Source organism: Triticum urartu, chromosome 7A, assembly GCF_056163025.1.
Source record: "Triticum urartu cultivar PI428250 chromosome 7A, HENAU_Tu73, whole genome shotgun sequence".
Classification (NCBI taxonomy): Eukaryota; Viridiplantae; Streptophyta; class Magnoliopsida; order Poales; family Poaceae; genus Triticum; species Triticum urartu.
Window position 1 is genome coordinate 511,226,306 of NC_141879.1, and position 71,824 is coordinate 511,298,129.

Below are 71,824 nucleotides of genomic sequence, written 5' to 3' on the forward strand. Positions count from 1 at the left end.
CGACGCCCCCGCTACGCCATGGCCCGCTGCCCTTCTCGCACCTGGGCGACACCGACAAGACCGAGACCGACATGGACGACATCATCGCGACAGGTTCGGCCGCGGCCGCCGCATCTCCCGGGTTCGCCACCCAGGACGAGGTGGTGGATCTCAGTGGCGGCATGGACGGCGAGCTCGGCTACGTCTACGGCGAGGACGAGCAGGAGGAGCAGGAGGAGGACGACGACGAGGAGGAGGAGGACGACAACAAGGAGGAGGAGGAGGAGGAGCCGACGCCTGCGACGACGAAGGGGCGTAAAAAGAAGCGGGCGGCCAGGACAGGCGAGCCGCGCATCAAGTGGGCGTCCAAAGAGGAGGAATGCCTCGCCGAAGCATGGAAAGTCATCTGCCTCGACCCGACGACCGGCACGAACCAGAGCGTCGACACGTACTGGGACCGCATCAAGGCCGAGTTCGACGAGCGCAAGCTCGTCGACCCCTACTTCAAAGGCGTCTACATGCAGCGGGGCTCCAAGGCGATGGCGAACCATTGGGGGCGTATCCAGGGGCGTGCAACAAATGGCGTGGGGTCGTCGAGGAGGTCGCGGCTCGCCCGGAGAGCGGCGCCAGCGTCGAGGATCAGGTATGCCACGCCGGCCTCCCGCCTCTCTTCGTCGTGTACGCGCGCCAACTGTTTGTCCCTCCGCGCAGTTGCTACTCATGTTCACCCTGTACCGGCAGAGCAACAGCGACGCCGAATTCAAGTACCTCCACGTCTACAAGCGCATTGACAAGTGCGAGAAGTGGGCGGAAGTCCGGCGCACCCTCGACAAGGCCAAGGAGACCTACAAGCCGGACGCGCCGACTCCTGACGCATCGCAAGGGCGGCCGGACGGCAACAAAGTTGCCAAGAAGGGGAAATACGCCGACGCGGCCACCACTCGAGTGCCGGAGTCTATCGAGCACTGCCTCGCCGACGCGCAGGCCCGGGCCGTCCTTCGTGAAGAGAAGACCGAGGCGCGATGGTCGGCGTTGATGTCGAGCAGCGCCATCAAGCTCGACCTGCTCCGGACGAACGTCGCCGCGAAGAAGAGAAACACCGACCTGGCTTTCCTGCTGGGCGGGGCGAACATGCTCCAGAGCACCGACGAGGCGGTCAAGGCGTGGTACTTGGCGGAGCGTGGCCTCATCCTGAACCAGCTTTCCTCGACAAGGCCACCGACGCCGACGCACACGCCAACGCCGACGCCGCCGCCAAGCCCGCGTGACGACGCCTCCACGACGCCCAGCACCACCGAAGCCGCGCCGCCGCCGCCCAGCGCAGTGGCTGCTCCGACACCGCCAAGCCCGCGCACGCCAACTCCGCCGACGCCTGGGGCAGAGCCCGCCGAGTGATGCGCACGTGAACTTCTGCCGCTCTATTTTTTTGTACGCCGAACTGTGGCTTGCGATCGCCCGACTTGTGACGCCTTTTGTGAGCGGAAACGACCAAGTTCGAATTTTTCGCGTCCTGGGGGCGTGACTGGGAGCTAGGTCGCCCCCAGGAGTCGAACTAGCGCCGGTTCGCCCTCAGACCGCCCCTTTTTAGCACCCTGGGGGGCCGAACGGCTGGAGATGCTCTTAGCTACTCGTGCGGTGTTGAAGCTCGTTGGGAAAGAGCGCGTGACTTTTACGTTTTAATACTACTATATTTATTTATTTTAATAATAACACAGAATTATCTGGGTGATGTGCGCACCCACTGACAGAAATGAGGAGTAGTACAGAGTAGCTTGATTGGTGTTGTTTTCTGGCTAATCTGACGTCGGCCTTCCTTTAGTTAGTTATTTAACATTTAACGATTAAGTTCATTGACACGTTCTGTATTTTATTAACAAAGTAAAAGGTCCATACAACATCCCAGACAATTGTACAGTACAGCACACATTTTGCAGTCGACCGAGACTTCGTTATTCTTACAACAGACATTTTGCGGTCGGCCAACAGTACATTCCCTATATAGTTTCATTTCTTTTGGAGAGATCAAGGCGTTCATTTCCTTGCATTTTCACTTCGTTTGTGTTTCCCACAACTTGTAATGAGGTTTGTAGATGCCCCTTTGCAACAGTTGGTGTTGAAATTGCGGTTGAACCCTGATTGTGCATGGCGTTTTGGCTATGGAATTGTTCAGTTTCTAGCTAAAAAAATAATCACTGTTTCTCAGCCAACTGAACTAATTTTATTATTTACAAGGAACCAACGGTTTATCCAACTGGAATAAGTAACATACATGCTATGTTGGATTTTGTCTACCAATCTTGGTGTTGCTCGCTTAATCCATCGATTTCTTGTGTGATTCCATCCGATGGAATTTGTTGGGCTAACTTGGTTTGTTTCGGACAGTTGGCTTTGTGTGTTCGTTAGAAATAGGAAGATGCAATTGAAAAAAGAGAAACGAAATAGGAAGAAGTAATTGGCCAAAAAAGGAGGAATTTGGGATGGATAAACACTCGCGGCAATTTCTCAAGAACATCACAGAGTCTCGTATAGTAGTCTCACATTTGTTGTGAAACGACATCATCTCTTGGGTGCCAAGCCCTCCATAGAACTAGCATAATTTTTTCCCTCATCTAACCTGAGCAAATACTCAAGCTTTGCGAGACCCAATCCGGGGAGAAGGGCATGATAGATTTGTCCTCCGGCAGTTTTCATATTTTACTCAATTCCTTTCAAAGAGCTCGTTGTTTTATGTAGACAACAGTAGCACGGTGTGCGTTTTCTACAGCAACATCACATAAGTTGCATATACCATCCAATTCAAGAGTCCTCTTGTGCTTGTTGTCCTTCGTAGGGAGAGAATTAGTGGCAACCCTCCACGTGAAGATACAAATTTTATGTGGTGCCTTAGCCTTCTAGACTAGATTCCATAAGCTCTCCCTACCATTACTGGGATTTTTTTGAGGAGCCTTCGCTGGATCCACCCTGCAAAGACATTCCAAGCTGATAAGGACTCCTAACCGTGAAGATAACGTTCTTCTCATAATTTCCATTGATTTTGGGGGAAGTTTGTTTTGTATATTTCTTCCGCGTCAAAATTATAGAACAGTTGGTCAATGATCTGCTCGTTCCATGCATTTGATTGCGGAAGCAACAATTGGTTTACCCATCTTAGCCGGCATATATTCTTCATGGATTGTATGGAAAGGCCGGACTGCCGAGGTGTCCAATTGTCCCCAAGAATTTCGATACTCTTTCCATTCCCCACTCTCCATAGCACTCCTTTTTTCAGGAGTTCAAGCACATATTCAATTCCTCGCCATACGGATGATGCATCAGAAGTGAAGACCGTGTCCAAAGAATTTCCTTTTGGGTAATACTTCGCTTTTAGAACCCTAGCATTATGACTGTCAAGTCTTTGGACAAGTCTCCATGCTTCTTCTGCGAAAAGAGCTTGGTTGAAAATACGGATATCATAGAACCCCAACCCACCATCACGCTTTGGTTTTGTCATCTTCTCCCACAACATCCAGTGCACTCTTATTTTTTCCCTCTTCATTCCCCCACCAGATGTCTCGCACCAGCTTCTTATATTTCTCACAAAAGCCCGCCCTCATTTTGAATATGCTCATGGTATGAGTAGGCAGGGCTTGAGCAATAGACTTGACCAAAATGTCTTTTGCCCCATAGGACATGAATCTTTCTGCCCAGCCTACAAGTCTTTTTGTGAACCTCTCAAAGATGGGTTGGAAATGAGAATCCTTCATCCGGTCTTCAGGGGTAATAAGACCGAGGTACTTCTCCTCAAAGCTAATCCGGTTGCAAATGATATTAAAGGGAAGCGGAAGTTGCATGATGTTAATATGCAGTATACTAACCTGCCTCGCCATGTTGATGTGGTTGGCTGGACTAAGCCGCCTGAGAATCACCTAAATATCAATGTTGACGCTTCTTTCATCGCATGCACGAGATTAGCTGCGCTGGGAGTGGTTGGCAGGGATAGGTTTGGTGATATTGTCTTCTCAATGGGTTCTTGTTTTCATGGATGCTCGGATGCAGAGGAAGCTGAAGTCCAGGCCCTATCTTTTGACCTCATCCAGGCTCGTAAACTAGATTTGAACCAAGTGCAGCTCAAGACCGATTGCATCGCCATAGTGGCCTTTGTGAATGATAGTAGTACTGTTAGCAGGCCAGCTGGTGGGCTTGTTATGAGAATTCTAAGCATATGATCAGGGAATTTGGAGCTTGTTTTGTTTTCGAAGTCCATAGAAAGAGCAATGTGACCGCGCATGAGCTTGCTGCCTATGCTAGAGTAAATGGGGATTTCTTTCTATTAGCTGTCACAAGTTTTGAAGCATGTAATTGCTTGATAAGTTTTGAAGCATGTAATTGCTTGGTTTATGATATAGACGAAGCACTCACTTATCCTCAAAAAAGGAGGATTTTTTAAGAGGACGCAAAGCGGAAAGCGCCAGGGTTATATACTACATGTACCGATAAGTAACTCGGTATCCCTTCTAGACGCGACGAACTGGCTGACCAGTACTACCTCCTCTAGCTTGAGTTTTTTTCTCTGTGTTTTTCTTATCGGTTTTCACTATTTGCATTGGTTTTCTTTGTTTTTTTCTTTTTCATTTTTCGGGTATTTTGGTTTCCTTAGTTTCCCCCCTTCGGTTTTCACCTGTATTTGGTTTTCTTCCCGGATTTTTTCCAACACATGTCTACTTTTTCATACACATCGTATATTGTTTATACATCAGAAAGATTTTTTATACACATTTAACATTTTTCAAATACATGATTAACTTTTTTCAAATATATGTTTTAATGTCTATTTTTTCACACACATCATATTTTTCATATACATCTAAAACATTTTTCAAATACATGTTTTCAACATTTTTTGGATACGTCCTAACGATTTTTCAAGTAACGTTGAAATATTTTTTGGAGGAAGCATTTTCTTAAACTATGTGAACCTTTTTTTAAAAGTTGTACATAACATTTTTTTGAATGTCACAATTTTTTTGAAAGGTGTGAACATTTTTTCCAAATGCATCGTCCATTTTTGGGATGGTACAAAACATTTTTTATGAATTACACAAACATTTTTTATGAATTACACAAGCATTTTTACAATGTTTCTTAAAATGTCACATACAATATTTCAAAATGTGTGAACACTTTTAAAATGACAAAAATCAATTTTTTGAATGCTATCAACCATTTTTTAAAGTACTCTAACAATGCTTTTAAACCACGTTAAAAAAATTGAACTCAGTGGTTTTTTAATGTTTTTAAGTAATTTTAAGTATTAGAATATGTGTATTTAGAATTTTTTTGTTTCAAAAATATGAAAATAAAAAGAAAGAAAAATGAACAAGGTGCTACTTGGGCCACCCAATAATAGCGCTGAGAGGGCACCTTTGAGGCAAGACATCCTTCGGCCTTGCAACAGGCAATACATAGCCGCTCCCAATGCAAAGAGACCCGAATCCTATTTGACGCTTCTTTGGTACACGGCGCCTGAAGACGTGTGGAATCAGATGGCCCATCTATACTTTGTAGTGAGAGAAGCTGGTCCCGGTTTTGGAAAGCTTCCAAAAGCTTCCCAGCAGGTTTTGGGAAGCTTTAGGCCCTCTTTGATTCGTAGGATTCTCAGAAAACGAGTATGAGAAAAATAAAAGATTGGAGTAGCATGCCCATTTGAATCTTATAGGATTAGCATAGAGTGTTTGATGCCACAGAAAAAACAAAGGAAGTTAAAAAAGAGGTTTGAGTGGATACTAGATTTCCATAGAAAAAATTCCTATAGGATTTAATCCTATGAATCAAACGACCAATGCAGGAAAGTTTCCTAAGGATTCTTCCAGAAATCCTATGAAATTCCTTTGAATCAAAGGAGCCCTTAAAAAAATGTGGATTCTGAGGTAGGGAATTTTATTTTTTGGCCAGAACTGAAGTAGGGAAGTTTCATATGAGGATGGCTGTTAAAGACAGATTTTCTAAGGAATCTTGGAATCTAGTCAATGTATATGGTGTAACCAGTCAAGAAGCAGGCAGTAAGCTACGAACACTAGAAGAAGGTGGTCGCTCATCTTGAGTCACTCAGCTAAAGACCTAGTTCAACTAGAACAGTAGGGAAAACGGAGAGGCCGCACTCCGTAGCTTTGGTCGTCGCACTCTAATCCGCTGAAAGTAAATGATGAAATTAGACAAGCTGAAAATGCAAATAAAAGTCGGTCGTTTTTTTACTTGAGGCGGCAGACTTGGAGATCCCTACTACCGTTAGAGATTAAGGAGAAAATAAGAAAACAAGTGTTGGGTAGGCTTGAACTGAATTTCGAATCCTTAGTAAAGTTGATGCCATGCAATGGACAAACAACTCTGGCACAAGGCTAACAAGATAAGAAGACACAGGCCAGGATTGTTCAACTACACATGCACGGAGATAAGGTAATAAAATTATCAAACATTTGCTCATGCCATAGCCGAGGAAACAAGATAGCGGTAGACAATTTAGAGTAGCAGCAACAGGGTACAACAGCTAAGGGAAGGACAAAGCTTGGAAACCTGATGAGAGCAACCGGTATATTGAATGAACATGATCGATAAGGGCTAGTAAGTCAAGCGATCCCGGTCATCATGAATATCCTCTGCAATTGCTCCATGAATTCACATGATGTAAAATGACCAGTTCAGTTCAATATTTATACCTTTATTTTTATTTTGAAAGATGTAGCCACAGAATAACTTGGCACTATTCCTTATTCCAAGCAAACTGATCTTGACAGACAGTATTCATTTCACTGTTTTCACATAGCCTCTAGTAGTACTGCCCGATCCCATTTGTCCCAATGGCATGACATATTGGCATGTGACAAGCGTAAAGTGTTTTGCAGAGGTGCCGCTCTGATTTTTCGTGCCATAGATGACTACCATGCTCCTGTTATCATCCAACCTGTCACGCAAACTGGGATTGTCGCTGCAGACAGTTAATACTGCTGTGCAAATATGTAACTGAAAACAATGCTTAAGATGACAGCCCGGGAGATGACAAACTTTAGTGCCACAATCGTGCCCTTTAGCATGCCTAAGCACTAGGCGACAAAAGAATGCCTAGCCTAAATCATGGTAGACAAGCGCTAGGCAGTGGCAAAATGCACAATTAACACCCCTAGTGCCTTTTTCCTTGCTAACTATATACCTAGATAACATTTAAATTTCATATAAAGAAAGAATGTAAGGTAATATAAACAATGTATAGGCGGAATGTACATATAGAACATCCAGTTTCCAGATAATGCAAGAAAGCTAAAGAAGAAGAAATCATGTTGGCAGATGCTGCCACTCAGACACAAGGAAAAAATACACAATCAGCAGACCACTATTTATGTGGGGAAAAAGTAGAATCACAAGAGCACAAGGGACAGATAACGAGCCAGGTATTTAGTCATCGTATGAAGAGTGAGGAGCAGCAGTACAGCCAACATCAAATGGATCCTCTGATCCACAACAATGCCAGTACTGGAGCACTTTGCCTGCACCCGGCGTATCCATGGTCCCACCAGAATGGACACTTTCAAATTTTCTCTTTGTTTCCCCTGGAGTGGCAGAAATGAACCATTTAGTTCTATGTAGGTCTCGAGGACAAAACAATTCAATCAGTATGCCTGTCCAACCGAAATGGTAAAAGCGAGCTCCTGACGACTTCGCCGATAACCACAATCCACAAGTCATAAAGTTTTCTAAGCAAAATGCTAGTATCTCAAGACCATAGAAGGCCAGCTAAAGCTACAAGAATCGAACAAAACAAGATCGGCATCCCATCTTAACCCTTATGCAAGCAGTTCTAACAAAAACTCTAAAGTTGTAGTACTATTAAAGCTGCGACAAGTAATATGGATCGGAGGGAGTAGATAAATTTGAGAACTCCTCGCGGAAGATGTCACATTTAGTCCGGATCATATGGACGGCTACTGATCACTCGCGAATCATGGTTTGGAACTCACTGGACAGTACAATTCATTTACAAAGACAGGGCTATTTGGTAGATGAATCCTCACCAGCTACTGTGTCTGAAGATAAGCAGGTAGCCATGGGAGAGACGATTTCTCACCTCCAAAGTGGGCCGTGTGGTAGCGGCATGACGAAGGGTGATTCGCAGCCGGGTCGTACTGCTTCTTGCAATTCTTGCAGGTGCGGAGCACGGGGCCGCCCACGCCTCCTACGGCGACCGACACCGACGGCCGGAAGTGACGGCGGGGGTTGATCTGGGAGGCGGGGAAGGGCCGGCTGGGTGCACGAAGAAGCGGCACACGCGCGGGTGGTGCGGCCATGGGCGGCGCCGGCGCGGCCACCCAACTGTCTGCGGGGTGGGCTGTGGGGAGGGGACGGTGAAGGCGGAGATAGAGGAGAGACCTGGACGACAGTGAAGGCCTGGACGCCGACTGAATTTGTTTTTCTGTTTTATACAATGTGTTACTACAAACTAGTACTCCCCTCCGTTCCAAAATACTTGTAGTTTCAGTTCAAAATCTATGGAGTGCTCATTTTTGATATTTTTGAGACAAAGTACTCTTCCGTTCATAAATACAAAACGTTTTAGATATTTCAATATAAATTACATAACCATCGCAAAAAAATAAAAAATTTTGGTCAAAAAAAATATAAATTACATAAGGACTGAAATAAGTGAACAAACACACTAAAATGTGTCTATGCATATTTGATTCACAAAAAAGTAGAGTCTTATATTTGTGAACGAAGGGAGTAAATAACAGGCAATGTTGATGACAAAATTGTTTCCCCAGTGTGGTCGCCCTGATCGGGGGCACTAAAGCCAACCTTGTTTTCGACCCTTGACCCCTCTGCACCACAAAATGAAAGGAGGAGGTCTTGATGGCCCGAGGTTGAAACAAATAGGTTAGGGCATCTCACTATCTTTGTTACCAAAGTGTCATAAAACGTTTGCAAATGTCTGTATAGACGTCGTTCGGACTTTTTTTGCAATCCAATGCGACACTGCATACAGATGAGTTTCATGCGCCCGAGTTCCTGCAAACCGGCCACAAACTAGGGAAAGGTTTTGGGGGAGTCCAGACCTTCGCCAAGGACTCCGACAACCCGGACCACTCAAAGTCCCTCTCCCGGACTAATCATCCACGCTAGATCTTTTTTCGCGTTAAACATAATGCCCAAACTTTAACATGCCCATCTTAACAATGAAAGATCTGAGATACCCCTTGGATGATCATCGTGCCCTCTGCTGCTGCTCACAAGGCCACAACCGCCCCACTCTACCTCTACTATAAGTGGCAAGGAGACACTATGAACCCATCCCCTCAACGTTCCGTTCCGTCCAGTCAGCCCCTCAGGTGGTGCCTGTGATCAGGCGATAATGTTGCTGCAGTCAGGAAGAACGCATGGCGACGAACATGAGAAGACTTGCATTTACACTTGCACCATCTTACCATCTTAACTGGTAAAATGGCAGAACAGGTCAAATGGTACAATCAGACAAGCATAGTTAGAACTCAGCTTCAAAGTTATTTATTGCTGGTTCAAAAAAATGTTGTTTATTGCTATCATTCAGGACAACTTATTTGCAGATGTCCACAAACTGAAGCAAGAAGCTATAAGCCTGGGGAAGTCTAAATAGAGACCTCATCAGGAACTTAAGGATTGTACGCTTCTCATGAAGGATGATATTCTCTCCGGGTCCTTGCTTATACCGTCAGGAGAGCATATTCCACTGCTAACATCCACACCATTTGGTTTTAGAGCGGAAGCGGCTTGACAAACATTGTCCGCATGAAGGCCTCCTGCTAGCAGCCAGCCGTTCTTGCTTTTCACCGACGGCATTTGGAAATTCTCCCAGTTGAATCCTTTGCCGCTGCAAGCAAATACGGATCAAATTAATCAGACCGATATGTTCCACATCAGTACATGCTTATAGTTCCAGGCGATGAAAATTTACATAGCAGTAACTATTCATTCCAAAAGTATGAAGGAAAAATATATTTTTTGAGAGTATATCCAACACACGCATTAGTACATTTTGCAGAGGCATGAGGGCCTTACTTGTCACGGCACGGGTCACACGCTTTGCCATTGAAAGTTTGGAACACAACTGTGAATTATGTTTAAAGATGTCACAAAATGCCTATCCTTTAAACCAAATCCCTGCTACTCAAACTACTAAAGCACAAAAGACATCATTGTAAAAGAAAATATTGATATTCTTTGGCGAGTAACTGCTAAGTTAGATAAGAGCTTCACTAGTCTCCGCTGTTAACTAGTACAACAACAAACATCAAGGATATTAGAGAGTACGACAACCGAATGAGCAACATTATGTACCTTCCACCCTCTGCACTATCCACCAAAAACCAGTCAATGCCATATTCTTCATTGGGAGGAGAATTGATAAGTTTTCCATCCGCGTCAGCATTAAGAACATATACAATTCGATTGTTCTTGGCAAGAGCAGGAACTAGTGCTCGAGAACTATCTCCATGAAGCTGTGTAAAAGCAACTGATCTGTAAAGACTAGCAAAACAAGCCACTGTCGTTCTACCAAGTAGTAGAGATTAGCAGCAACCAGGGAGAATGTACCTGAATAAGTTGAAGGTCGCATGAATCGGATACTCTTAAGATGGTCTCTTCGTCATCATCGACAAACACACCAACAGCTTCAGCCCCATATGACTTTGCTACTCTGGATATTTCCTTCGCTTCCGACAGTTGGACAGACCGTTTGGACTTAGGCCAAAGAATCATCCCAATAAGTTTAGCTCCAGCCTCTGCAGCGACTTCTGCATCTCTGGCAGATGTGATGCCACACATTTTGACTACGGGCTCGTTTCTCTCCGCACCCTCTGCACTGGATGCCAATGAAATGGAAGCACTAGCTCGTTTGCTGGACGAATGTTGCATTTTAACCAGTGGCAACCCTGGGCGCCGCCCTAAACAATAAAATGAATGAGAGAATTGAGCGCGGCTGATAATCCTAGTGGCGCAGTTGGCAGTTCCAATTTCTAATGCTACGGCCAAACAAGTGCCTAAACAAGGCAGGATGAACGACTAAATGAACAGCGAAGGGCCAGAAAAGGCTCACATTTGTTTGCAGGTGCAGCGACCCGCAGCGGCTGCTTGGTTGAGAACGCCGTCGCCATCGCTGCTGCGCAGCACAATCAAAGGAACATGAAAGGTTTCGAGTCAGACAAACGGCGTACAGCAGCGGGCAGAACGCCGCGGCAGAGGCATTCTGACGAACAGGTCGCGTGCGCCCTGGATGGCTGGAGGTTTCTTGCAGAAACAGGGGGCGGACGAGCGAACCTGGGGAGGGGCGAGCAGGAACGCGCGGGCACCTGGTTGGGCGAGCTGCAACGGCGATGCGAGCAGCTCCGGTCTGCGGTCTCTCCACGGCGTGGACGGGCGACGAGACGGGGGGTAGAAGACGAGGGAGGATGGAACGGAGCGGCCCCGTCCAGCCGCCGCCACATCTGTCTAGAGAGCCTCGCTCACCTACCGCTCACGTGGTTGAAATCGTCCAACGATCAAAATACATTTGCGTACTTAGATATAAACTTAGATATAAAAATATTAATATATACAATAATAAATTAATAACATTAGATTTATTATCGAATGTATTTTCTCATTATATAGATTTGTTATGGTAAATGTTTATATTATCTTTTATAAACTAGATCAAACTTGATGAAGTTTGACTTCAGCCAAATTTAATATGCGAAGTAAATAAAAGCAAGAGAGTACAATCTACTACAATCACGTAGCAGAACTTGTCTCTGTTCCAGAAACATGTACAGCAGCCATGACAATAAATTTGTCTTCACAAACACGTAGAGTTATTCTGTGTGGGCAGCCTATTTCTTTTCTTTCTTCTTTTTGAAATTGGGCTAGTTATCCTGTTTGGGCAGCCTATTACTTTTCTTTCCTCCTTTTGAAATTGGGCTAACCTATTTCTAGCCATCATTTCCAGTACAGTAATAAAACCAGTGAGTAGCTATTTGTAAGTTGCCTAAAAACGAATTTGTGTTAAATCAATTTTGGGCGAAGCGGCAAGACCGAGATGAAGGCGCCGAGGCGAGCACCAGCAAGGCACGGGAACGTCGGCAAAGCCAAAGCGCGAGCGACCCAGAGCCGAAGACGACAGCAGGTGGCCAACATTGAGCAGCGATGGGACGAAGGGGAATCGGGCTGAAGAAAGAAAATGTATCAGCATTTAGATTTTATAAACCGGCTCATAAAAGGGATTTACCCTGAAAACAAACAGCATCGACCGCTGTCTGCTCGTGTTCTCTCTTCTCATTCCCTTTCTTCAACATCACCCACAAAAAACATCACCAAGAAACTTGTTGCCTTTCGGTTCAGACCCGTTTCACCCAGTTTGTACAAACAATTAAACATCACAGCAAGGTAGTGTCACGCCTGCAGATGCTGCTAATGCACCTGCAGCGGACTAACCAAGTGCAGTTCAGTTATCTGAACCTGCAACCCACTGTTGGGCTCGGTCGAGTGCGTGTGTGGGTTTGTAATTGGGCTGCGGCCTTGTAAGGGTGGCCCAGTGAGGCAGCTACATATGTACAGCTCACAAGACGAAAGAGGCAGCGAGTGTTGATCGAGTCTTCCTTTCCCCTTCTCCAAGCCTCTCATCTACTCTGTTCTCTCCTCCCTCATCTCCAATTCTAGATCGGGATCCGCCTGGGCATTACAGTGGTACTCAGAGCCTCCACAAATCCACCAGAATTTTTTCTCCGATTGGCCGCCGCTGCTCGCTAATCCTCCAGATCGAGCGGTAACATCCACCGAGCTAGGTGCGAGCCGCCCCGACGAGCTCGCTCAAAATCCTACTCGGGGTTCGCCTCGATTCGGAGCGCGATCACGGCGTCGTCCAAACCCTCCGCCCAGACACACCGCGTGCTGGACGCGATGACGAAGACGACGGACAAGCTTCAGACCTTGCTCAAGTCCGTCATCCGCCGCCTCAATGCCAACCAGAAGACAGCGGACGAGCGTCACCAAGCCCAGGTCGCCTACAACGACCAGGTCTCCAACGAGCTCAAGCATCTGGCCAAGCAGATAGATCTGATGCAAGCGGATGTGGACGAGGCCCGCAAGTCCCCTCCGCCGCTCGACCCAGGCACATCCGCGACGGGAACGACGCCGGCCTCTGGATCCTCCAGCCAAGCGCCGCCCCTCCACCACCAACGACTCGCCCACCACCACCTCCACCGCTCTACACAGAGGGCGCCGCGCAGCTTCCGTTTGCCCGCCTTGTCAACCACGGTCCCCCGCTCCTTCTCCAGCACTCGCCAACCGCGTACGAGCAACATCGCAGGAACGACCACTACACCAAGCCGCCCAAGCATGATTTTCCCCGTTTCGACGGTGATGCGCCACGCATCTGGCTCGAGCGGTGCACCTCCTACTTTGAGCTCTACCGAGTGCCACAACACAATTGGGTCACAACAGCAGGGCTGTACATGGATGGAATCGCAGCGATGTGGCTACAAGCATATCGACAGACACACCCTGCTATGTCATGGGCAGCATTCAGAACCGCTGTCGAAGTAGAATTTGGCCTTGAAGAGTTTGAGGCGCAAATGCATCATCTCGTTCAACTGTGTCAGACTGGCAGTGTTCAGGAGTACCGTCAGCAGTTCGGAACCTCAATGTATCATCTGCTTTCCTTGGATCCAACACTGAGCACCCAATTCTTCATATCTCAGTTTCTGTTGGAGACTGAAGGATGAACTGCGGTTGGGCGTCAGGTTACAAGCCCCAACCGGCATTACCCGAGTTGCTGTGTTTGCACGCATTCAAGAGGAAGAGCTGGAAAAACAAAGAGCACCACGCAGCTGCATCGTTCCTGTGGGGCGACCATCTCCAGCAGCACCTGCAACGGCTACTCAGGCTCGCGCAGCCGCTCAACCTCGTCCAGGAGGCGACGAGTACGCTCGAGAACGGCAACTCAAAGAATTTAGAAGAGCCAACGATCTCTGTTTCCGCTGTGGAGACAAGTATTCACGCGAGCATCAATGCAAGCGCACCGGTCAAATACTGATGATCGAAGTAGGGGATTTTGGAGAGATTCTATCGGACGACACAGTGCATGCTCTGCAACTCTTGGACCCGCCTATCGCCCACGAGCCTGAATGTTGTGCAATTTCGCAACATGCAGTTTCAGGAGAAGAAGCCCCATCTACCATTCACCCGCGCGCACAAGTGGGAGATCAGTACATGCTGTTGTTAGTGGATTCGGGCAGCTCACATAGTTTCATCAGCGACTCCTTTGTGCAGCGCGTGTCAGCAAAAATAGAGGCCTTACCACCAGTGTCAGTTCAAGTGGCAAATGGGTAGCGGCTACACTGCAACAAGATCGTTTGGCAACTGGGATGGTAGGTACCTGGACACATGTTTCACACAGATTTCAGAGTACCGCCACTGGGAGCATACGATGGAGTCCTCGACATGGATTGGTTGGCCTCACACAGTCCCATGAACTGCCATTGGCAACTGAAGATGATCACGTTCCAAACTGAAGGGAAGACAGTACACCTTCAGGGCGTTAGAACCTCAGATCTTCCACCAATCACAGAATTGGATGTATATGAACTTCATCGCATGGAAGTGGCCAACGACATCTGGACTGCAACCCTGGTTACAGTTGAGTGGGTAGATAAAGCAGTCCCGGAACCAATTCCACCAAATATTCAGAAAGTGTTGTCCGAATACAAGGATGTGTTCGCCGAACCCTCCATGTTATCGCCTCGTCGACAGTATGACCATGGTATTCACCTTGAACCAAGCATTGTTCCTATCAATACCAAGCCATATCGCTACTCACCTGCTCAGAAGGACGAGATTGAGAAGTAGGTGCATGCTAAAAACTGGCGTCATTGCGCACAGCATAAGCCCCTACGCTGCACTGGTTTTGTTGGTAAAGAAAAAAGATGGTAGCTGGAGATTTTGTGTTGATTTCAGACGACTGAATACTGCAACTGTCAAAAACAAATTTCCTCTACCGGTCGTGGATGAGCTGCTGGACGAACTGGCCGGTGCCACCTATTTCTCCAAGATCAATCTACGTGTTGGATATCATCAGATCCGTATGCGCGAGGAGGATGAAGATAAGACCGCTTTCAAAACTCACCACGGGCACTACCACTTCAGAGTGATGCCATTTGGTCTGTGCAACGCCCCTGCAACTTTTCAGTGCCTCATGAACACTGTCTTTGGGCGATACGTTCGTAAGTTTATCATCATATTTCTCAATGATATTCTTGTCTTCAGCACTGACTTGCAGGAACATGAGGAGCACCTGCGGCTCACGCTGCAACTGCTCCGCGAACACCAGCTTTTCGCCAAGGAATCCAAGTGCTCGTTCGCGCAAACCAGCATCGAGTATTTGGGGCACGTGATCTCCAAGGACGGGGTCGCGACTGATGACCCACAAGTATAGGGGATCTATAGTAGTCCTTTCGATAAGTAAGAGTGTCGAACCTAACGAGGAGTAGAAGGAAATGATAAGCGGTTTTCAGCAAGGTATTCTCTGCAAGCACTGAAATTATAGGTAACAGATAGTTTTGTGATAGGATAATTTGTAACGAGCAACAAGTAACAAAAGTAAATAAAGTGCAGCAAGGTGGCCCAATCCTTTTTGTAGCAAAGGACAAGCCTGGACAAACTCTTATATAGAGAAAAGCGCTCTCGAGGACACATGGGAATTATCGTCAAGCTAGTTTTCATCACGTTCATATGATTCGCGTTCGGTACTTTGATAATTTGATATGTGGGTGGACCGGTGCTTGGGTGCTGTCCTTACTTGGACAAGCATCCCACTTATGATTAACCTCTATTGCAAGCATCCGCAACTACAACAAAAGTATTAAGGTAAACCTAACCATAGCATGAAACATATGGATCCAAATCAGCCCCTTATGAAGCAACGCATAAACTAGGGTTTAAGCTTCTGTCACTCTACCAACCCATCATCTACTTATTACTTCCCAATGCCTTCCTCTAGGCCAAAATAATGGTGAAGTGTCATGTAGTCGACGTTCACATAACACCACTAGAGGATAGACAACATACATCTCATCAAAATATCAAACGAATACCAAATTCACATGACTACTAATAGCAAGACTTCTCCCATGTCCTCAGGAAAAAATGTAACTACTCACAAAGCATATTAATGTTCATAATCAGAGGGGTATTAATATGCATATAGGATCTGAACATATGATCTTCCACCAAATAAACCAACTAGTGTCAACTACAAGGAGTAATCAACACTGCTAGCAACCTACAGGTACCAATCCCAGACTATGAGACAAGAATTGGATACAAGAGATGAACTAGGGTTTGAGAGGAGATGGTGCTGGTGAAGATGTTGATGGAGATTGCCCTCTCCTGATGAGAGGAGCGTTGGTGATGATGATGGCGATGATTTCCCCCTCCCGGAGGAAAGTGTCCCCAGCAGAACAGCTCTGCCGGAGCCCTAGATTGGTTCCGCCAAGGTTCCGCCTCGTGGCGGCGGAGTCTCGTCCCGAAAGCTTGCTTATGATTTTTCTTCGGACGAAAGACTTCATATAGCAGAAGATGGCCACCAGAGGACCAACAGGGGGCCCACGAGGCAGGGGGCGCGCCTAGGGGTGTAGGGTGCACCCCCCACCCTTGTGGACAGGTGGTGGCCCCCCTGACATATTTCTTCCGCTTAGTATTTTTTATTATTTCCAAAAATAACTTTCGTGGAGTTTCAGGACTTTTGGAGTTGTGCAGAATAGGTCTCTAATATTTGCTCTTTTTCCAGCCTAGAATTCCAGGTGCCGGGATTCTCCCTCCTTATGTAAACCTTGTAAAATAAGAGAGAATAGGCATAAGTATTGTGACATAATGTGTAATAACAGCCCATAATGCGATAAATATTGATATAAAAGCATGATGCAAAATGGACGTTACAACTCCCCCAAGCTTAGACCTTGCTTGTCCTCAAGCGAAAGCCGATAACGATGAATATGTCCACATGTTTAGAGGTAGAGGTGTCGATAAAATAAAATACGGACATGAGGGCATCATGATTATTCTCATAACAGCAACATATATGAATATTGTCATATGATTTCTTATGCTCAAGTAATAATCTATTCACAATGCAAAGTATGAATCAGAAACTTTATTGAGAACTAACAAACTATAATCTCAGTCATTGAAGCAATTGCAATTTATCATAACATCAGAAAGAGTCTATGTCAGAGCTTTCTAGCAAGTCCACATACTCAACTATCATTTAGTCTTTCATAATTGCTAACACTCACGCAATATTTGTGGTTACGGAGTTTTAATCAGACACAGAGAAAGATAGGGGCTTATAGTTTCGCCTCTCAACCTTTTACCTCAAGGGTAATGTCAACAATAATAGCTCATGCTAACTTACATCCAATTAGATATATCTATCAGGATCTTTCCAACACACTGTGCTTGCCAAAGGATACAATGTAAAAAGGAAAGGTGAAGATCACCATGACTCTTGCATAAGGTAGAAGATAATAATAAAAGATAGGCCCTTCGCAGAGGGAAGCAGAGGTTGCCATGCACTTTCAAGGTTGGATGCACAAAATCTTAATGCGAAAGAACGTCACTTTATATTGCCACTTGTGATATGAACCTTTATTATGCAGTCTATCGCTTTTATTTCTTCCACATCACAAGATCGTATAAAGCTTATTTCCTCCACACCAATCAATCATACATATTTAGAGAGCAATTTTTATTGCTTGCACCGATGACAACTTACTTGAAGGATCTTACTCAATCCATAGGTAGATATGGTGGACTCTCATGGCAAAACTGGTTTAAGGGTTTTTGGAAGCACAAGTAGTATCTCTACTTGGTGCAAAGAATTTGGCTAGCATAAGGGGGAAAGGCAAGCTCAACATGTTGGATGATCCATAACAATATACTTTATCTCAGATATAAGAAAACATAACCCATTACATTGTCTTCCTTGTCCAACATCAACTCTTTGGCATGTCATATTTTAATGAGTGCTCCCAATCATAAAATATGTCCAAGATAGTATATTTATATGTGAAACCTCTCCTTCTTTATTACTTCCTATTAATTGCAACGATGACCAAAGCTATGTTTGTCAACTCTCAACAACTTTTAATCATCATACTATTTCTATGTGAAGTCATTACTCTCCACGAATCAATATGATCTCTTTTATTTCTTTTTATTCTTTTCTCTTTTCTTTTATTCACTCAAGATCATGGCAAAATAATCAAGCCCTTGACTCAACACTAATCTTTATTATATAGCTCACGGACTCGATTACATAGAGGGATCATAAAGCAAAACTCAAAACTAGATCATGCCATAAACTTTTATTCTACTAGATCAAGATACTACTAATAGGATCGAACTAAGAAAAACGGTAAAGATAGAGATGTGATGGTGATACGATACCGGGGCATCTCCCCCAAGCTTGGCAGTTGCCAAGGGGAGTGCCCATACCCATGTGATTATGTCTCCTTTGCTGGTGAAGAAGGTGGAGGTGATGGTTTAGTTGATGGCGTAGGCTTCTCCCTTAATTTGCGCTTGAGGACATGATTTTGATCCCTCAAGTCATCAATCTCCTGCTCCAGGATTAATATCTTTTTGCATAGTTCCTGCTTGTTTTCCTGCAAGAGACGAAAAGGGATAAACTCGATCTTAAGTTTCTTCGCCCTATCAGGGAGGCTTGACTTTTTGAACTCCACATGCATGTCCCCAGGTTGAGGTAATGGGACTTCATCTTCATCTGAGCTCGTCTCCTCCTCTCTCTTGGGTTCATAGTCCTCTTCTTCCTCCGTAGTCCAACCACAATGCTCCACATCTCCATAGACCTTAGGATCTGCAAGGTAATCATCCACATAGCATTCTCCTTCCGAATCCTGGGACGACATGTTGCTCTAATCTGCAGCAGGACAGCTCAAAACAAGAACAGAGGATAATTGTGTGATACAGGAGTCAAAACCTTCAGGAGATTATATAATGAATTTCTACCGACTAAAATATGTAACGTGCAAGAAAACGGAGTTCGGAGAGCACACGAGGTGCCCACGAGGTAGGGGGCGCGCCCAGTAGGGTAGGGCGCGCCCTCCACCCTCGTGGAGGCCTCGTGTCCTTCCCGGACTGCTTCTTATTTTTCTATTTTTCTAAATATTCCAAAACGGAGAAATATTGCCATAAAAACTGTTTTGGAGTCGGTTTACTTACCGTACCACATACCTATTCCTTTTCGGAGTCTGAAACATTCCGGAAAGTGTCCCTTATGTATTCCTCCGGGGTTATGGTTTCAATAACATTGGTTTCAACATTTATGGGTTTACCTGAGATATAATGTTTGATTCTTTGACCGTTCACCACCTTTGGATTTGTGCCTTCGAAATTGTTGATTTTTATGGCACCGGAACAATAGACCTCCTCGATAATGTAAGGGCCTTCCCATTTAGAGAGAAGTTTTCCTGCAAAAATCTTAAACGAGAGTTGTAGTAATACATAATCACCTACATTAAACTCACGCTTTTGTATTCTTTTGTCATGCCATCTTTTAACTTTTTCTTTAAACAACTTGGCATTTTCATAGGCTTGGGTTCTCCATTCATCAAGTGAGCTAATATCAAATAACCTCTTCTCACCGGCAAGTTTGAAATCATAATTGAGCTCTTTAATAGCCCAATATGCCTTATGTTCTAGTTCTAGAGGTAAGTGACATGCTTTTCCATAAACCATTTTATATGGAGACATACCCATAGGATTTTTATATGCAGTTTTATAGGCCCATAATGCATCATCAAGTTTCTTGGACCAGTTCTTTCTAGATCTATTAACAGTCTTTTACAAAATTAATTTGAGCTCTCTATAACTAAATTCTACTTGACCACTAGACTGCGGGTGATATGGAGATGCAATTCTATGATTAACATCATATTTAGCGAGCATTTTTCAGAAAGCACCATGAATAAAATGTGAACCACCATCAGTCATTAAATATCTAGGGACTCCAAACCTCGGAAAAATAACTTCTTTAAGCATTTTAGTAGAAGTGTTATGATCAGCACTACTAGTTGGAATAGCTTCCACCCACTTAGTAACGTAATCAACAGCAACTAAAATATGTGTGTAACCATTAGAGGCAGGAAAAGGTCCCATATAATCAAAGCCCCAAACATCAAATGGTTCAATAACAAGTGAATAGTTCATAGGCATTTCTTGACGTCTACTAATATTACCAATTCTTTGACATTCATCACAAGATAAGACAAACTTACGGGCATCCTTGAAGAGAGTAGGCCAATAAAAACCGGATTGCAATACCTTATGTGCAGTTCTATCTCCAGCGTGGTGTCTGATACGTCTCCAACGTAGCTATAATTTTTAATTGCTCCATGCTATATTATCTACTGTTTTGGGCATTATTGGGCTTTATTATCCACTTTTATATTACTTTCGGGACTAACCTATTAACCGGAGGCCCAGCCCAGATTTGCTGTTTTATGCCTATTTCAGTGTTTTGAAGAAAAGGAATATCAGACGGAGTCAAAACGGAACGAAATCAACTGGAGAAGTTATTTTTGGAAGGAAACACACCTGATGGACTTGGACCTCACGTCAAGGAAGGAACGAGGTGCTCACGAGGGTGGGGGGCGCCCCCCCTAGGGCGCGCCCCCTTGTCTCATGGGGCCCTCGTGGCTCCCCTGACGTACCTCCTGCACCCATATATACTTACGTGACCTAAAACTTCCAGAAGACAATATAGATTGGGAGTTCCGCCGCCAGAAGCCTCCGTAGCCACCAAAAACCAATCGGGACCCCGTTCCGGCACCCTGCCGGAGGGGGCAATCCTTCTCCGGTGGCCATCTTCATCATCCCGGTGCTCTCCATGACAAGGAGGGAGTAGTTCTCCCTCAGGGCTGAGGGTATGTACCAGTAGCTATGTGTTTGATCTCTCTCTCTCTCGTGTTCTTGAGGTGATACGATCTTGATGTATCGCGAGCTTTGCTATTATATTTGGATCCTATGATGTTTCTTCCCTCCTCTACTCTCTTGTAATGAATTGAGTTTACCCTTTGAAGTTATCTTATCGGATTGAGTCTTTAAAGATTTGAGAACACTTGATGTATGTCTTGCCGTGGATATCTGTGGTGACAATGGGATATCACGTGATTCACTTGATGTATGTTTTGGTGACCAACTTGCGGGTTCCGCCCATGAACCTATGCATAGGGGTTGGCACACGTTTTCGTCATGATTCTCCGGTAGGAACTTTGGGGCACTCTTTGAGGTCCTTTGTGTTGGTTGAATAGATGAATCTGAGATTGTGTGATGCATATCGTATAATCATGCCCACGGATACTTGAGGTGACATTGGAGTATCTAGGTGACATTAGGGTTTTGGTTGATTTGTATATTAAGGTGTTATTCTAGTACGAACTCTAGGGCTGTTTGTGACACTTATAGGAATGGCCCAACGGATTGATTGGAAAGAATAACTTTGAGGTGGTTTCGTACCCTACCATAATTTCTTCGTTCGTTCTCCGCTATTAGTGACTTTGGAGTGACTCTTTGTTGCATGTTGAGGGATAGTTATGTGATCCAATTATGCTATTATTGTTGAGAGGACTTACACTAGTGAAAGTATGAACCCTAGGCCTTGTTTCCTAGCATTGCAATACCGTTTACGCTCACTTTTATCATCCGTTACCTTGCTGTTTTTATATTTTCAGATTACAAAAACTATTATCTACCATCCATATGCCACTTGTATCACCATCTCTTCGCCGAACTAGTGCACCTATACAATTTACCATTCTATTGGGTGTGTTGGGGACACAAGAGACTCTTTGTTATTTGGTTGCAGGGTTGCTTGAGAGAGACCATCTTCATCCTACGCCTCCTACGGATTGATAAACCTTAGGTCATCCACTTGAGGGAAATTTGCTACTGTCCTACAAACCTCTGCACTTGGAGGCCCAACAACGTCTACAAGAAGAAGGTTGTGTAGTAGACATCAAGCTCTTTTCTGGCGCCGTTGCCGGGGAGGTTAGCGCTTGAAGGTATATCTTTAGATCTTGCAATCGAGTCTGTTAGTTTCTTGTTTTATCACTAGTTTAGTTTATAAAAGAAAACTATAAAAAAATGGAATTGAGTTTGTCTCATACGCTTCACCTTTTTAATATCTTTCGTGAGTATGATGGAAAGGATAATTGTACTCAAGTGCTAGAAGAAGAAATCTCTAAAAAATTTGGCACTAAATATTTGAATGATGAGCATGATTGCAATGTTGTTAGTACGAATTCTTTGAATATCCATGATGCTAATGATGATTGCACTAGTTATGATGAAAATGCCTCCTATAAACATGTCATTTTTTGTGGAGTAGACTGGGTTTGTAAGTACACACCAAATAGGGAAGATAGATATTGCAAGAGGCATAAGTACTTAGAAACCAAATTGTTGCAAGAAGAGCTAGATGAATGTGCTGAAAAATTCAATATTTTCCGTGCCCCTTGTGAACTTTGCAATGAACATGGTCATTTAAAGCTCCAATGCTATTTGTTTCATGATCAAGTCGTGTCCAAACATTGTGATAATTTGATTACCCTTGAGCATCATAAAGAGCTTAGCCTTCTTTTGGGTTATGAAGAAATGAAACGTATAACTGAGGGTATTCCAAAGTTTAATCTTGATAAAGTTCTTCATTTTGATCTAGAGAAGATTTATATGTTTTGTGCGGTGAATTGCATTGAAAATCCTTATATTGCCAATTACATAAAGAAAAGAAAAGAAATAGAAGATGAAGAGAATACTAATGAAAGGGAAGAGACTTCCCAATACCCTCCTATTATTTCTTATGATGAATCAGGTAACGAGAAGGAGCCTCCTATTCAACCAATCTCATTAATAAGGAGCTCCAAAAAGAGGATTGAACCCACACATGATGTGGTGAAGAAGAAGAAAATAAAAAAGGAAGAGAGGTAAAAAGATATCTCTCCCAAATAAAGTTGCTCCTATTATTGTTGTGCCTCATGAAAATAAAGATGATACACTTTATGATGATCTCGTTATGCCTATTGCTTGTTGTGATGATTATGATTGGGAAGATAATGATACTTCTTATGATCTTGAAAATCTTTTTGGTACTTGCTTGGAAGAATATGATAATAATGTTTGCTATACTATTAGTGCTATCCATACTATTAATGATGAGAGTGATTATGCTTATGATACGAAAAGGCCCAAGCTCGATGAAGCTATGCTTGATGAGGATGACACATTTGAGAATATATTTGCTGCAATTAATGTTTGTCCCAAGCTTGGGGATGCTATGTCTAATAATGATGATATTTTTAGTCTCCCAAGTTTTGATATGCAAGTTTATAATAATGATAGCATGCCCCCTACTTATGATGATTATTGTGATGATACTTATGCTATAAAAAGTAGTGATTATATTTATAAAACTTGTCATGATTATGATTACCCCTTCTCTGAACATTACTCTTTTAATGTGGAAACAATTTATAGTATTCAAGTTTCCTATGATACTCCCACTATTCCGAATGAGAAGAATTTTGTCTATGTGGAGAGTAGTAAATTTTCTATGCTTGTGGATCATGAAAAGAATGATTTAGGTGCTGGTTATATTGTTGAATTCATTCATTATGCTACTGAAAATTATTATGAGGGAGGAATATATGCTTGTAGGAATTGCAATAATATCAAGTTTCCTCTCTATGTGCTTAAAATTTTGAAGTTATGCTTGTTTTACCTTCCTATGCAAGTTGATCCTTGTTCCCACAAGTTGTTTTCTCACAAAATCCCTATGCATAGGAAGTATGTTAGACTTAAATGTGCTAGTCATATTCTTCATGATACTCTATTTATGTTTCAATTCTTATCCTTTATGTGAGCATCATTGAAATCATCATGCCTAGCTAGGGGCGTTAAACGATAGCGCTTGTTGGGAGGCAACCCAATTTTATTTTTGTTCATTGCTTCTTGTTCCTGTTTAATAATAAATAATACATCTATACTCTGTTTAGATGGGGTTCTATGCTTTTAATTAGTGTTTGTGCCAAGTAGAACCTTTGGGAAGACTTGGGGGAAGTCTTGTTGATCATGCTGTCAAAAACAGAAACTTTAGCGCTCACGAGAATTGCTGCCACTTTTATTTGGAGAGTGCTACTTAGTTAATTATTTTTTCAGATGATTAATAGATAAATTCCTCAGGTCCAGAAATTTATTTGAGAATTTTATGAGTTCCAAAAGTATACGTTTGATCCAGATTACTACAGACTGTTCTGTTTTTGATAGATTCTGTTTTTCATGTGTTGTTTACTTATTTTGATGAATCTATGGCTAGTAAAATAGTTTATAAACCATAGATAAGTTGGAATACAGTAGGTTTAACACCAATATAAATATAGAATGAGTTCATTACAGTACCTTGAAGTGGTTATTTATTTTCTTATACTAACGGAGCTTACGAGTTTTCTGTTAAGTTTTGTGTTGTGAAGTTTTCAAGTTTTGGGTAAGGATTCGATGGACTATGGAATAAGGAGTGGCAAGAGCCTAAGCTTGAGGATGCCCAAGGCACCCCCAAGGCAATATTCAAGGACAACCAAGAGCCTAAGTGTCGGTGTCAAAACCGGCGGATCTCGGGTAGGGGGTCCCGAACTGTGCGTCTAGGATCGATGGTAACAGGAGGCAAGGAACACGATGTTTTACCCAGGTTCGGGCCCTCTTGCTGGAGGTAAAACCCTACGTCCTGCTTGATTAATATTGATGATATGGGTAGTATAAGAGTAGATCTACCACGAGATCAAGGAGGCTAAACCCTAAAAGCTAGCCTATGGTATGATTGTTGTATGATGAAGTTGTCTATCTGATCTATCGACTAGCCTGGCCCTGGTTTATATAATGCACCAGAGGCCTAGGTTAACAAGAGTCCTAGCCGAATACGCCGGTGGGGAGAAGTCCTTGTCTTGATCACCAAGTCTTGTGGAATCTTCCTTGTATGCGGCAGTTGTCCGAACTGGCCCATGAGTATACGGCCACGGGGGTCCTCGGCCCAATCTATCAGATCGGGAGATGACGTGGTGAGTACCCCCTAGTCCAGGACACCGTCAGTAGCCCCCTGAACCGGTCTTCAAGTTAGGGATGCTCCTCGATTCTTCTGAACTGTTCTTCATCTTTGGTTGACGGTCTTGAAAACTGGTTCAACAAATCTTCTCATCTTCGATCTTGAGGATCGCCGAAATGCATTCGGCGAGTTTACGCATCGGGTATCCGAGGAGCCCCTTTAAGTTTCTGGCCTTTATCAATGCCTTGTTATTTTTATGCCACACCTCGGGTTTGAAATTGTTCCCGGGCAGCAGCGTCCTCTTGTGTCCGAGCTCCAACGCCGGACTGCATTCGAGGTATCTTTTGCAGCCGAGCACCAACGCCGGACCGCTTCCCAACTCTAATGTCGGAATGTATCCGAGCTCCAACACCGGACTATGTATCCGAACTCCAACGCCGGACTATATCCGAGCTCCAACGCTGGACAGTGTCCCAGCTCCAACGCCGGACTATATCCGAGGTGTCATATCACCTTGGTTCAAAAAAGTTGAAGGAGTTTAGCCAAGCTTAATGCTGGAAATGCCCTCTATGGAGCCAGCCACTAGCGCCCGAGCTTTATGCCGGACTGCTTTCGAGGTGGTGCACCACCCCGACTGTGGGCCGATTTTTTGTCAATATTTTTTATTATTGCAATTTATTCTCTGCCGAGATATATGGCCAGTAGCCCTCAAGGTGTGTATCAGTCTAAAACCCGAGATGCACCTGAAGGATGACGTAAGACCGCTGATCCCAGTAGCCGCTGAGACTCAGGTTGATTTGCAAAATCGGCCTGAGGATCAAGTCCTAGCTCGGCAGAATACTTCGGGACACACAAAGCGGCGTGCTTAGTCCTCGAGACTCAGGTTGGGTGCGTCCGACCAACCTGAGGATCAAAATCTCCTCGGCAACTGTATTGCACTTAAAATTTTCTGCATTGAACAAGCAATGCAGTAGCCCCCGAGACACTGGTCGGGTGGCAACACCAGATCAGGGGATCGATGTGCCCCTTTAATATTTGTAAATAATAAGGCCGAAGCCCAGTAGCCCCCGGGCCTTAATGCGGGCACGGGAGGCCGAATTAAGGATCGATATCCATAGTAAAATCACAAATTATGTGTAATGACTCTATGTATCCAAGTACTTTACGTCATTAATGCTTGGATCCGCATTGTACAAAACTTTGTTGACCGACCATCGGCTTCCACCTCCTCGGCTAGTAGCCGAGGAGTGTTTGTCCTACTTTATAAAGCCTTTATGAGGGCAAAGATTTACGACAAACAAGGCAATCTGGCCATACGGTTTTATGAACAAAGGTACGCAGAGAGATATGTTATATTACTGTTTAACATAAGAAAATGTCTTCCAAAGAAAATAGTCCCGCTATCGGTTCCTTTCTTTGGGTTGTCATGCTAAGCATGATCATGCAGCCTCAGCTCTAATGTAAGAGCATAATATCGAGGATTTAGTTTGGGAGGCCAGTTAATAGCCCTCCGTAGTGTTCGGCGACAATCGGGGTCAAGCCGTAAACACTTCGGCCAATGTTATGAACGGCCCATCATTTAACATAGTCATCGGATAGCTGACCAGTTTACGCTTATTTGTGAAAGTCAGTTTTCGGCTTTGTCCACTGAGGTGCTTAACCGTGTGAGCTGGAAGCACAATCGCAGTGGTTCTCCCTTTGCACGCCTAGCCGAACAAAACGGAACGTAGGAAGCAAGTGCAGGAGCCGGGCAACCCAACTATTGACCGAAGACACAATTCGAAACCGATGCATATATAGCAATATCTGAGAATGTTTTTGCCGAATCCCTAAAGGTGTCCGGCGTTGCACTGCGAGACTAATGCTGGAAAAGCACAAATAGTTTAAAAGTGCCAAAAATCTTGGAAAACCAAGAAACGTCAGTAAAAACATGACGTCTGAACAATATCAATTGTTCGGTGCCAATCCGAAAGTTGGTCTTAGAAAAAAGAAGTGCTTCTGTCGTGCTTTAACATGATATATCCTATCTCAAGACTTCGAGCGGGTCAGCCTACGGCTTCAACCTCCTATCCCGAGGGCGGAGTACTTCTCATCAGGCCAGTTTAGCAAACTAAACTCTAGCGGCTTTGAGAGAGAAATTAGGCTCCCCGGCTAGTGACCGCACACTGGTGTCAAAAAAAGGAGTGATAAATAATAATAATAATAAAACTTTGCAACGACTAAGAAGAAGAACACTTATTATAAAACGGCTCAAATAAACTTAAGAGCCCCCAAGTGACTTGGGTAGAAGAATGATTGCATGTACCGAAGTACTTATATCATATCTATGTTCAACCGAACTTTAAACGCGTCTTAACCGACCGTCAGCTTCTCCCTCTTCGGTCAAGGACCAAAAAGTGTTATGTACTCCATCGGTCGAGAATATCAACGGTGTTTCCAATAATCAGGCAATCAGGCCATAAGGCTGTAACAGACAAAGCACGCTTAGGAAACTTATGATATATTACCGTGAAGTGTAAGAAGCATCTTCGAAGAAAATAGTACCCCCACCGATACCTTTCTTCGGTGCTCATTGTTATTATGAGACTTGTGCAATAGATTTTTTGTACTCATGAGTTCCATTGTGTGCTGACCATCATTGAAAACTATAAGAGCGCTAGCTTTCGGCTTCACCCAGTCTGAGGTCCGGCTCAGGTGACCTGATCGTGACAATCGCAGAGGTGCTCCCTTTACTCCCTAGCCGAACAATCGGGAACGTAGGGGTAAACACAGGAGCGAGGCAACCTAGCTTGCAAATCGCTTAAGTCAATATGGTGCATATTGTGGCGTAATACACGAACAAGGAACGAAGCCGTACAAGTATAATCATATGCAAGTGGAAAAGCTTCATGAAGGAAGCCCCCAAATGAAGGTATTTGAATTTATGCGTCACAAACAAAGTTTGGACAAGAAAAATTTTTACAAGCAACTTTTTTCCAAAAAAGTATAATGCTTGGTCGAACCAAATGCAAGTTAGAAATTAAAGCTTTGAGCATGAAAGCGACTTAGCTGGTTAATGTGTTCGGTATTGATGACGCGGTCCGAGCTTGATGCGGGGCAAGGTTCCATCCCCCAAGCTGGTACCGAGGTGGCGGAGCGGAGAGCTCGACATGCCAAAGTGGTGACATAGCACGGTCAATGCAGACCGGCAGAGTGACGCCGAAGTCCCCGGATCATTTTCATGTGCACAAAAAATAGCGCAAACCGGAGATAATAGTAATAATGATAATTAAAAAAATCGTTACATAATAAATAATTTATGCAAAGTGAGTAATAAAAGAAATATGGCCTGGCGCCGAAGTCAATGTCCATGCAAGGCGTCGGCGTGATGCGGTAAAGGCATGGCAAAGCCTGAATTCACAGGTCGGTCCGAGCTCCGGATGCGGCGTTCGTCGGACTATGTACGGAAACTAATCGAACCACCACGCGACCGTCGTTAATGCGATCACCATTTGATAGACCTGTGTATATATCATGGACAAACCAGAGTAATAATTCCTTGGGAAAAATGAACCCAAACAAGCAAAAAATACTGGGATTAATAGCACCTGGTTTATTTATTGTAGCAATCCGAAGGAAGGTGATTCCCAAAATTGGGACTCGCTCCGCACACCCATTGCCTGATGGGCGATAAAACGACGGCATGGCAATGCTGGTAAAGGTTGACTCGCCGAGGCAAAGCCCTTGGCTCAGCTAACGTGACGGAGCTGGTCGGCTAGTGACGCCGAAGTGTCCGGAGTAGGTTATGAAGAGATGGCGAAGCCCCCGGTCCAGCCGAGATGTCGAAGCCTCGACGTCAGCCAATGATTCAAAGTAGGTCGGCGTGACGGACACCAGCTTGAAGAAGCAATAGTGCGGCCCTGTCGATGCAGGTCGTGACGTGGTCGATGCCGGCTTGATGAAGCGACCGTGCGGCGATGCCGGTATGCCCGCTCCGTTTAATCCGTGGGGCGGCGATGTTGATGATGATTTATCCTTCGCGATGCCGGACTCTTGTTCGGCTTGCCGAGATGATGATCCGAAGAAGTTGAGCTCGGCTAGAGTGACGACGTGTCTAGTGCAGGTCGGCAGCCGTGGAGTAATATTGCCGGACCGGTTTGACACCAGCATGATGTTGAAGATCATGTTCAAAAGATCTTAAAGTTAGTGGGATGTGTTCGGGAACGAAACACAATACCCCATACAAAACTTCCTTCAAAAGGGATGTCCGGAATCCCGTTCATAAAAAAGATGAACTCGGGTCGGATTCGTTTTCGCGCAGAAAACAGATCCGAAAAGTGATGCACTAATCGGAAGGTTTCCGGAGTTTGGGCGGTCGGATCAAGCTGAAATTTTGAGAGGTGGTAGATATAGGAATTCCGCAGCCGATCAACGGTTGGATCTTCCAAAGGACGTCCGAGCTAGAAGCTGGACACCACACCCTAAACTCATCCAAATTCCCATCCAGATTTGACAGGGCTCCGGTATATCGTGGATTGCCAGAGATTCCTCCATCGGAACTCGACGAAATTTTCCAGGGTTGTTATAGACTCAATTCCGCACAATTCCACCAAAGCGATCGTTAAAGCAACACTCGAGGAGGCGGTGGCGGCGGATACGCATTCGCTGTCCGGAAAAACAGCACGGTCGCCCAAGGGCAATGTTGACGTTGAGCCCCCGAGCTCCATGGACGATTCCTCCATGATCTTGATAGAGATCGGAGTTGGTGTTGATGAAGGCCCTCGTCCGAACATGGTGATCCGAACATGGGGCGCAGTTCTTGGTCGAACCAAGGTGACCAGTCGAGCTGGTGACGAAGATGCCGAAGTCGTAGTTGATCTGCAGGCGAGCCATCGATCCTTTTGTCGATCACACAGCGGAACTCTCAATGAAAGCACCAATGTCGGTGTCAAAATCGGCGGATCTCGGGTAGGGGGTCCCGAACTGTGCGTCTAGGACCGATGGTAACAGGAGGCAAGGAACACGATGTTTTACCCAGGTTCGGGCCCTCTTGATGCAGGTAAAACCCTACGTCCTGCTTGATTAATATTGATGATATGGGTAGTACAAGAGTAGATCTACCACGAGATCAAGGAGGCTAAACCCTAAAAGCTAGCCTATGGTATGATTGTTGTATGATGAAGTTGTCTATCTGATCTATCGACTAGCCTGGCCCTGGTTTATATAATGCACCAGAGGCCTAGGTTAACAACAGTCCTAGCCGAATACGCCGGTGGGGAGAAGTCCTTGTCTTGATCGCCAAGTCTTGTGGAATCTTCCTTGTATGCGGCAGTTGTCCGAACTGGCCCATGAGTATACGGCCATGGGGGTCCTCGGCCCAATCTATCAGATCGGGAGATGACGTGGTGAGTAACCCCTAGTCCAGGACACCGTCACTAAGCTTGGGGATGCCCCGGAAGGCATCCCTTGTTTCGTCTTCATTCATCGGTAATTTTACTTGGAGCTATATTTTTATTCACCACGTGATATGTGTTTTGCTTGGAGCGTCAATTTATTTTGTTAGGATTTGCTTGCTGTTATTTAGAACAATGTTTTGCATCTTTTATTTCAATAAAAGTGGCATTGATAGTCTTTACTATGCCTATGTTACAAGTCTACATGTTGCTGTTTGAAAACAGAAAGTTAACCACTGTTGCAATAATTCCCTAGAAAAGTCAGAATCTGATAAAATGTTGAAACCTTTTGCATATTAAGCTCCGATAAATTTACTACAGTGGGAATTTTATTTCATAATTTTTGGAGCTAGGGAAGTATGGATGTTGCAGCATTCTTTACAGACTATCCTGTTTAGGCAGATTGTTGTTATCTTTGCATTGTTTGCATATGTTTGTTTCTTTAATGATTCTATTTGAGGATAGGACTATTAAATATGCAGAGGCATTTAGTAATGCAATGTTGAATAATAATTTTAGTTATTTGCTGCAGTAGAGTATGATAAGGTTTTGGCAATGATTTATACTAACCTATCTCACGAGTTCTTGTTGAGTTTTGTGTGGATGAAGCTTTTGAGATTTAGGGAGACCGTGATATGTGAGGAATTAAGGAGACACAAAAACTCAAGCTTGGTGATGCCCAAGGCATCCCAAGATAATATTTCAAGAAGTCTCAAGCATCTAAGCTTGGGGATGCCCCGGTTGGCACCCCACCTTTCTTCTTCAACAATTATCGGTTAGTTTCGGTTGATCCTAAGTTTCTGCTTCTTCACATGATGTTTGCCATTCTTAGAATGTCATTTTATTTTGCTTTGCTTGCTTTTTGAATAGAATACCAAGATCTGAAATTATTAAATGTTAGAGAGTCTTCACATAGTTGCATAATTATTCGACTACTCATTGATTTTTACTTATATCTTTCGGAGTAGTTTGTCATTTGCTTAGTGCTTCACTTATATCTTTTAGATCATGGTCGTAGTTTTATTTTGAAGAAATAGATGAACTCTCATGCTTCACTTATATTATTTTGAGAGTCTTAATAGCATGGTAATTTGCTTAAAATCCTAATATGCTAGGTATTCAAGAATAATAAAATTCTCTTATGAGTGTGTTGAATACTATGAGAAGTTTGATACTTGATAATTGTTTTGAGATATGGAGATGGTGATATTAGAGTCATGCTAGTTGAGTAGTTGTGAATTTGAGAGATACTTGTGTTGAAGTTTGTGATTCCCGTAGCATGCACGTATGGTGAACCGTTATGTAACGAAGTCAGAGCATGATTTATTTATTGATTGTCTTCCTTATGAGTGGCGGTCGGGGACGAGCGATGGTCTTTTCCTACCAATCTATCCCCCTAGGAGCATGCGTGTAATACTTTGCTTTGATAACTAATAGATTTTTGCAATAAGTATATGAGTTCTTTATGACTAATGTTGAGTCCATGGATTATACGCACTCTCACCCTTCCACCCTTGCTAGCCTCTCTAGTACCGCGCAACTTTCGCCGGTATCATAAACCCACCATATACCTTCCTCAAAACAGCCACCATACCTACCTATTATGGCATTTCCACCATTCTGAGATATATTTCCATGCAACTTTCCACCGTTCCGTTTATATGACACGCTTCATCATTGTCATATTGCTAGCATGATCATGTAGTTGACATAGTATTTGTGGCAAAGCCACCGTTCATAACTCTTTCATACATGTCACTCATGCATCATTGCACATCCCGGTACACCGCCGGAGGCATTCATATAGAGTCATACTTTGTTCTAGTATCGAGTTGTAATCATTGAGTTGTAAATAAATAGAAGTGTGATGATCATCATTCAATAGAGCATTGTCCCCCCCCCCCCAAAAAAAAGAGGCCATAAAAAAGAGAAAGGCCAAATAAAAAAATAAAAGGGACAATGCTACTATCCTTTTTCCACACTTGTGCTTCAAAGTAGCACCATGATCTTTATGATACAGAGTCTCCTATGTTGTCACTTTCATATACTAGTGGGAATATTTCATTATAGAACTTGGCTTGTATATTCCAATGATGGGCTTCCTCAAATTGCCCTAGGTCTTCGTGAGCAAGCGAGTTGGATGCACACCCACTAGTTTCTTTTGTTGAGCTTTCATACATTTATAGCACTAGTGCATCCGTTGCATGGCAATCCCTACTCACTCACATTGATATCTATTGATGGGCATCTCCATATCCCATTGATACGCCTAGTTGATGTGAGACTATCTTCTCCCTTTTTGTCCTCTCCACAACCACCATTCTATTCCACCTATAGTGCTATGTCCATGGCTCACGCTCATGTATTGCGTGAAGATTGAAAAAGTTTGAGAACATCAAAAGTATGAAACAATTACTTGGCTTGTCATCGGGGTTGTGCATGATTTAAATATGTTGTATGGTGAAGATGGAGTATAGTCAGACTATATGATTTTGTAGGGATAGCTTTCTTTGGCCATGTTATTTTGAGAAGACATGATTGCTTTGTTAGTATGCTTGAAGTATTATTATTTTTATGTCAATATGAACTTTTGTCTTGAATCTTATGGATCTGAATATTCATATCACAAGTAAGAAGAATTACATTGAAATTATGCCAACTAACATTCCACATCAAAAATTATCTTTTTATCATTTACCTACTCGAGGACGAGCAGGAATTAAGCTTGGGGATGCTTGATACGTCTCCAACGTATCTATAATTTTTGATTGCTCCATGCTATACTATCTACTGTTTTGGGCATTATTGGGCTTTATTATCCACTTTTATATTATTTTCGGGACTAACCTATTAACCAGAGGCCCAGCCCAGATTTGTTGTTTTATGCCTATTTCAGTGTTTTGAAAAAAAGGAATATCAGACGGAGTCGAAACGGAACGAAATCAACTGGAGAAGTTATTTTTGGAAGGAAACACACCTGATGGACTTGGACCTCACGTCAAGGAAGGAACGAGGTGCTCACGAGGGTGGGGGCGCCCTCCCCCCCCTAGGGCGCGCCCCCCTGTCTCGTGGGGCCCTCGTGGCTCCCCTGACGTACCTCCTGCACCCATATATACTTACGTGACCTAAAACTTCCAGAACACAATATAGATCGGGAGTTCCGCCGCCAGAAGCCTCCGTAGCCATCAAAAACCAATCGGGACCCCGTTCCGGCACCCTGCCGGAGGGGGAAATCCTTCTCCGGTGACCATCTTCATCATCCCGGCGCTCTCCATGACGAGGAGGGAGTAGTTCTGCCTCGGGCCTGAGGGTATGTACCAGTACCTATGTGTTTGATCTCTCTCTCTCTCTCTCGTGTTCTTGAGGTGATATGATCTTGATGTATCGCGAGCTTTGCTATTATATTTGGATCCTATGATGTTTCTTCCCCCTCTACTCTCTTGTAATGAATTGAGTTTACCCTTTGAAGTTATCTTATCGGATTGAGTCTTTAAAGATTTGAGAACACTTGATGTATGTCTTGCCGTGGATATCTGTGGTGACAATGGGATATCACGTGATTCACTTGATGTATGTTTTGGTGACCAACTTGCGGGTTCCGCCCATGAACCTATGCATAGGGGTTGGCACACGTTTTCGTCGTGATCTCCGGTAGGAACTTTGGGGCACTCTTTGAGGTCCTTTGTGCTGGTTGAATAGATGAATCTGAGATTGTGTGATGCATATCGTATAATCATGCCCACGGATACTTGAGGTGACATTGGAGTATCTAGGTGATATTAGGGTTTTGGTTGATTTGTATCTTAAGGCGTTATTCTAGTACGAACTCTAGGGTTGTTTGTGACACTTATAGGAATAGCCCAACGGATTGATTGGAAAGAATAACTTTGAGGTGGTTTCGTACCCTACCATAATTTCTTCGTTCGTTCTCCGCTATTAGTGACTTTGGAGTGACTCTTTGTTGCATGTTGAGGGATAGTTATGTGATCCAATTATGCTATTATTGTTGAGAGGACTTACACTAGTGAAAGTATGAACCCTAGGCCTTGTTTCCTAGCATTGCAATACCGTTTACGCTCACTTTTATCATTCGTTACCTTGCTGTTTTTATATTTTCAGATTACAAAAACTATTATCTACCATCCATATACCACTTGTATCACCATCTCTTCGCCGAACTAGTGCACCTATACAATTTACCATTGTATTGGGTGTGTTGGGGACACAAGAGACTTTTTGTTATTTGGTTGCAGGGTTGCTTGAGAGAGACCATCTTCATCCTACGCCTCCTACGGATTGATAAACCTTAGGTCATCCACTTGAGGGAAATTTGCTACTGTCCTACAAACCTCTGCACTTGGAGGCCCAACAACGTCTACAAGAAGGTTGTGTAGTAGACATCAGTGTCCTTCATAAGCCTCGGAGTGACACTTGTGTAGGATCTGTTCCTATTCATGCTCAGGTACACAACGTGTAATAACACCATCTACTCCTTTATAAAGATGTGGGTCATCCCAAAAGTAATGTCTCAAATGATAGAAAAACTTTTTCTTTTGTTGATATGTGAAACTGGGTGGTATAAACTTAGCAATGATATAATTAGCATAATCAGCATACCATGGAGTACTATGAGAAGCATTTATGACATTTAGTTGTTCATCAGGAAAGCTATCATCAATAGGCAGCGGGTCATCAAGAACATTTTCTAACCTAGACAAGTTGTCCGCAACGGGGCTCTCAGCTCCCTTTCTATCAACAATATGCAAATCGAATTCTTGTAGCAAGAGAACCCATCTAATAAGTCTAGGTTTAGCATCTTTATTTTCCATAAGGTATTTAATAGTAGCATGATCCGTCTGAATAGTTACTTTAGAATCAACAATATAAGGTCTGAACTTATCACAAGAAAATACAACTGCTAAGAATTCTTTTTCAGTAGTAGCATAATTTCTCTGAGCATTATCTAGAGTCTTACTAGCATATTGAATAACTTTTAATTTCTTATGAACTCTTTACCCTAGAACAACACCTACAGCATAATCACTAGCATCACACATAATTTCAAAAGGTAAATTCCAATCAGGTGGCTGAACAATAGGTGCAGAGATCAATGCTTTCTTAAGTATTTCAAATGCTTCTACACAATCATCATAAAAAACAAATGGTATATATTTTTGTAATAAATTAGTCAGAGGCCGAGAAATTTTTGAGAAGTCCTTAATGAACCTCCTATAAAATCCAGCGTGACCAAGGAAAATTCTTATACCTTTGATGTCCTTGGTACATGGCATCTTTTCAATAGCGTCAACCTTGGCTTTATCAACCTCAATACCTCTTTCAGAAATTTTATGCCCCAAGACAATACCTTCATTAACCATAAAGTGGCACTTTTCCCAATTCAAGACAAGATTAGTTTCTTCACATCTCTGCAAAACTCGATCAAGGTCGCTCAAGCAATCATCAAAAGAGGATCCATAAACGGAGAAATTGTCCATGAAAACCTCACAAATCTTTTCACAAAAGTCAGAGAATATAGCCATCATGCATCTTTGAAAGGTAGCAGGTGCATTACATAAACCAAAAGGCATACGTCTATAAGCAAAAGTACCAAAAGGGCAAGTAAAAGTAGTCTTTGATTGATCATTGGCTGACACAGGTATTTGAGAGAAACCAGAATAACCATCTCGAAAGCAAAATTGTGTATGTTTGGATAATATTTCTAGCATTTGATCGATAAAAGGTAAGGGGTAATGATCCTTTTTAGTAGCCTTATTTAATTTGCGGAAATCAATTACCATCCTATAACCTATAATAATTCTTTGCGGGATCAACTCATCTTTATCATTAGGAACGACAGTAATACCTCCCTTCTTAGGGACACAATGGACATGACTTACCCACTGACTATCAGCAACGGGATAAATTATACCTACCTCAAGAAGCTTTAGTATTTCCTTTCTTACCACTTCCTTCATCTTAGGATTCAGCCGTCGTTGATGATCACGAACTGGTTGGGCATCTTCCTCCAAATTTATTTTGTGTTGGCACAGAGTGGGACTAATGCCCTTAAGATCATCAAGAGTATATCCAATAGCAGCACAGTGCTTCTTCAGAGTTTTCAATAATCTCTCTTCTTCATGCTCTGAAAGGTTAGCACTAATAATAACAGGATATATCTTTTTCTCATCAAGATAAGAATATTTAAGAGTATCAGGTAACGGCTTAAGCTCAAACACGGGATCACCCTTGGGTGGAGGAGGATCCCCTAGGATTTCAACAGGCAAATTGTGTTTCAGGATGGGTTCCTATTTAAAGAATACTTCATCTATTTCCCTTTTTTCATTCATAAACATATCATTTTCGTGGTCTAGCAAATATTGTTCTAAAGGATCACTAGGAGGTACGGCAATAGAAGCAAGACCAATAATTTCATCTTTACTAGGCAATTCCTCTTCACGGTGTTTGATACGTCTCCAACGTATCTATAATTTTTGATTGCTCTATGCTATATTATCTACTGTTTTGAACATTATTGGGCTTCATTATCCACTTTTATATTATTTTTGGGACTAACCTATTAACCGGAGGCCCAGCCCAGAATTGCTGTTTTTTGCCTGTTTTAGGGTTTTAAAGAAAAGAAATATCAAACGGAGTCCAAACGGAATGAAACCTTTGGAAACGTGATTTTCTCATCAGATAAGATCCAGGAGACTTGGACCCTCCGTCAAGAAAGCCACGAGGCGGTCACGAGGGTGGAGGGCGCCCCCCCCTAGGGTGCACCCCCTGCCTCGTGGGCCCCTCGAAGCTCCACCGACGTACTTCTTCCTCCTATATATATCCACGTACCCCCAAACGGTTAGATACGGAGCCAAAAACCTAATTCCACCGCCGCAACTTTCTGTATCCACGAGATCCCATCTTGGGGCCTGTTCCGGAGCTCCGCCGGAGGGGGCATCGATCACGGAGGGCTTCTACATCATCATCCAAGCCTCTCTGATGAAGTGTGAGTAGTTTACTTCAGACCTACGGGTCCATAGCTAGTAGCTAGATGGCTTCTTCTCTCTTTTTGGATCTCAATACAATGTTCTCCCCCTCTCTCGTGGAGATCTATTCGATGTAATCTTCTTTTTGCGGTGTGTTTGTTGAGACCGATGAATTGTGGGTTTATGATGAAGTCTATCTATGAATAATATTTGAATCTTCTCTGAATTCTTTTATGTATGATTGGTTATCTTTGCAAGTCTCTTCGAATTATTAGTTTGGTTTGGCCTACTAGATTGGTTGTTCTTGCCATGGGAGAAGTGCTTAGCTTTGGGTTCGATCTTGCGGTGTTCTTTCCCAGTGACAGAAGGGGCAGCAAGGCACGTATTGTATCGTTGCCATCGAGGATAACAAGATGGGGTTTTTATCATATTGCATGAAACTATCCCTCTACATCATGTCATCTTGCGTAAGGCGTTACTCTGTTTTTAACTTAATACTCTAGATGCATGCTGGATAGCGGTCGATGAGTGGAGTAATAGTAGTAGATGCAGAATCGTTTCGGTCTACTTGTCTCGGACGTGATGCCTATATACATGATCATACCTAGATATTCTCATAACTATGCTCAATTCTGTCAATTGCTCAACAGTAATTTGTTCACCCATCGTAGAATACTTATGCTCTTGAGAGAAGCCACTAGTGAAACCTATGGCCCCCGGGTCTCTTTCTCATCATATCAATCTCCATCACTTTATTATTGCTTTGCTTTTACTTTGCTTTTACTTTTTTACTTTGCATCTCTATACCAAAAATACCAAAAATATTATTTATCATCTCTATCAGATCCCACTTTCGTAAGTGACCATGAAGGGATTGACAACCCCTAAGCGCGTTGGTTGCGTTGAGCTATTATTTTTGTGTAGGTATGAGGGACTTGTGCGTAGCTGAAAGGATCGATGTGGTTGACTAGAGGGGGGGTGAATAGGCAACTAACAATTTTTAGCTTTTTTTAGCAATTTAAACTTTGCATCAAAGTAGGTTGTCTAGATATGCAACTAGATGAGCAACCTATATGATGCAACACGAATAGGAACACAAGCAAGCAAGATATATGAAACAAATAAGCTACACAAGTAAAGGCACGAGATAACCAAGAGTGGAGACGGTGGAGACGAGGATGTGTTGCCGAAGTTCCTTCCCTTTGAGAGGAAGTACGTCTCCGTTGGAGTGGTGTGGAGGCACAATGCTCCCCAAGAAGCCACTAGGGCCACCGTAATCTCCTCACGCCCTCACACAATGCGAGATGCCGCGATTCCACTATTGGTGCCCTTGGAGGCGGCGACCGAACCTTTACAAACAAGGTTGGGGCTCTCTCCACAACTTAATTGGAGGCTCCCAACAAAGACCATGAAGCTTCACCACAATGGAATATGGCTCCGAGGTGACCTCATCCGTCTAGGGTGCTCAAACACCCAAGAGTAACAAAATCCACACAAGAAAGTATGGGGGAAGCAAATATCCTTTGATGGAAGTGTAGATCTAGGTCTCCTCCTTCAATCCCTAGCAAATCAACAAGTTTGAGTGGCTAGAGAGAGAGATCGGGCAAGAGAGCTTGAAGGGCATTAATGGTGGAGTGAGAGAGGTCAAAGGTGGGAGTGCTAGGTGGGAGAAGCTCTCTTAAATAGTCACCCACATTTCCAACCGTTACTGCGTTTTTTGCACTGCAGCGGTACAACCGGTCCTCGTCCCGGTACAACCGGGACTCACGGGGTAACTGCAGAACCCTACCAAGTGGTACAACCGGACAGGCGGGCGGTAGTACCGGCTAAGAAAATAACCGGACTAACCGCCTGGCTACCGCACAACCACCGCATCAAAACAGGAGCTTGACCGGTACTTGGGCGGTGCCTGGCCGGAACAACCGCATGGCCTTGAGCTTTTGGGCGGCTAAGTTCCGAGCGGAAGAACCGCTCGGACCACCGGTGGTACCGGTCATCGTGTAATGACCGGACCAACCGGGCCACTACCGCCCAAGAACCGCATCAAACCAGAAGCGAGAGCGGTACTTGAGCGGTGCATGGACGGAACCACTGCCCCAGCTGTTGCAGAGCATGGTGGCGGTACCACCGCCCGGAGGCAGCGGTACAACCGCTCGAGCAAAGCTGGTGAGCGACAAGACCCAGCGGTACAACCGCTCCAGAGAGCGGTACAACCGCTGGGCAGAAACAGTGAGCAGGAAAGAGGGGAAGAGGCAAGGAAAACTCTCTCTCACACACACACCTGAGGAAGGCAAAGAGAGGGTGAGAAAAGTGTATGTGAACTGATTCCCCCAGAGCTTCCTAATGAGGATTCCCTCTTGATAGTACAGGTACTCTACGACCAAAGAAATAAAAGCGTAGAGGACACGTGTTCGATCTTTTCCTTCGAGAGGCAATAGCAATCCGATGTAAGCCTAAGCATCGAGAACCTGAAACATATAGCACACGATTAGACCACAAAGGGTTGTCATCATCATCCAAAACATAAAGTAGGGAAATGCCCTTTCAGTAGCCTCCTACTGGATTGATACCTTGGTTCTCAAAAACTGAGGAAAATACTTACACTACTTTGCTGCATCATCCTCTCCTCTTCGGGGAAATCCAACGCAGTGCTCAAGAGGTAGCAGTGTTGTCTATGAAATTTAGAAAAGTTGAACTCATGAGACATATCACCCAAACCAATAGTAACAATATCCTTTTCGCAGTCTATCTTAGCATTAACAGTATTCAAGAAGGGTCTACCAAAAATAATGGGACAAAAGCTATCTTGTGGGGAACCAAGAACAAGAAATCAGTAGGGTATTTAGTTTTCCCACACTAGACTTCAACATCTCTAACAATTCCAATGGGTGATATTGTATCTCTATTGGCAAGCTTAATGGTAACATTAATATCTTCTAACTCAGTAGGTGCAATATCATGCTTAATTTCTTTGTATAAGTCATGAGGTATAGCACTAGCACCCATATCACATAAGCCATGATAACAATGATCTCCTATTTTAACAGAAATAACAGGCATGCCTACCACAAGTCTATGTTTATCTTTAGCACAAGGTTTGGCAATTCTAGCAGTTTCATCACGGAGATGAATAACATGCCCATCAATATTATCAGACAAGAGATCTTTAACAATAGCAATATTAGGTTCAACTTTGATTTGCTTAGGAGGTGTATAAGTTCTAATATTGCTTTTACGGACCACAGTTGAAGCTTTAGCATGATCCTTTATCCTAACAGGGAAATGTGGTTTCTCAACATAAGAAGTAGGAACAATAGGATCATTATAAGTGATAGTCTTTTCTTTAACTTTAATAGGTGCAGCTACCTTTACCTCTATGGGAGGATGGTATTTAAACCACTTCTCCTTAGGGAGATCAATATGAGCAGCAAAAGAGTCACAAAAAGAAGCTACTATCTCAGAGTCAAGTCCATATTTAGTGCTAAACTTACGGAAAACATCGGTATTCATAAAAGATTTAACACAATCAAACTTAGGTGTCATACCTGACTCCTTACCTTCACCGAGATCCCAATCTTCAGAGTTGCGTTTAATTCTTTCCAATAAATCCCATTTGAATTCAACAGTCTTCATCATAAAAGAGCTAGCACAAGAAGTATCGAGCATGGTGCGATTGTTATTAAGAAAGCCGAGCATAAATTTTTTGAATAATTATTTCTCTTGAGAGCTCATGATTGGGGCATGAATATAACATTGATTTAAGCCTCCCCAAGCTTGAGCGATGCTTTCTCCTTCACGAGGTCAGAAATTATATATATAATTGTGATCATGATGAATAAGATGCATAGGATAAAACTTCTGATGAAATTCCAATTTCAATCGTCTGTAGTTCCATGATCCCGTATCATCACATAAACTATACCATGTCAATGCATCTCCCTTCAAAGATAAAGGGAATACCTTCTTCTTAACAAAATCACCGGGCACACCTACAAGCTTAAATAATCCACAAATTTCATCCACATATATTAGGTGCTCATCAGGATGCTTTGTTCCATCTCCTGCAAAAGGATTAGCTAGCAGTTTTTCTAACATACCCGAAGGAATTTCAAAGTGAACATTTTCATCTTCAGTAGGTTGAGGAGCAACTCTTTGCTCTACTGGTCAGGGTGAAGATACCCCGAACAAGCCCCTCAGAGGATTACTTTCCATAGTAACAAGTGACAGTAAATTTCAGCACAGTATATAAATTTTTTCTTACCAAATTCCACCTACCAAAGGCGCTTCACTCCTCGGCAAGGGCGCCAGAAAAGAGTCTTGATGACCCACAAGTATAGGGGGTCTATCTAGTCCTTTCGATAAGTAAGAGTGTCGAACCCAACGAGGAGCAGAAGGAAATGATAAGCGGTTTTCAGCAAGGTATTCTCTGCAAGCACTGAAATTATAGGTAACTGATAGTTTTGTGATAGGACAATTTGTAACGAGCAACAAGTAACAAAAGTAAATAAAGTGCAGCAAGGTGGCCGAATCCTTTTTGTAGCAAAGGACAAGCCTGGACAAACTCTTATATAGAGAAAAGCGCTCTCGAGGACACATGGGAATTATCGTCAAGTTAGTTTTCATCACATTCATATGATTCGCGTTCGGTACTTTGATAATTTGATATGTGGGTGGACCGGTGCTTGGGTTCTGTCCTTACTTGGACAAGCATCCCACTTATGATTAACCTCTATTGCAAGCATCCGCAACTACAACAAAAGTATTAAGGTAAACCTAACCATAACATGAAACATATGGATCCAAATCAGCCCCTTACGAAGCAACGCATAAACTAGGGTTTAAGCTTCTGTCACTCTAGCAACCCATCATCTACTTATTACTTCCCAATGCCTTCATATAGGCCTAAATAATGGTGAAGTGTCATGTAGTCGACGTTCAGATAACACCACTAGAGGATAGACAACATACATCTCATCAAAATATCGAACGAATACCAAATTCACATGACTACTAATAGCAAGACTTCTCCCATGTCCTCAGGAACAAACGTAACTACTCATAAAGCATATTAATGTTCATAATCAGAGTGGTATTAATATGCATATAGGATCTGAACATATGATCTTCCACCAAATAAACCAACTAGCATCAACTACAAGGAGTAATCAACACTGCTAGCAACCTACAGGTACCAATCCCAGACTATGAGACAAGAATTGGATACAAGAGATGAACTAGGGTTTGAGAGGAGATGGTGCTGGTGAAGATATTGATGGAGATTGCCCTCTCCCGATGAGAGGAGCGTTGGTGATGATGATGGCGATGATTCCCCCCTCCCGGAGGGAAGTGTCCCCGGCAGAACAGCTCTGCCGGAGCCCTAGATTGGTTCCGCCAAGGTTCCGCCTCGTGGCGGCGGAGTCTCATCCCGAAAGCTTGCTTATGATTTTTCTTCGGACAAAAGACTTCATATAGAAGAAGATGGCCACCGGAGGACCAACAGGGGGCCCACGAGGCAGGGGGGCGCCCAGGAGGGTAGGGCGCGCCCCCACCCTCGTGGACAGGTGGTGCCCCCCCTGACGTATTTCTTCCGCTCAGTATTTTTTATTATTTCTAAAAATAACTTTCGTGGAGTTTCAGGACTTTTGGAGTTGTGCAGAATATGTCTCTAATATTTGCTCCTTTTCCAGCCTAGAATTCCAGCTGCTGGCATTCTCCCTCCTTATGTAAACCTTGTAAAATAAGAGAGAATAGGCATAAGTATTGTGACATAATGTGTAATAACAGCCCATAATGCGATAAATATCGATATAAAAGCATGATGCAAAATGGACGTATCAGCCACCGACACGACCAAGACCAGCGCCATGCAGGCCTGGCCCGTGCCCACGACGGCCACCGAGCTCCGCGGCTTCCTCGGCCTGACCGGCTACTACCGCAAATTCGTTCCCCACTACGACATCATCGCGAAGCCGCTGACCCAGCTCCTGACGAAGAAAGGTTTCGCCTGGAACGACAAGGCGCAACAAGTGTTCGAGCTGCTGAAGCAAGCCATGGTGAGCACGCCCGTGCTGGCACTCCCTGACTTCGCCAAGCCATTCGCGATCGAGACCGATGCGTGCGACACCAACGTGGGGGCGATGCTCACACAGAACGGCCACCCCGTCGCATACCTCAGCAAGGCCTTGGGCGTCAAGAATCAGAAGCTGTCCACCTACGAGAAGGAGTTCTTGGCGGTGATGATGGCGATCAACAAGTGGCGGCCGTACTTGCATCGCGCTCCGTTCGAGATCGTAACTGACCACAAGAGCCTGTGTGCGCTTACTAATCAGCAACTGGCTACGGACCTCCAGCGGAAAGCCATGTCCAAGCTGGTGGGTCTACAGTTCTCCTTCCCCTACAAGAAAGGCGTCGACAATGGAGCAGCGGACGCGCTGTCCCGCGTCGGCCATCTTCTCACGCTCGACGCTCTCTCTCTGTGCTAGCCCCAATGGCTCCAGGAGGTGGCCAACTCCTACGAAACTGATCCTGACGCGCAAGAGCTGCTGGCCAAGCTCGCGGTCACCACCACCGACGACCAAGGACGCACATTGCAGAACGGCGTCATCAGGCAGCGTGGCCGGCTCTAGATTGGCGCAAACTCTGCGTTGCAGACCAAACTCATCGCCGCGCTCCATCACAGTGCAGTGGGTGGTCACTCCGGCGCCACGGCCACCTACCACCGCGTCCGCAAGCTGTTCGCCTGGCCCGGGCTGAAGCGTGCCGTGGAAGATTTCGTCTGGCAGTGCGCCGTGTGCCAACACGCCAAGCACGAGCACACGCACCCTGCCGGGCTCCAACACATTCCAATTCCCACGGAACCATGGCAGGAGTTGACCATGGATTTCCTGGAAGGGCTAACGAAGTCTGAAGGCTCCGACACAATCATGGTCGTCGTCGATCAGCTGACCAAGTACGCTCACTTCGTGCCGCTTCGTCATCCCTTCACCGCCGTTCAGGGCGCTCGCGCCTTCTGGGAGCACATCATCAAGCTCCATGGCGTCCCACATTCGATTGTCTCCGACCGCGACAAGATCTTCACGAGCGCAATGTGGCGCGAATTGCTCGCCGCCGCTGCAACCAAACTACTCTACTCCACCGCGTACCATCCCCAGACGGACGGCCAAACCGAGCACGTCAATCAGTGCCTGGAGATGTACCTGCGGTGTGCAGTCCACGACACGCTGCGGCACTAGCGCAAGTGGCTATCGACGGCGGAGTTCTGGTACAATTCGGCACATCACGCCTCCCTGAATTGCTCTTCCTTCAAGGCGTTGTACGGCAGAGAGCCCAACCTAGGGGGTTTACCACACCTGAGCACCGCGCTCCCCGGTGACGCGGCGTCCGGCGACCTGGACTGGACTGCGCACACAGACCTGCTGCATGCACAGCTGGCGCGTGCCCAAGCTCGCTTCAAGAAACAAGTGGATCGACACCGAGCGGAACGAGCATTCGACGTTGGCGAATAAGTCCTTCTCAAGTTGCAGCCATATGCACGGTCCTCTGTCGCCAATCGCCCCTGCAAGAAGCTCGCCTACAAGTTCTTCGGTCCCTTCCTAGTGACAGAACGCATTAGCACGCTGGCGTATCGACTGCAACTTCCCCCAAACAGCAGCATCCACCCGGTATTCACGTCTCTCAATTGAAGCCGTTTACTCCTGGCTATACTCCGGTGTTCTCTGAACCGCCACGAGTACCAGACCTCACCGGAGAGCAAACCGAACTAGTGGCAATTCTACAACAGCGCATGATGAAGAAAGATGATGCCCCGGTGATGCAACTGCAAGTTCAATGGGCGAACATGCCACCATCGACTACAACCTGGGAAGACTGACGTCCTTCGTCATCGGTACCCATCCGCTTGCATTTGGGAAGAGTCTGCATCGTAAGAGGGAAGCAACATCACGCCTGCAGATGCTGCTAATGCACCTGCAGCGGACTAACCAAGTGCACTTCAGTTATCTGAACCTGCAACCCACTGTTGGGCTCGGGTCGAGTGTGTGTGTGGGTTTGTGATTGGGCTGCGGCCTTGTAAGGATGGCCCAGTGGGGCAACTATATATGTACGGCTCACAAAACGAAAGAGGCAGCGAGTGTTGATCGAGTCTTCCTTTCCCCTTCTCCAAGCCTCTCATCTACTCTGTTCTCTCCTCCCTCATCCCCAATTCTAGATCGGGATCCGCCTGGGCATTACAGGTAGTGAACAAATGGCACTGAAACTGGCAGCATTCAGCAGGTTATTTTCTTTAAAGAACATCCATTCGGCAGGGCTTCCACTAAGAACATCCACACGGAACACATCTGCCGCGCATACACACAGGTGGCAGGACAGGTATCTACAAGCGACTGCGGTAGTAGAAAGGTAGCGGTTCGAAGTTTTCAGAGTTGCATATACAAATAGCTAATACAATGCTGAGCAGAAGGCAAGGCCGTAAGACGACTGACGTCTCGCCGCATTACGCATATGGATCACGCAACCACGAACGACCCAACATGCACGCGAGACACCCAGCATTCTAGGTCTTCTTGGTTTTCGCCGGCCCTCGGGGTATCTTGCTCAGAACCTTCTGGTCCAGCACCTCGTAGTGCTTGCACGCCTCGGTGTGAGCCTTTCCGGCGAAGTGGTCCACCTTGTCCTGGTACTTGTCGTACAGGATCGGCACAGTGTGGATCATCAGGACAGCTGTTAAGAGATCTCAGCTATATCAGCTCAATAGCTTATAACATGCAGTGTCTCGATCGACAATGCTGTAGAACAAGTACAAAATGCATTACCAATGTATATCAAGGTGAGGAAATCACAGCAGCTTCCCACTTCTGAAAGAACCCAGAGACCAGCAATCACCTGGAAAATGCAGGAGTTACTAGTATTAGATACCATCAAGCAAAAAAGCTGAACAGTTCAAAACTATGATGTATAGTTTTGATGGCAGAAAACGTACACCAAGGAATTTCTTCAGATCATGTCCCATTGCAATCTCCCGCAACAAGTGAAGTGATCTGTTGACATCGCTGCGTAATGCCCGCGATACATTCACAGCGAGGTCTTCAGGTATCTCGACCACAGGAATATCCGGCGGACTCCTGGAGAAGTAACACTTGATGAAATACGGAAGCGGTACCAACCAGAACATGTAGAAGATCACAATATATATCACTTACTTCTTGATGAAGGTCATAGCTTTGGACCACACAAACAAGATGGCCAGCACACCAATCATCACATGGGATAGCAGAGTTAAGAGGTGGTAATCAAGCACTTCAAATAGAACCCATATGACAGTTGTTCCACCGATCACTACAGCAGTTGTTTTCTTGTCCTTCCATAACAGCACATCAGCAGCTGCACAGGAGTTCACCAAAACAAACCAACAAACAGAGCAATCAGAATTGTAATAGTGCAGCTCCGACTTCATAATTTTGCCATGAATGTCATGTCTTAGTCATCAAGGGGGCTACTTTTTTTTAAACAACCAAGAGAGCTATTGTTGCTATAGTAGAAGAAAAATACTTCACCATTCTCACATGCAAAGATCACAACATTATTCTTAAGAACAACAACAAAACCTCTGAAGACATATAAGAGGATAATTTTAGAAGTATTTATGGATCGCCCAATATATCAATTTGTGATTGCCAAAAGGCAGGGTAATAAGAAAAGAACTAAAAATTCTGTAGGCCTGCAAATTTTATGTCCGGTATTCTGAATATCTCCACGATTTGATGTGTAGTTTTGATATTTTAGAGTCATGAATCTATGACTAGTGTAGGCTGTAGGGTCACCACTCTTTCATAAGTGTCAAATTCACATTTAAATATACATAGTAGTATGTTTTCCAATGAACGAAAACAAAGCCTTTCAGCCCCAAACAAGTTGGGGTAGGCTAGAGTTGAAACCCATACGATCCACCCTGCGGATGCCCCTACTGACAACTTGGAGAATGCAAATTCCGACTATTCGGACTCACAATCAACAATTGGAGATCTTGTAGTAGGGCCTTCATGTAAAATATCATGGATCACATTTGAATTCTACCGCCTTTGAAGATATTTTCCCCTCTTTTGCAGTTTTGCTACAAGCACTGCTTGACAATGACGCCTTTCCATCCTTCTGTTTACCACTCTATACTATATCCCCATTTTCTACTTCCCTTTTGAACAAGGTGGCATGCCAAAACATCAGACGGTGACAAAATCCAAATGATATCAACTAGTTTAGGAGACTGGCTTAGGCCCCTGTAGTTCGGGTTTCTCACTGGAAACCATCTGTACATGCGCAAAAGAATTAAGAAGAGTTCTTATTTTAAAATTTGAAAGTACTGGTACATACTACTTGAAGCAATTAGAAATGTCTAGGTGCAGATGCCACTAGTTGATTTAGGGGCCGTTCGGTTCCTAGCCACACATTGCCACAATTCAAATTAGGCAAGTTTGACCAAGTTAGGTGAGTGTTTGGTTCTAGCCATATGTAAGGCAAGATCTCTTTTTATGAGAAATGAACCCCACATGTCAAATCTATACTACTATATAGTGTACCAATTTTGAAAATTTGAAAGATGGGCCTAAGAAGTAATTTCAGCCATCGATAGGGTCAATCCTATGGTTCAGAATGCACGGATTCGCGTCTACAGTATCCACCATGCAGCTGGTTGTTCATTCTAGAGAAATCTAGGCCCACCCGATTGTTTATTGCAGGATGTCGCGTTTGTGCACTGCAAGGTTGGGCCACGTAGATAGAAGGACGCTGTCCGGCCATGGACTGATGGACCTGCAGCGCAGCAAACCGCAGTCACGCCAGACTTTCGGTCCTGTACTCCCATCTCCATCCTTCTCCTAGAGCGTATCAAAGTACTGGTAGCTTTGCATCCAGTCCGTCCATGAAATAGCATTTCTTTAGGGAATACGACATGTATATGATAGCACAATGGTTAAGTCATCTATCACACTACAAATACATGAGATGGACAAAAATTTATGTTACCAAGTTTTGCAACCATGAAAATATTTTTCTTGGAAGAAAAAATGTGACTAGGACATTTTGATTAGTGAAATTAGGATAGCTGTCATGATAACTTTACATACAAACAGAACAGAATTGTTGATTTGTTAGACTTTTCAAGGACTTCCTTTTTGCAGAAAAAAAATCAGCGTGGGAGATCTGTTTTCACGAATTGAACTTTGTACGTGCTATGCACGTGCCCGCGTACTAGTACACAAAGTGTGGCAAGATTCCCTAAGGCAAGCAAAAGTGTGGCTAAGAATTTGAACACCTAGGTAAGGCAAGTGTAGCAAAACTAGTGTGGCAAACTATAGCAAATTTAGTCGCAAACCAAGCAGGCCCTTAGAAGGAAGCGGTTGTGGTAAACTGGTCACGGGACCACCAAGCCCAAAAAAGGAACAGACCAACCACAGCCGGTGCTGGAATCCTGTATGGGCTACACTTCTGTTAGAATAAAATTGTGCCTTCGTGTATTATCTGGTGTATCTCTCCTCCAATCCTGAGGGGTTGAAACTAACACTCTGGTTCCTAATCCACCTTTCCTGAACTTCCAGAAAAAATGAACCTATTCCCCCTTCAACAACAAAGAAAGTAGCATCATCGGAGATAAGAGGATGCCTCCCCAAGGATCAGCTATACTTCTGCTAGTATCAAAGGTATACTTTAAGGATCGCTCTGTATGCAACATATCACGTAATATCGCTTAGATCAAGTTGCAAACTGTATTTTGTTTGGCAAAAATGTTCTAGAAGGTAATAATAGATACTTCAACTTCAGCAAAGTGGACTACATAGGTTCACAAGTCCATATCTTTTCTTTTTCAAAAGATGTTTCACAAGTTCCATGTTTTTCTTTTCTTTTCTGAAAGATGGTTGACAAGTCCATGTGGATTTTAATAAAGTAGATTCACGAGCACCAAATTCAAGTGCGGATTCCTGGTTACAGTATAGTTGATGTTGCCACTTGCAAAAAGTCACCAACAAGAATCATTACAATTCTTCCAGGGCATCATACATCCATACTAAACTGGATAAAAGGATGCTGATTCCAACAGGTAGGCTCGTCTTCCTATTTCACACTTAACATAAGATCTACTGGGTCAACAAGAAAGCTGTACAAAGCTTTTGAATATCTTCTCTAGGCTTTTGAATTACCAAGGAAGCAGGTTAGTTAATTTTGGGGGGAAACGAATTTCAGATTTCTCCATTTCAATTTAACCGATTTCATCATATGCCGCCTACTAGTAGCGACATACTTTGAATCATTCATATGAATTACAAGGCTTCAGAGCAGTATCCCACAAAGATAAAGCAAAAACAAGTGGTCTGGGTCAACAGCTCATGGATTGGACAGTTTGTTCAGCCTAGAAGGTAGCAAGACTGTATTCGGCCTAAAAGGCAACAAGTAAAACCTCGAGTGACAGCATGCCCATTTATTTCATATTAGTGACGTAACTGCGTTGATTATCTGCAGGCCGAAGGACTCAAAAAACAACCATCCACTAAATCAGAGAATTATAGGTGGGTGCTTTCTTGGGGTAAAAGGAGTCTTCTTATCTTGTTATTTCATAATTAGCTATGTGGACTGAGCAAACGTTTATATTGCTCACGCTATCTGCAGTCCGCAGTACACAAATTGAGCACCCAACCTCAAATTAGACAACGACAACTACTACAGCGAAACAATTGCAGATACTCGAAGATCTAAACCGATGTTAATTAGAACACGTATCAAGGACCGAAGAAATCAGAAGTAAGCAACTACCGCGCAGGTACTTCTTAGTTATTTTTCTCTTTGGAAATGGAGGTTCTATCTGGCTAAACGCCTAAACCCTTCCCAACTGAACCACCATGCGCACTCAAAATGGAAACCGCCAGCCTGTGGTGCGAACAAATACTTGAAAAATCAAACAAATCCAGTACTCACTGCCACAGATTAAGGAGTAGGTACTACTAATAAAAGGGAAAATAAATACTAGTAAAGGTAAAAGGAAAAGGAACGGAGGGCTCGTACTTTTGCCGCCACCTAGCACCTTGTGCACGGAGGTGTCCTCGCCGAGCAGCCTGAACCCGCGAGACCTGACCGTCGTGTCCGGCGCAGGCGCAGGCGGGGCCGCCTTCTCCGGCGAGGCGTCGGTGCTAGCCGGCGGCTCCGCCGACAGCGGCGGGGCGCCCTCGGCGGGCGCTGCCGGGGTCGGCGGGGGCGCGGCGACGGTCTCCTCGGCTGGATCGGCCATGGATGGAGCAAACGAAGCTACAGGAAAGCTAAGCACGAGTTCCCCTCTGCTCTCGTAAAGCGCGCGGTGTGTGGTGGGAGTGTGCGCCTTGGCTGCCTTTTTCTCATCGGTGGATGGATGGAGATCTCTAGAATACGGAGCGAGTGGGACGGGCCGTCAGGGCATCTCTAACAGTTTTGTATGTTAGCTTGTTGGTAAAATATGCCATGTAAAATATGCCATGTCATTAATCAACATCTTAACATACAACAACTTCAATGAAATGTATGTAGTTTGCTCAATAAAATATGAAATAATAAATAAAATGATCTCTCATTCTACATTGGAGCTTGTGCAAAGGGTGTTAGTTCATGTACATACAATCTTTCTCTCTTTCCTCATTTATTATATGACACATCATCAAAAATTCTATGTGATAAAATTTCTCTACAACTATCTTACAACCATTGAAGATGCTTTTAGGGGCCGTGACGGCGTGCTGCCGCCTTTTCAGTGGTGGAGCAGGTGCTACGTGCACCCGGGAAATTGTTGCTTTTCGTCACAAATTTTAGGTAGTAATAGTAGAGTAATATAAACACTCTTATATTTCTTTACAGAAGAGTACATAGTAGTTTAAAAACGTAGAAATAACATTCAAAAAAGCTTAGAAATAAAAAAACAAAATTACGTTGACAAAATTACAGAGGGAGTAGAATTCTATAGAATTTCAAAACACGAAATTCTACAAGATGTGTCTTTCTGAAATAAATATGGGATTTCCGGAGAGTTGAGGAGAGGGGTAGAGCAAAAATGAATTTTAATTTTTAAAGGAAAATAAAATAAGATTTGAACTCAAGTTGAGATTTCTATGGAATAGATACATGGTGATGGACTCTATGAAAATTTAGTAATCCCAATCCTATGATCCAAAGGATTTTCATAAGAAAATAGTTAAATGGCATATCGTTTGAGAAGAAGAGAGTATATTGGTAGCACATTGAAAATCTGATCCTTGTAAGAGCATCTTTGATTTGCATGATGGTGAGCTTGCGGTAATATAAAACTATCAAAAAATAGTAGAAATGCTTGTACAAAACAACAAAATATATATAAAAAATAGAGTTACTTTGATTCATAGGAACAAAAAACACAAAAATTAACATGGTCAAGTCAAGGTCAGACCATAAACATGAATAAGGTTGTAATGTTATCACACCATTTGTATACGCTTGCATTGATCTTTGTGAAGATGTACTCTCAAAATATTATAATTGTTTTGAAGAAATTTATGATAAAAGAAATGTTTCCTTTGCTCCATTCCTTCTAACTAATACTTGCCATCAAAAGAAATGAAATATAGGGACGTGTTGTTTCTAAGCTCGAGCTCAAATGAGCTTGGATGAACAGTAGAATCCAAAAAAATCAAACAAAACATTCTGATTTTCTTTTGGTGAAAACATTGACAAAAGTTCTCAGTGCACACAAAAATTCATCACGAAATAACATTTGTGGAAGTCGTAGCAAAAAAAATTGATGCTCCAAAAGTGTTCTTTTCAGAAACATTTTGGAGTGCTGATTTTGGGGGTTTTTTCATGACTTTCACGAATGTCATTTCGCAATAAAATTTTGCAAGCACTCAGAACTTTTGCCAATAGTATCACCAAAAAAATCAATTTTTTGAAATGTTTTATATTTTTTTCGGATTTTACTACCCATCGCGTGCTCACATGAGCTGGCGCGCAGAAGAAAGAAGACGATCCTTCCGATGCAGCGGCAACATTGGTTTTTCTCTTGGTTATTTGTTTGATGACTTTCTGACTTTACAAAAACAAGGTTCAGCTGATTTCGTCAGTCATCAGTGAAACGAAGGAGGCAACGACACACCACCTGCTCTGTTGGAGGGCGCAATCATTTGTGGGTCATTTTTTAAAAAAGTTTATTCTTTATAAGGTTTAGCTGCAATGTTTCGAATTATCTTAATACAGTGCTTTTACGCTCACTCCGCAGAAAAAAAAACTTCAGTGTTGTTGACCACTAGCCGGTAGCAACTCCATGTGCGCCTAGCCATTTAGCTCTGTCGACGGCAAAGTAACGGGGCAGGGAATCCGTCGGCACAGCCCTGGCCGCACACGGAGATGCAGTGCGGATTCCTGGCGTTACGCGCGATGTGGCGGCCGCCGAGGACGACACGCCAACCGCGGCAGGGTTTGCTGGAAAGCTCAGCCCGGACACGTGCAGCTCTTGCTCTGGACTAGTGGCTATAAACCGATAGGTAGAGAAGGAAAAACACTATAGGAGTGGTGCTGCCTCTTCCAGCGGCACGCGTGGCTGCTGGCCACCGCCTGCGAGCCAACCAAACCAAACCACCAAAGGCGTGATTGACTTGCTGCTCCGAGCCTCCGAGTGATTCGTGGCGTGGGAATTTGGGATGGATGCCTTGGTGCATAAAACAATGGAAGGGAGAGAGCGGTGAAAGGTTCTTTTGGTGGATTGACAAGGTTATCGGTTACAGTAGCACTATTGCTACGTGCTCTGAAGACGTCCTAGTGCACATTTTCTTTTCCTGCGATCGACGGCATGGAACGAATAAAATTCATACGAAATTGGTTAGTTGAGTTTTTCTTAAAACGAGACAAAAGAAATGTCATTTCTGTTGATTAAAGGAGAAGAGAGTTGTTTGATTAAGAGTATCTCCAACAGACGCCCTATATAGCCGCGCGCGCTAATTTTTTTTTACGCTAAAATAGCGTTTTATAGCGCCGGACGACTGAGTATCTCCAGCAGATGCTCAAAAATATACTGCCCAATTAGCAATAGTAGCAACTCCAACAGGCGTCCAAAATTAACCACGCGCGTCCGTATCTAGCTCGCCCCGCCGTGGCAGTGGCCGCGCTCCGCCTCGTCATGGCCGTGGGCATGCTCCGCCTCGTCGTGGCCATGTCGCCGGTGGCTGTGGCCGCGCTGCGCCTCGTCGTGGCCGTGCCGCCCGTGGCTGTGGCCGCGTTACGCCTCGTCGTGGCCGTGGCCGTGCTCCTCCCAGCCCCGCCACCATTTTGGTCGTGGTCGCGCCCGCCCCGCCACCGTCGTGGCCACACCCGCGCCCTCCCGCTCGTGGCTGTGGCCGCGTTACGCCTCGTCGTGGCCGTGGCCGTGCTCCTCCCAGCCCCGCCACCGCCGTGGCCACACCCGCGCCCTCCCGCTCGTGGCCGTGGTCGCGGCCCGCCGCGCCCGCGCCCTCCCGCTCGTGGTGCCGCCCGTGGCTGTGGCCGCGTTACGCCTCGTCGTGGCCGTGGCCGTGCTCCTCCCAGCCCCGCCACCGTTGTGGTCGTGGTCGCGCCCGCCCCGCCACCGCCATGGCCACACCCGCGCCCTCCCGCTCGTGGCTGTGGCCGCGTTACGCCTCGTCGTGGCCGTGGCCGTGCTCCTCCCAGCCCCGCCACCGTTGTGATCGTGGTCGCGCCCGCTCCACCACCGCCGTGGCCACACCCGCGCCTCCCGCTCGTGGCCGTGGTCGCGGCCCGCCGCGCCCGCGCCCTCCCGCTCGTGGCCGTGGCCGCGACCCGCCGCGCCCGCGCGGTGCCGCTCGTGGCCGTGGCCCGCCGTGCCCGCGCCCTGCCGTCGTCGTGGCCGGGCCCGTGCCTGCGCTCCTTCCCATCCTGCTGCCGTCGTGGCCGGGCTCGCGCCTACGCCCGTCCCGGCCCGCCGCCGCCGTGGCCTTGGCCGCGCCTGCGCTCCTCCCTCCCCCCCCCCCCCCCCGCCGCCGCCGTGGCCGGCTGGCGAGCTGGCGCGCGCATGCGAGGAGGCCAACGGCGGCTCCGGACGCACGAGACACTTTTCACGTGCGTGAGAAGTTCAGCGCGTTGGAGCTCAAGCGCTAAATATATGGCTTGCGATCTAGTTTCGTCCGGCGCGCTGAACGCTTTTTACAGCATGCTCTATTATACAACGCCCGTTATTTTTAACTTCACGCGCGCTAAACTTGTGATTTTTTGGGCGCGGCGCCAATATTAAACGTTTGTTGGAGATGCTCTAATTAGCGGAAAATCGAACAAAAAACGTCACAATTCACTGATCAGGGGCATACAAAGATACACCACATCACACGCGCACACCACTGCAGTAAAACATCATCGAGGTTGGGCGTTGGTGTCATCGCCATCACTTCTTCATGAGCAAGTGACACCGGTTTCGTCTTGCGACCACCAACATAGCTGCCACAAGAAGTCGCATGAAGATCAAAGCCGAATAACCAGCCACACATCAAGAACTAGGTTGTGGCCTCCGCTGAGCCATTCTCGAACCTCCCATGCTCGCAGTAGCCTCACGCCTTCTATCCACTGTTCGGCCGCCCCACCCCTTCCATCATGCGACCTCGAAGTATTTTTCCAATCTTTTCTCGTAGATTTAGTTTAGGGGTTTATAGATTCGTGTAGATGACATACAATTCACATTATTTTGTAGATGGATTCAATGGTGGAGCTTATGTTTTTCGATGATTCGTCCTTGGATTCGAGCTCTTACTTCGAGAGTGCAAATGCTTGACGCCGAAGAAGACACGGTCATATTGATGGTTGCTGAATAGATAGCATCCGGGGGTAGATAAGGAATCATCCGAATCGCAAGTTGGTTGTTATATATTTTATCGGAATAGAATTAGAGGCCATAGCCGGTTGATGCAGGACTACTTTTTGTGCCAGGCAGTACCTTCCTGCGGTATGTGTTCCAACGACGCTTTTTGCATGACCGAACGACTATTTCATCGAATTGCTGGTGACATGGAAGTTGTTGAACCTTTCTTCCAACAACGGAGAATCGCCGCCAGTCTCCTGAGTTTTTCTAATTTTCAGAAGGTTGTTGCGGCACTTTGGATGCTTGCATATGATTCTTCTGCGGATTCAATGGATGACGCTCCACAAATGATCGAAGATGCAATATCAATAGCCAAAACAATGGTGAAGGGTTTTTTTTTGCGGGAAAATGGTGAAGGTTTATATAGAACATTATATCATTATATGCGAGCACCCAATGCTGAGGACATGACCATGCTTCTAGCGATGCATGAAACAAAAGATTGACCTCATATGCTAAGGAGTGTTGATTGTATGCACCGAACGTAGAAGAATTACCCTGCAGCTTGGCACAACCAATTCCTTGGGCATTGTAAGGATCCATAATTTTGAAAGTTGTTGCCTCCGAAAATCCGTGGATCTGTCATTGCTACTTTGGATCTTGGCCAACATCAAAATCTTGCAAGACATCTCATTTGTTTTGCAAGGCTAACTGCTGGTACTTCTTCACTTTGCAACTTTATAGTGAATGGCCGCTAGTACGACCAAGGGAATCCGATGGAGTGGCTTGCCAGTAGCGCATGCAAGGCCAGACTGCTTCAAATCCCACGCGCGACGCGAGGATGAAGAAGCTAAAACTTTCTCCTATACCAACGGTTCAGTTTGGAGCGAGCTCCATATTCAAATACGGAGGTTGCCAGCTCGTTTATGGAGTGAACTCCATAAATTGTCGCGGCCCGGAGTCATAGGGGGTCTCTCAAGTGTGTTTTTCATGTGAAAAACATCATATTGGCAGTTATTATGACAATCCGGCTCATACGACCATTCTGTTAGAATTGCTCCAACTAAAGCGTTAACTTATTTCTCTTCTAAAAAAGCCCCTGACTATCTAAAAATAAATAAAAGTAATCCCTTAACAAATAGAGAAATACTCCCTCCGTTCCGATTTACTCGTCGTGCTTTTAGTTCAAATTTACTCGTCGTGGTTTTAGTTCAAATTTGAACTAAAACCACGACGAGTAAATCGGAACAGAGGGAGTACCTTGCTGCACCCGGGTCCCAGCGCACCTTATATGTACACAATTATTTAGTAACTATACAAAATAAAAATTAAATCGATTTTGTTTTGAAAACAAATATGATCAAATATTGCACTTGTATAAGAAGTTCCACCAACTAATAACTTGTGTTCCCTGCAAAAAAAAAAACTAATAACTTGTGTTGACTTCAACGCAAGAAAACAAACTTCCGAGGACAAATGCTGTGAACAATAACTTGTATTCATCCGTAAAAAGAAACAATAACTTGTATATAGCGTTTGATTTGTTTTTTCCGCCAAGAAAGCCATGCAAGATACTCCTTGTCGAAACTTTTTATACAAGTACAATACTCAATCATATTTGTTTTCAAAAAAGTTTCGGCATTTTTTTGAATTTTCTTGTAATTTCTGAATTATTTTGTGCATACGTTCCCTTCGTTAAGAAGTACCACTACTTTAACTAGAGCAGGCCGTTTCCCACTTTTCTAAATCATGATGATTCCGGATGAAATGGCTTCCCACTACTTTCACTTTGGGGGCTTCGCTGGCTCCCGTGTCTGGAGATCCGTTCGGCAGTTGACCCTACTGAGCAGATAAACGACCGACCATGAGCATGAAGATTGAAAGAAAGCTTTCAGGTATAGGGCGACAGCAACTGCAAGCCTACTATGTCGACCGGTTCATGCAATACACATCGGCACATCATTCACAACCACGAAATCAGGCAGGAACCTTAAGCACTACCACTCTTTCGTCGCATCGCCTATCCAGGCCTACAGGAAAAAGACGAGCGACAGCTGCTTCAAAAGTCCTTATGTTCCCTCTGGAATTATCCACCAGATGGTGGAGGTCCCTTTGTTGTTACGCTTTTGTACCGGTTCAGTGGGGCGAATAGAATTCCAAGAAATGAAACAAAAGGGTCCACATAAAAATAAATAAACATTTTTAGCGTTTATATAAATATAAATAGGTATTTTAGGGGTATATAAATATAAACAGGTGAAGTGATGAATAGCGCTTGCGTGATATCGCACTGCGAATGGGTGCTCCCAAGGGATCAATCCTGAGATCTCGTTGTTGCTTCGCAGCACAGTTAGCCCCAACGCTAACATCACTTCCGTGTATGATAGGGATAAAAACGGAGTGGAAACGAACGAACTAAGTGATACCACATTTGTTTTCATATATTTTTGCAGAAGCGAAAACAAATACAGAAAACCCAAAAATGAATACGGAAACAGATACTGCCGGAAATGAACACGGGGCGAATACAAAGCAAATACGAAAACAGAAGCGGACATTGACCGGAACTTAAAAATTCCTGAACTATAGAGAAATACACATAATTTTTTTAATGAATTGTTAACATGGCTACAAAATAATATCATTATATTAGCAACTTAGCGTAGTATTGTAGTAGTACTGGACAATTGTATATAGGGTCAAGCTGAGTACATGTGTGATAGTAGAAGTTGGACCTCAAATATTCCATTCTACTCATTGCATCATTGTGTATTGCTTGGTGGTTGGGCTACAAAGTAGCCACAGGTCTAAAGTCAAAATGGAAATTTCATATTCATGGAAACGAAAAGTTCCATTTCCACGCCTGCTCCATCGGAAAATATTGTTCTGTTTTTGTTTCCGTTTCCGCATAAAAACAAAATTAACTTCCACTTTTGTTTTGCCAATCTCCGCTTCCGTTTTCATTTTTCCTTCGGAAAAGCAGAAAGTTTTCACTTCAATTTCATCCCTAGTGTATAATACATAGGACGCGACCTACTAGAAGGAAAAGAGCCTTACACATTCTTTTTTCTTCTTTTCTTTGGTTTTTTTGTCTCTTTTCTTGGTTTTCATTTCTTCCCCTTTCTCTTTTGTTTCTTTTCTTTTTTCTTCTTTAGTTTTTTATTTTTTCATTCTTTTTGCATTTATTTCTTTGGTTTATTTTTTTTCTTCTTTGGATTTAATTTTTTTGGTTTTGGTTTTCATTCTACATTTTTTGTATATGCGAACAAAATTTTTCTAAAACATGTTTAACATTTTTTCAATACAAATTTAAGATTTTCTAATACATGGTCAATATTTTTTATACAAATTGTAACATTTTTCAAACGCTTGATTAACATTTTTTAAATACAAGATTAACATTTTTTGAATACATGGTTAATTATTTTCCTATACAAACTTTTAATATTTTTCAAATGCTTGATTAACATATTTTAAATTCAAGACTAACATTTTCTAATACATGATCAACATTTTTTCTATGCACATTTAACATTTTTCAAATGTTTGATTAACATTTATTAAATGCAATATTAATATTTTTAACACAAGTTCAACATTTTTTCAAACACATTTAACATTTTTTAAATGCTTGATTAATATTTTTTAAATACTTGTTCAACATTTTTTCGAATATATATAATTTTATCATTATTTTTTAATACATGGTCAAATTTATTTGTTTACTCATTTAACATTTTTCAAATACTTGTTCAAAAAAATTCAAATGATTGATTAACATTTTTATATACATGATAAAAAAATCATAATTTTTAAATACACGGTCACAAAAATCTATACACATATAATATTTTCCAAATGCTTGCTTAACATTTTTTTAAAACTCGTCCAAGTTTTTTTCAAATGATTGATTAAAATTAAAAAAACAAATAATTAATTTGTTTCAGGGCACCTGGCCGGCCAGATTCAGGGCACCAGCGAGGGTTCCCTCTGTCTCGTTGAGTGCGAGACATAGTGCCCCCGCCCCCCCCCCCCCCCCGGGTTCCTATACGGCGCGTAGGCCGGTCGCCCGCTAGCGAGTGGACGCGTACCCCGCTGAGCGTCTGCGGCCCGGCCCATATAGGGATTCCTCCCCACCGGTTTTGGGAAGATTCTAGAACCTTCCCAGAACCGGTTTTTTCTTGTTTATTTTTACCGGTTTTTTATTTTGTATTTCCTTTTCTTTTTACCTTTTATGATTAATTTTATCTTTTTCTCTTTACTTTAATGTTTTGTTTCTCTTTTTTCTGAAATTGTGAACATATTTTTTGAAATCGTGAACATTTTTATTTTTCTCTTTTTTTAATGTTCTGTTTCTCTTTTTTGAAATCGCGAACATTTTTTTGAAATTATGAACATTTTCTGAAATCGTGAACATTTTTTTGAAATCCTGAACATTTTTCTTTTTCTCTTTTCTTCAATGTTCTGTTTCTCTTTTTTTGAAATCGTCGACATTTTTTTGAAATCATGAACATTTCTCAGAAATTGTGAATATTTTTCTGAAACCGTGAACATTTTTTAAAATCGTGAACTTTTTTGAAATTGTGAACATTTTTCTTTTTCTCTTTTCTTTAATGTTCTGTTTCTCTTTTTTTGAAATCGAGACCATTTTTTTTGAAATCGTGAACATTTTTTTGAAATCGTGAACAGTCTTTGAAATTGTGAGCACTCTTTTGAAATCTTGAACATTTTTTGAAATTATAAACATTTTTTGAATAGACAAACATTATTTTTGAAATTGCGAGCATTTCTTGAATCCTTTATAATTTATCATTACCTGAAAAAAATTCAAATTGTGAACAATTTTTGAATTCACGAATAATTGGATAATTTGTAACTTTTTCTGAAATACTAATTATATTTAAAAAAAATAAAGCTGAAAACAGAAAAAATGCTAAAAAAAGGGGGCTCCCCGTCCAGCACATGGGCCGGCCCATGAGGGTACGAGCTCCCGTGACTGCGGCAAAATGTCGAGGCGACGCACACGGAGATCGATCGAGCGTTCGGGCCTGGGCCGGCCCGTAAAATGTTTCGACGATTCCGGTTTTAGGAACCTTCTAGCTTGTTTCCAGCCGGTTTTTTTTTCTGTTTTGGGAACCTTCTAGAAGCTTACTAACACCTTTTTTCAGTTTTTTTCATTTTTCGTTTTCGTTTTCCTGTTTATTTTTTCTTCTTTATCGTTTCCCGTCTTTCCTTTTCTGTTTTTCAAGTTTTAGTTTTAATATATTTTCGTTTTTTCTGTTTCTTTTCTTTATTTTTCCTTTTCCCTTTTTCATAATTTTAAAAAATTTAATGAATTTTCAAAATATTCAAATTTTGTTAACATTTAAAAACTTTTCGTTTATCACAAAAATGTTCAAAGTTTTAAAAAATGTTCACATTTTGAAAAATATGTTAAAATTTGTCAAAAAAATTTCATTTATTTAAAAAATGTTCGTATTTCCAAAGTTGTTTCAGATTTTCAAAAAGATTCTCCATTTTAAAATTGGTCCTTCATTTTTGTTTCTTTTTTCTCTCTGCTTATCTTTTCTTGTCAATTTCATTTTTCTTTCTCAGATTTCTTTTTATTTTTCCAAAAATGTTCGCATTTTACAAATTTTGTTCATTCTTATAGGAAATGTCGCTGTTCTCAAATTTTGTTCATAAATTTCAAAATTTGTTCGCTTTGTTTTAAAAAATGTTCGGTAATTCAAAAAATGTTCACCTCTTTAAATTTGTTCAGAAACCAAAATTTATTTGTTTTACAAAAAGTTCCAATTTTTAAAATTTGTTCGGAAATTCAAAAAAAAAACTATTCACATGTTTAAATTTATTTCACACATTAGAAAATGTATGGAAATTTCAAAAAACAAATGTTCCTGTTTCAAATTTTGGTTCACAAATATTAAAATGTTCTAGAACTTGAAACATTGTTCCCGTTTTTGCAAATTTATTCAAAAGTTCGATCTCTTGCCCACAAATTTTATTTTTAAATGGAATTGGGCGAACTTGTGTTGTTTTTTCGCGTCTGTCTATAGTTCTTTAAGACTCGAGCTTTGTTTCTTCTAGAGAAGCTCTCTTGTCGTAGTGGTTGCGAATCGTGGGCAGCTTAAGCAGGTTGAGTGTTCTATTTCTAGTTAGCGCGCCCTTTTTCGTTTTGCTATTTTTCAATCCGCCAAGGACAGCGAATGGGCCGGCCCAGTTGACCCGTCTCCTGTGCGAAACTGCGCCTCTTTGCCGCAGTAAGCGACACATAGGAGAGGACACCCGAATCTGTCACATTTCGTTTCTTTAAGCATACCGGACCTCGCGGCCTGCGTGAGGGTGGGCCTTCTCTGATGGGCTTAGTGTTATCAAAATCGATTTCCGGGGACAAGCTCGTTAATTCGGCTAATCAGAGCACAGCGGCCGATGAGAAACATGTTGTTTGGAGACCCCTCCTGTATGACGCGAATGGGTTTACTTTTTGTGCATATATATTAGAAGTTCACAGTATATCAAAAAATGTTATATAAGTATTAAAAAGTATTCATCATATAATTAAAAAATGTTCATCGCATATTAAAAATGTTCAATGTATATAACAAAAACTGTTCATTGTATGTAAAAACGTTCAATGTGTATTTCAAAGATGGTCACCGTATACTAAACAAATTCAGTGTGTATTTGCAACAAAAACTTGAAAAGGATCAAATGAAAATAAAAATAATAAAGAAGAAAAAACAGAAATAGACAGCCGAACAAAAAACCACACATAGAAGAAAACCAGCTTCTAGCCATGAACAGAAAAAAAATAATACGAAGCCAGAAAAGCAATGCACACTCGCCGAATTGGCCGGTCCATTTTGCCTATGGCTTCAGCGAAGCCGCGATTGTATGACGCCCACCGGCATCATATATGATTTGTTCCAGGCGACCAGCCAGCGCTGCGCAGATCGCATGCTGGCCGTTGGATCGGACGTATTGTGCGTCCCACAATCACCCCGTGCTAGACTAATGACCGGTCCTCTCACACACGTATCTTTTTGACGGGCCAGCACATCACTTCCCGCTCACTCCCTCGTCCTTTTTCTTCGTACTTGTTAACGGACGATGCTTCAGTGCCTTAACTTATCTTTGTGTTTATAACATGTGGACCCAACAGATAGCTGGCCCTCGTTAATTAAATCTCCATAGCTATCCTCACGGTGCTCCTCAACCCGATTGCGCGCATTCGCCCCGTTGCCACCTGATACGTCACCAACGTATCTTTTTTATTGTTTCATCCTATTAATTATTAATTTTGAATGTTTTATATGTATTATTATGCTATTTTATATTATTTTAGAGACTAACTTATTAACCTAGTGCCCAGTGCTAGTTGCTTTTTTTTCTTTTTTTTTTATCTTTACAGAAAATCAATACCAAACGAAGTCTAAATGAAACGAAACTTTTTGACGATTTTTCTTGGACCACAAGACACCCTGGAAGCTTCGGGGGAGGCTAGAAGAGCCACAAGCTCAGGGGGCGCCCTAGGCCCCCAAGCTTACCCAAATATTTCCCGTAGACCAGAGGGCACACGAAAAATACTTTTCTGCCACCGCAAGTTTCTGTCTTTGTGAGATCCCATCTGGGGACCTTTTCGGTACTTTGCCGGAGGGGATTCGATCACGGAGGGCTTCTACATCAACCTTGCTGCCTTTTCGATGATGTGTGAGTAGTTTACTACAAACCTACAGGTCCATAACTAGTACCTAGATGGCTTCTTCTCTCTCTTTGATCTTCAATACAATGTTTTTGGAGATCTATTCGACGTAATCTTCTTTTGCGCTGTGTTTGTTGAGATCCGATAAATTGTGGGTTTATGATCAGATTGTCTATGAATATTATTTGAGTCTTCTCTGAACTCTTTTATGCATGATTTATATAGCTTTCTATTTCTCTCTGATCTATTGATTTAGTTTGGCGAATTAGATTGATTTTTCTTATAGTGGGAGAGATGTCTTGTAATGGGTTCAATCTTGCGGTGCTCAATCCCAGTGACAGAAGGGGACATGACAGGTATTTGTATTGTTGCCATTAAAGATAAAACGATGGAGTTTATTCATATTGATTGGATATATCCCTCTACATCATGCCATCTTGCTTAAGGCGTTACTCTATTCTTGTTAACTTAATACACTAGATGCATGTTGGATAGCGGTCGATGTGTGGAGTAGTAGTAGTAGATGCAGGCAGGAGTCGGTCTACTTGTCTTGGCCGTGATGCCTATATACATGATCATTGCCTTGCATATCTTCATAACTATGCGCTTTTCTATCAATTGCTCAACAGTAATTTGTTTAACCACTGTTTGCTTTCTTTCAAGATAGAAGCCTCTAGTGAAAACTATAGCCTCCGGGTCTATCTTTTATCATATTATTTTTAGATCTGAATCAAAAACACAAAAATACCTTGCTGCAATTTATTTACTTTTATTTTTGTTTGCACTTTTATTTATCTTTTATATCCATCACTATCAGATCTCATCCTTGCAAGTAACAGTGAAGGAATTAACAACCCCTTTGTCGCGTTGGGTGCAAGTATTTGTTTGTTTGTGCAGGTGCTATCATTGGAGACTTGTGTGTTCCTCCTACTGGATTGATACCTTGGTTCTTAACTGAGAGAAATACTTATCTCTACTTTGCCGCATCACCCTTTTATTTTCAAGGGAAAAACCAACGCAAACTCAAGAAGTAGCAGGAAGAATTTCTGGTGCCGTTGCCGGGGAGGATCTACATCAAGCCTACCAAGTACCTATCATAAATTCTCATCTCTTGCATTTACATTATTTTCCATTTGCCTCTCGTTTTCATCTCCCCCACTTCTATAACGTTTTCAAAAAAATACAAAAATATTTGCCTTTTTATTTGCCTTCTTTTCGTTTGCCTTTTCGTTTGCTTTTTGTTTGCTTGTGTGCTAGATTGCTTGCTTTGTCACGATGTCTGAAGAAGCTGTGTGATTTTTCCAACACTAATAACAATGATTTTACTGGTACTCCGATTGCTCCCGCCACTAGCGCATAATCTTATGAAATTAATGCCGCTTTGTTGAATCTTGTTATGAAAGAACAATTTTGGATAGTCCTAATGAAGATGCTACTTCCCATCTTAATACTTTCGTTGAATTGTGTGTTATGCAAAAGAGAAAAGATGTGGATAATGATATTATTAAATTTAAGCTATTTCCGTTCTCACTACGAGATCGTGCTAAAACTTGGTTTCATCCTTGTCTAAAAATGGTATTGATTCATGGAATAAGTGTAAGGATGCTTTTATTTCCAAGTATTTTCCTCTGGCTAAGATTATCTCTCTTAGGAATGACATAATGAATTTTGATCATGAATGTGTTGCACAATCATGGGACAGGATAAAGTTAATGATAAGAAATTGCCCTACTCATGGTTTAAGTTTATGGATGATCATACAAAATTTTTATGCAGGATTGAATTTTGCATATAGAAATCTTTTAGATTCCGCCGCGGGTGGTACTTTTATGAAAATCACATTAGGAGATGCTACTAAACTCCTAGATAATATTATGACAAATTACTCTCGATGGCATACCGAAAGATCTTCTACTAATAAAAAAGTGCATGCTATTGAAGAAATTAATACTTTGAGTGGAAAGATGGATGAACTTATGAAATTGATTGCTAGAAAGAGTGCTCCTATTGATCATAATGATATGCCTTTGTCTACTTTGATTGAAAATAATAATGAATCTATGGATGTGAATTTTGTTGGTAGGAACAATTTTGGTAATAATGCGTATAGAGGCATTTTTAACCGTAGGCCATTTCCTAGTAATTCCTCTAATAATTATGGTAATCCCTACAACAATTCTTATGGAAATTATAATAATTTACCCTCTGGTGTTGCAAATAATATCAAAGATTTTATTAACTCCCAAAAGATTTTCAATGCCATGATAGAAGAAAAATTGCTTAAGTTTGATGATGTGGCTAGAAATGTTGATAGAATTTCTGATGAGATTGATTCCCTTAGGATTAGATATATGCCACCCAAGCTTGATATCAATGAGTCTCTGAAATCCATTCAAATTTCTATTAATGAAAGTAGGGAGAGAACAGCTAGAATGCGAGCTAAGAGAGATTGACTAGAAAAAGCATGTTCTTCTAGTTTTTGCGATAATCATGATGAAGATCTTAAAGTGATTGGTGTGACTCCTATTGAATCTTTGTTTGATAATATAAAACTTGATAAAGAAGGGACTGGAGATGAGTCAACTTTAGTTATAAGGAGTCCCAATAATTTGGAGGGTGATGCTCTTAATGAAAAAAATGATAAAAGTGGGTTTGGCGAGGTCAAAACTTTAACTAGTGATGTGCCCACTCTCTTGGATTACAAGGAATATAATTATGATAGTTGTTCTTTGATTGAGTGTATTTCCTTGTTACAATCCATGCTAAATTCATCTAATGTTTATGATCAAAATAAGGATTTTACTAAACATATCGTTGATGCTATGATGAAATCTCTTGAAGAAAAACTTGAGCTGGAAGTTTCAATATCTAGAAAGCTATATGATGAATGGGAACCTACTATTAAAATTAAGATTAAAGACAGTGAGTGCAATGCTTTATGTGATTTGGGTGCTAGTGTCCACTATTTCGAAATGTTTGTGTGATGCGCTAGGCTTCCATAAACTTTGTCGGGTAGTTGGTGCGACATATGCCAACGGGTGGCTTATCATTGTGGGAGCCAATAAAATATCGCCGGTGCCTGGAAATGGGATAAGGTGAAGACATGCACGCCGGTGGATTTTACCCAGCTTCAGGGCTCTCCGTGGAGATAACACCCCTACTGCTGCTCTGCGGGGTCTCCGCATGGTCACTAGATCGACAAGTAGCTACAAGAGGCTCCTTGAGCTGTTTGGTGAAAGGATGAAGAAGGGCAAGGCTAGCCCGCTTCTCCTCTCGATGTGGTGTCTAGAACTACTGAAAAGAGCTCTCCCTGCATGGGTGCCTTGGGGGATTTATATAGGACTGCCCCCCAGGGGTACAATGGTAATTCGGCTGGGCGTGGGCCCTAGCCGTCTGTGTCTACGTTCGCCGGCTTCTCCGCCGACCGATGGGGCCCGCCGACTGGTGGACCCCGTTGGCTGCCGGCCTTCTCATCGACAGGCCGGTCCCACCGCTCGGGGGTCTTGTCGGAGGCTAGTCACTGTTGCCCCGCCTTTGGTGACGAGGGCTTTGTCGTGGTAAGCGTGACTACAGTGCTGCCGCCGGGCGGCTTATCGCTGTAGCCATACCTCGTCTTATCTCCTTAATGAGGCGCCTCCTTTGAGGGAGTGAACTAGCCGGCTATTGGGAGTCGGCCATACCCCAGGCCGACTGGGGGAGGCCTGGCTGCCTTTAGGCGTCTCCCTGACTGAGGGGCCCCGCCACCCACGGGTCGTACTGACAGCTCGCCGTGGGTGATGTCATGGTCAACATGGCAACAGTGCCGTGCCGGACGGGTGATGGCCGCCCCGTATGACGCATTGTGGCCATGCGCATCCCGGGATTCGGGGGTGGCAGGCTTCACTGTAGCCACGCCCCGTCTCATCACCGTTATGTGGGTGCAGACTCTGAGGGCACGATCTTGGCCGTCTGCTGGAGGGGGGCCGGCTTCTTGGAGTCGGCATTCTCATGGCCGGCTTCTTGGAGCCGGCCCTCTCATGGTTTTCTTCGAGGATTTTAGGGCCGGGCCACCTTCTTGCAGCCGGCCTGAAAGGTAGCCGGCTGGGGGAAGGCGGTCCCACGCCTTAGATGCTTGAAGGCTCGATCGGCCTATAATTTTGCTGAAGAGCCAGGGGGAGCCGGCTAGGCTACCCGTGGTTATTTACTCCGACAGTAGTCCCCGAAGCTGGTTGGGCTCCGAGGCAGAAAAGAGACAAGAAGCTCAATCAACTTCCTATCTTGAGGAGCCGGAAGCTGGGAGCCAGCTTCGATCAGGTGCGTCGTCTTCTGAAGGGCTTCGAAGCTTTGAAGGGGGGAACCAGGCGGTGCGCGAGTCAGGCTGCGAGCTGACCGCTTGCCGCCTGCGCGCCACATGGCACCCTACGGCTGGAAGGGCCTGCCAGCCCGCGCGCGCGACGGGATGCTGCCGCAGTCCGGGGCCCGCCACTACCGGGCCTTGGTCCACGCGCGGATCTTCTGCGGCCCAGATGGACCGCGCGCCTCCCAGCGGCGGTTACCGCACGCCGTTAAGGCACAATAATCGCGAGACGTGGGGGAATGGGCGTAGTTAATCCCACGTCCCCCCACGCCTCGCCTCCTCGGCTTCGCCGCACGAGGCTATAAGTAGGGAGGAGGAGGGGGAGCGGCAAACGCTCGCACACTCGCCCTCGCCCCGCCCCTTCCTTCTTCTTCTTCCTCTCTGTCGCCACAGCTTCCTGCCGCCGCCTGGCTCTTCCGCCAATCTTGGCTCGCCGTTGCTCTGTCGTGATAGGGTCGCGCGCCTCTCCGCCGCCGCACCTTTCTCGTTGCCATGCCGTCCCCATGGCGCTGTCGAGCTCCTGGGATGGCTCCAACGTCCATGACGACCACATCGACTTCCTCCGCCGGACGCGGCTGTTGCCAGGTGCTAACTACGTGCGGGTCCGTCTCGCGCCGGAGAGGAAGATCTCGCCAGCACCAGAGGAGGATGATCGGGTAATCTTCCGCTCGCACTGCCTGCGCGGCTTCGGCCTGCCGGCGAGCGGGTTCTTCCGCTCCTTTCTCGAGTTTTATCATCTCCAGCCATATCACCTCACTCCAAACGCGGTGATGCTGTTGTCGGCCTTCGTTGCCCTGTGCGAGGGCTTTCTTGGCGTCCTCCCCACCCTCGAACTCTGGGGGGAATTCTTCCAGTGCAAGCTTGGCACTGTCGTCGCGGGCATGCCCGCCCCATGTGGTGCCTTCATCGCCATGCGGAGGCCGAGCCATAACAATCCGTTTCCGCCTGTCCCGCTGATCCAGTCGGTGAAGTTCTGGCAGAAATCTTACTTCTACGTGAAGAACGTCGCTCCGCAAGGCGACTTCGTCATTCTGCCGGCTTACGTAGCTGGCCCACCGGCTAGGAGGTAGCCCTCATGGTCCTACCGGGCCAGGTCGCTGTCTCAGGGTGGGGCCGCCTCCGTTGCACGACTCCGGGTGATGATCCAGTCAGAGGGCCTGACCGGGGCCGACCTGGTGGCCGTCTTCGTGGAGCGTCGGGTGCTCCCGCTCCAGGGCCGACCTCACATGATCTGCCAGATGAGCGGCCGCTTCGATCCGTGCAGGCTAAGCACCAAGGAGAGCCTCACGCCAAGGTGTCTTACATGGTGAACTATATTTCCAACTGCAAGCTCACCGAGGAGTGGCAGTACGACAAGGAGCCGTACTCTCACGCCAATCCTCCGCCTACGGTAAGTTTCTCTTCTTTTCTTCTTCTTTTGTTGCCGGGTTCGCGATGGCCGACTCTTGACCAGTCGGCTTGTTTTCGGCAGAACCCCATGCTTCCGCCGGCAACCGGGGCTGTGGGGGTGGAACGCCAGTTCCTCCCCGACCGCGCGGTGGATGACGTTGACGACCCGGACCTGGGGGCGGCCGCCATGGAAGACAACGTCGTAGGGGAAGGCGGCGAGGCAGGCGGCCCTGGGCTCGGGGCCGCCTTCGAGGACTGGCCGGATGATGATGAGGCCGAAGTTGTTCCGCGCCGTCAGCCGGCGCCCGATCATCAAGGCACGGGCCCATCTGCCACACCGGCTGCTCGTGGTGGCGCGCAGAAACGCCGGGCCGTGTCGACCCACTTCGGCAGTCGGCCAAAGAAGCCCAAGAGTACCGCGGCGGCGACCAAGCGGGACGAAGGCGGCCCGCTTCCGCAAGGTGGTGAAGCAGCCGCAGGCGGTTTCAGCGTAAGTGTCGTTTTTCTTACGCCTTTCTTTTTCTTCTTCGGTTGATATTCTTCTGAGCCTTCTTCTTGACTTATCAAACAGGGCCCCACTTTCCCTTGGGCGGGTCCCTGCCGCCTCCATAGTCGGAGCCGTGGGAGGGTCTTCAAGCTCCCGCCGTGTGGATCCCCGCGCCGATCTACTAGAGGCGACGGAGCGGAACACGTGGGAGGCGGAGGAGCGGAGGGTGGTTCAGGAGGTGAGGGAGAAGTCGGCGGAGGCGCGAGCCGACGCGGCTGCCAAGGCCCAGGCGGAGGCCGCAGCCGTGGAGAGGGAGGCAGAGGCCCTGCAGAACCAGCTTCCGTAGCTCATCATCCCCCTTCGCGCCGTGGCTCCCGATATCCCAGTGCCCCCGACGGAGGAGGCCGGCCGCGGCCGGTCGGTGATGGAGAGGGAGGCGGTGCCGTCGCCGCTGACTGGAACGGGCCAAGGAGGCCGGCCCGATGTGCCGCTCGTGCAGCCGGCTGGAGGCGAGCCGGCTGTGGGGGCAGATCTTGTGGTCTCGTCGCCGTCTCGTCGGCGCACGGGGAAGGCGACTTCGGCGCCGGAGCCGCAAAAAACTACGGGCGCCAGCTCGTCGGCCCAGGACCTGGAAGCGGCCAGCGATAGCTCGTCCGAGTGGACGCCGGGCGGTGGGACGGCCGTGCTGAACGTGGCGGCGCAGGACGTCCGGAACCGGCTTCAGGCCCAAGCTGCCGCGCTGAAGCAGTACACTCAAGAGTTTCTCACGACGCGAATGGTTATTCGGGTGAGTCCTCCTGCTCTTCATCGATTGCTCCTAATTTCTTCCGTGGGGGCGCGTCAGCGCACCCACTGGGTGTAGTCCCCGAGTTCTGAGTCGGCTGCTGAGCAGGCGGCTTGGAACTTCTTGGTAGACTTCGATTGTCGTCTTGTTCTTACTCGCATCTCTTATCTTATCTGCAGGAGTATCATAACCTCCGCGCAGCTGCTTTCAACTCCCAGGCCCAGGAGTTGAATCAGAAAGCCACTGATCTGATTGAGAGCCGGAGTAAGTGCTTCATCTTTTATCTCAAGTGGGGGCGCGTCAGCGCACCCACTGGGTGTAGTCCTCGAGATTCGGGCCGACTATCGAGCAGTCGGGTCGGATATTTTCCTGACGACTTCTTTCTTCATATCTGCAGGGGCCAATGCTGACTTGAGGGACCAGCTAAGCCGAGCCTAGTCCGCCCTTCGCGCCAAGGAGGCCGAGTGCACCGCCCTGGCTCAGGAGCGCGATCACCTGGCCAAGAAACTGGCCGACCAGGAGGAGAGCCACAAGGCGGCCCTGACGGCGGCGCAGGACAACGAGGCTGCCCTCAAAGCCGAATATGAAACCGAGGCGGCGAACTGGGCCGAGGCAAGGCAGGCGCTGAGTCAAGGTTACAGCCGGGTGGAAGACTTAATCGATGGTAGGCCTTCTTCTTCTTCGTTTCTTTGCCTGCCTCCTGCCATCTGGTTCATCTTTTGATTTTGTGCTACTGCTTTCTTCTTTGTGCATATTACTTTCCCGGTTACTCTGTTGCCGCTACCCAAGCCATCGAGGCCTACCGCGACGCGCGACGGCAGGCAGGGGCCGAGATCGCACCGGGTGCCGGCCGGTCACTTGAGGAGCAGCTTCTGGCACTTCAAGCCCGCCTGCAGCCGGCCCACCGCATGCTCCGCCATCTTCAGCGCACCGGGGCGGAAGTGCTGGCCGCCCTCTGGCCCGGCGAGGTGGTTCCCCGCACCCCAAGTCGGACTACCAACTGGCTGGAGGTCGCAGTCGGCTGCTTCGAGGCTTGGAAGGCGTCAGCGGCCTGGTCCGGCGCTGGGCGGGCACTGGAATTCATCCGAGCTTGGTATCCTGGGCTAAACTTGGACCAACTGAGCACCTGGCGGTAGGAGGCCGACGAGGAGCTGGAGGCGGTGCGGCCGGCTATCGTCCAGCGTGCCTCGGCGATCGCCGAGTACACCGACACCAGCGCCTTTGCCCCTGAGGTGGATGATGCCGGCGTCCCTCAGCCGGAGGAGTGGTTCGGGCTGAACCCGGCAGAAGGTGAGGACTCGGCGGAGGAAATTGCTTCCAGCGATGGGGGCGAAGAGGAGGAGGGAGAGGATGGTGAAGACGTTGTGCCAGACAGCGAAGCGACCAGCCCGCCTCAGCCTGATCGTGCCTCCAGCAATGAGGCGCGTGCAAGCGCGCCGCCTGCAAGAGGTGATGATCATGCCGAGATTCGCCAGCCGGTCACTCCTCCAGCCGGCACTGCCATCTCCACCAACCTGCCCAACTCGCCCGTCGTTCCCTTGGCCTGATCCGCCGTCCTTGCTTTCCTGCTTGTTACTCTTTTGAACAACTTTTATTAAATTTGCGCAGTTCCACCCACTGGGGGTGTATTCAAACTATGTTGAATGCTGGCCTTTTGAAGGCCTTTTGTGTAAATATAATTATGCATGTGTTTGGCTTCCGTTCATGTTTGCTTTTCATCCTTTTGGCTTTTTCCTTTGCCGCCTTCCCTTGGCCACCGCCTTCCCAGCCGGACAG

At 44.8% G+C, this 71,824-nt stretch overlaps 3 protein-coding genes and 2 pseudogenes across 3 annotated transcripts; 2 read left to right on the plus strand and 3 right to left on the minus strand.

Moving 5' to 3' along the window:
• Window positions 1-7,198: 7,198 nt before the first annotated feature.
• Window positions 7,199-8,411, minus strand: LOC125524763 (carboxypeptidase). The gene is made up of 2 exons (XM_048689790.2): window positions 8,075-8,411; window positions 7,199-7,559 (listed from the first exon to the last, which is right to left on the minus strand). Exons 1-2 carry the CDS (start codon window positions 8,292-8,294, stop codon window positions 7,405-7,407), a joined length of 375 nt encoding a protein of 124 aa, XP_048545747.1. The 5' UTR covers window positions 8,295-8,411; the 3' UTR covers window positions 7,199-7,404.
• A 970-nt stretch (window positions 8,412-9,381) lies between these two features.
• LOC125522953 (N-(5'-phosphoribosyl)anthranilate isomerase 1, chloroplastic) lies at window positions 9,382-11,495 on the minus strand. Its single transcript, XM_048687993.2, has 5 exons — window positions 11,296-11,495; window positions 11,075-11,137; window positions 10,573-10,922; window positions 10,318-10,478; window positions 9,382-9,850 (listed from the first exon to the last, which is right to left on the minus strand). Exons 2-5 carry the CDS (start codon window positions 11,130-11,132, stop codon window positions 9,625-9,627), a joined length of 795 nt encoding a protein of 264 aa, XP_048543950.1. The 5' UTR covers window positions 11,133-11,137; window positions 11,296-11,495; the 3' UTR covers window positions 9,382-9,624.
• Window positions 11,252-45,640, plus strand: LOC147960192 (uncharacterized; annotated as a pseudogene).
• A 141-nt stretch (window positions 45,641-45,781) lies between these two features.
• Window positions 45,782-50,905, minus strand: LOC125519838 (reticulon-like protein B2). Its single transcript, XM_048684615.2, has 5 exons — window positions 50,580-50,905; window positions 46,730-46,910; window positions 46,510-46,651; window positions 46,343-46,412; window positions 45,782-46,250 (listed from the first exon to the last, which is right to left on the minus strand). Exons 1-5 carry the CDS (start codon window positions 50,800-50,802, stop codon window positions 46,084-46,086), a joined length of 783 nt encoding a protein of 260 aa, XP_048540572.1. The 5' UTR covers window positions 50,803-50,905; the 3' UTR covers window positions 45,782-46,083.
• Window positions 50,906-70,956: 20,051 nt separating this feature from the next.
• LOC147960193 (uncharacterized) lies at window positions 70,957-71,595 on the plus strand (annotated as a pseudogene).
• The last annotated feature ends 229 nt before the right edge of the window (window positions 71,596-71,824 follow it).

Excerpts from the sequence above, each read along its gene's own strand:
- LOC125524763 (XM_048689790.2), bottom strand. The coding sequence starts at position 8,294 with ATGGCCGCACCACCCGCGCGTGTGCCGCTTCTTCGTGCACCCAGCCGG. Across the intron at positions 7,560-8,074 it reads CCACACGGCCCACTTTGGAG|GGGAAACAAAGAGAAAATTT; the intron begins GTGAGAAATCGT and ends CTGCCACTCCAG.
- LOC125522953 (XM_048687993.2), bottom strand. The coding sequence starts at position 11,132 with ATGGCGACGGCGTTCTCAACCAAGCAGCCGCTGCGGGTCGCTGCACCT. Across the intron at positions 10,923-11,074 it reads CGCTGCACCTGCAAACAAAT|GGCGGCGCCCAGGGTTGCCA; the intron begins GTGAGCCTTTTC and ends TTTATTGTTTAG. Across the intron at positions 9,851-10,317 it reads GATAGTGCAGAGGGTGGAAG|CGGCAAAGGATTCAACTGGG; the intron begins GTACATAATGTT and ends ATTTGCTTGCAG.
- LOC125519838 (XM_048684615.2), bottom strand. The coding sequence starts at position 50,802 with ATGGCCGATCCAGCCGAGGAGACCGTCGCCGCGCCCCCGCCGACCCCG. Across the intron at positions 46,652-46,729 it reads GCTATGACCTTCATCAAGAA|GAGTCCGCCGGATATTCCTG; the intron begins GTAAGTGATATA and ends TTACTTCTCCAG. Across the intron at positions 46,251-46,342 it reads CCTCACCTTGATATACATTG|CTGTCCTGATGATCCACACT; the intron begins GTAATGCATTTT and ends ATCTCTTAACAG.